Source organism: Akebia trifoliata, chromosome 1, assembly GCF_017979445.1.
Source record: "Akebia trifoliata isolate Shusen 1 chromosome 1, ASM1797944v1, whole genome shotgun sequence".
Taxonomy (NCBI): domain Eukaryota; kingdom Viridiplantae; phylum Streptophyta; class Magnoliopsida; order Ranunculales; family Lardizabalaceae; genus Akebia; species Akebia trifoliata.
Genome location: NC_141375.1, coordinates 31061193 through 31132191, shown reverse-complemented (window position 1 = coordinate 31132191; position 70999 = coordinate 31061193). Strand labels below are relative to the sequence as shown.

Sequence of the window (70999 nt, the reverse complement as noted above, 5' to 3'; positions counted from 1 at the left end):
CCTTCTCCTCCTCTCCGTATCCGGTCATGGAGATCACCCCCACGAAGACAATGAAACAGAAACACCAGATCTCAGAGCTAGATCTCTGATTCTCGTCAAGATATGGTGTTTGATCCTTGTTTTTATTGGAACATTTTTTGGTGGGATTTCTCCTTACTTTCTGAAGTGGAATGAAGGGTTTCTTGTTTTGGGGACGCAATTCGCTGGTGGGGTCTTCTTAGGGACGGCTCTGATGCATTTTCTGAGTGATTCTAATGATACGTTTGGGGATCTGACGAGTCAGAAGTACCCATTTGCGTTTATGTTGGCTTGCGTTGGGTACTTGCTTACGATGATGGCGGATTGTTGGATTTCTTATGTTTATATGAAGCAGAGGAGTGAGGGTGATGTTGAGCTTCAAGGTTGGTTTTCTTTTTTCCCGTCAAAAATGGGAATTTTATTTTATTTTTTTCTGAATTGGTTGGTGTTTCTTTTGGTTTCTTCATGAAATTATCCGGGAAAGTTTTGAATTTTTTTTTTGTTGGAAGTTGGAATTTTTCGACATGAGTTTGGGTAATTTAGCACTTGTTTATCAAGAATTTAGATTTTTCGGTTTTTCTGCATTGGGTAGTGTTTGTTTTGGTTTTCAAAATAAATTATACAGGAAAGTTTTGATTTTTTTTCTATTTATTTATCGGAAGTTGGAATTTTTTTACATGAGTTTTGGTAATTTATTACATGTTTATCAAGAATTTAGATTTTAAGTGCTTTGGATGTTCATGAAGAATTACATCATTTTTTGGTTCGATACATATGAATTGCTCGGAAAAAGAAGAAAAGTAAGCTGGTATTTCTGAATTGGGTAATGGGTAGTGGTTGTTTCATAGACTTTCTTGTTATGGGTATTTTATTTTGAAGAGAGGACTTAGAATTTTTTTTTAATTATGGTGTGATTCTTCATTAACTAAAGAATATTCATGATGAGAAAACTAAAGGAATTGTTGTGTTTTTTTTAGCAGACAGGAAAGACAAAATGTATCTGGAATCATTTTAGAACATGAAAAAAAAAATTTAAAGAAAAAGTTACATTGTTTTCTTATGTTCATTTTTCTTGGTTGTAGGGTGTAGTAATTCGCACGTGAAAAACAGCACACAATCACAAACTCAGGTGAGAATACACAATTTTTTTATTCAATCAGCTCACCTAAAGTGTTTTGATCAGAGAACTTGTGTTTGATGGGTCTCAACAGTTATAATATTTACATCTTTGCCTCAACAGAATGATGAGAACACAGGAAACCACGTTGTAAAACCCTCCCTCACAAACGCTAGTTCACTGGGCGACAGCATTTTGTTGATCGTTGCGTTATGCTCCCATTCCATCTTCGAAGGCATTGCAATTGGAGTTGCTGAGACCAAAGCCGATGCTTGGAGAGCCCTGTGGACAGTAAGCTTGCACAAAGTATTTGCTGCCATTGCAATGGGAATTGCTCTCCTGCGAATGATCCCTGACCGTCCTCTCTTATCTTGTATAGCCTACGCTTTTGCATTTGCCATCTCAAGTCCCATAGGAGTAGCCATTGGGATTGTCATAGATTCTACTACACAGGGTGCGGTGGCAGACTGGATCTATGCTATATCGATGGGTGTTGCTTGTGGGATCTTCGTCTATATATCAATTAACCATCTACTCTTGAAGGGTTACATACCCCAGAGACCAGTTTTGGTTGATACACCACATCACAAGCTCTTGGCTGTTTCATTGGGGGTCGCAGTGATTGCCATTGTGATGATCTGGGACACATGAAGGGGTTCCCTCCCTGGTTCTTGGTTCTTCGATCAGTGTTTGGTCAAATCAGTTTGGCTTCTTCTTGGAGCATTCCCTTGTTCAATCCCAGAATGTATCTAGCTTCAGTGGATCTTCTGTATTGCCTCATACATTCATCTTGGTAGTATGACAAATCAAAAAAGAAAAATGTAGGATCAATGTTTCTTTAAAAGCCCTTTTAATTATTAATGGGAAAAAACTGTTTAGGATCATTTTTGTTTTGTTTTGGGGTAGTTCTTGATGTTGCCATTGTCATTGTCACCATAGCAGTTGGGTATATTTGCTTGTTTGTTGTATGTTTCATTGGCTGAATTGGTGCAAAGGTGGAGTACAACGTATGGTTGAGCTAGGAAAGATGGTATTAGCTGTAACATAAGTCTCTTTAGTCTTGTACTTTCTAGCTGAAGTTCCAAAAAGAGCAAAGGAAGATCCCGAAGAACCTCATTGGAGATGGTGTAGGCAGATATGAACTCATTTTTCAATAACTGGACCAAGTGGAATGAACAGGATTTTACACTCAAATCTTTAAAATCAAAAAGCTTTGTTGTTATTGTTGTTGTTCAATGTAGCAGTGTCGTATCCATCAAAACAATAATCCAGCAGGACAGCTCTCAAATGGACGATCAGGAATCTCCTGCTTGTAGAGCTACCAAACTGCCATTTAATGGTAAATTTGGTTTCTTATGACTTGAAACTGAACACAAGTGCAAATGGCAGGGCATTGGAAGATAATGGAGAGTTAACAGTACCAAACCATTAAATTGAGTTTCGAGGATTCATATGGATGAGAAAAGAAATTTTGTAGCATTGTTAGTTTCTCTGCAAGACATCAACTCATTTTTTTGGCATCAGTTCGAGTAGGCCTTCAAAGCCATTTGGAAACAAGGGAAGGATGATGAAGCCAGAAGGATGAACTACACCTAACCATTGCACCTGAAGTCTGATTTGTTCAACCTAACATTAAGAAAAGTGGCTCACACCAAAGTGTGATCAATATAGGCTAAGTGTGCTGAGTTAACTCTTAACAGCCGAGATGTTAGCCAAAGATATTTCATGGTAACTTGATAAATCATTTAATAATTTTTTTCTTTTTCAAATGACCCCTCAACCCGAGATTGACGACTCAAATTGTCAAGATTGATAATTCAAATTACTGAGATCAACATTTTTTCAATTTCCGAGATCAACCTTTTACAACTATCAAGATTGACAAGAATTGTAAATCATTGACCTTGACATTTGAACACAAATCATAAAGATCAACGATTCAAATTATTGAGCTTGATCTTGCTACCATCGTTGATCTCAAATTTTCAACATGAATGATCAAGGTGAGGGGGCATTCTTGACAATTTAAATTTGCTGTTTTATCGAGGTGAGCGGGCATTAAGACAGAAATATTTTACTTAAGGGATTGTTAAGATACCACCCCACCCCAATGTGGGATGCGTTTAGAAGAACATCGTTACTGCACTATGTAGTAAGTAATTTCTCCAAAGGTAAAACATGTTGGAGGGACCATAGGCTGTCAAGTCATGAATCATGTTTGGACCCACAAATTATTGTAGCCCACCCGTACTGGAAGTACTTGGACCTGTTCCCGCCCACCTTTACATGGACTTATGGGCATGTTTTGGTTCGCTTGTGCATGGACTATATGGATCCACTTGGACATAGCCCACCCGCATAGGGAATACCTGGGCCTGTTTTGGCTCACTTTTGCATGGATTATTTAGGTCCACTTGGACCTTTTTTTAAACAGTATATGTTTGAGTTTGCATGTCAAAGTGTCGGATCATTAATGTTCTTGGAATAAAAGGATTCCTTGACTTTTAATATATTCTGCTCGCTATGAAAGATTGTGGTGTTACAACTTACATTTATTAAGGAAGTGATATGAGTTCTTCAAAACTTTATCTCAAAGAAATTGATGTTATATTAATTTATTTTTAAGTATCATTGGAGGTGTGAATTTTCTACCTTTTCATAAATAAAAATTATTTAAAAGTACTAAAATAATCACTCTTAAATTAACTATAAAGAAAATAAATAAAGAGTTTACCTTAGAATAATTTGCTAAGAAAGGTAGGGGTTGAAGAAGATAATTTTTTTGAAAAAGGAAAATCAGTAACTTTTTTGTTTGGGATAAAATCAAGCATTGTATGATAAATCAAAGTTTTTTTTATATACTAAACTGAAAAGGTTGAATATGACCCACTTTTGGAGGCAAAACCAAGGGCTTATTATAAGAGGTCAAAGATGAGGGTATTGTTTAAAAAATAACAATTTTTAAAGCCTTCTGAGATTTTGAGTATATGTCATGACATGGCATTCTCTCAACCGTTAAATGTCCTTATAGACAATAGTAGGAAAAACATACTACAAAGGATCCGCTCCTGCAACATACATGGTTCATGTGGTACATTTTAAATAGAGACTAAATACATTGAGCATAGAAAATGACTTAGTCAAGAGCTTAGTAACACAAACCTTCTAACTAGGCCAATGTCCCTGCTCTCAAATCGCGGTTTTAAAAAAAAAAGTTTTGGTGGAAAAAATCACTTCGTTTTCTAATTGTTCCACTGCTTTTGCTTGGATTGGCATTCTAAAAAGATTTCAGTTAAGTTACATAAAAAAGAGGATTCCTGAGATCCTTCCCCAATTTTGAGAAATTATTCATTCTTCAATTCATTTCAAAATACTTCAATTGGATCTTCGGTGTTTTTACACTTTCATCCGAAGAAATCGGCACTCTCACTTATTAGGAATTGCACTCCCAAAAATTTAACATAAACCCCATTTCCAAAATTTTAAATCTATGATCTCTATAATTAAAATCCTCGAATCAATTTTTGTGAAACCACAAATCAAGACCATTGAAATCACGATTTGAATACAAATCAATTGAAATTACGTTGTGAAATTAAATAACTTTTATAATCTTTTGTGAAATTAAATAACTTTTATAATCTAAGTTAAAATTAAAACAAAATAACATAATAAAAGTATTTAAAAAAAAAAAAAAACAAATTCCTAGCGATTGGTGTTGATCTTCAAGAGATTAGAACACTTTTCCTAGGGTTACATTTTCCTTTAAAATATCCATTCAAAAGACGTCTAATTACTCAACTATTTTACATGTTTAGAGTACTTTTGCACAACCCGCAATGCAACATCTGCTTCATCTCTGGGAAGTTAGGTTGATGGATCTTGCATTTCAACTCAAAAGCAAAGGCTTTGGGAGATTGCAAGTGGCAAAAGGCCACTGTTGGATTGATTGATCTTCACATTTCTTTTGTATTTTACTTTTTATACTTTACTATTTGAACAATTATAGTCCAAAATAACTATAATTTCTTTATGAACTTGAAAGTTTAAATTCAGGTATACTATTTTTGTTAGTTTGTAAATTAGACTTCTTTAACTGAATTTGACAGTAACATTTTAAACAACGAGGTGTACATGTATATATATAAATATTCTTCTTTACTTGTTGACACGCTTTGGAAGCGTTCCTGACTTGAGGGTATTTTAAAATTAGACACTCTCACTCTCACACTCCCGCTCCCACTCCCACACCCGCTGTGCCATCTAGTGACTAAGGCTAGGAATTCGATGTGTTTTAAACTCTAACAAAAATGTGCCCATAGAATGTATGTCTAAATCCCCCTCCTTTGTACTCTTCTATTAACATTGGCCTCTTGGGGTCTTGGTGGAACTCCCTAGCAAAAATCAGACCAAATAGTAATGAACCATTGAATCAGGGTTCGACCATATGATTTGACCAATTTGAGAAATATTCGGATTATAGGTTGGATTGGACTTTCAAAACATCGATCTCAAGCCCAAGACGCCATCCACAGCAACTCCCCAAATCTAAAAAAAAAAAAACAAACTCTTATTCCAATTCAAACACCAACGAATAATTTTTTAATGTTGGGAACTCAGTAGCTGAAGTTGATTTTCCTAGAAAACATTTTCACTTGTACAATCGTTCAAACGTTAAGTATAAATAAAAAAAATAAAAAGAACAATATCCGTATGGGCAACGGCATGTCTTGAATTGTACGTAAGGTTTAAAGCCGACACCCAAATCTGGTCATAACCCCAACTCCCAAGAAACCACATTTCCCATCGCTCTCCCTCCCAAGGGAAGAAGACCTTAGCCGTCCTTGTTGACTGAAAAACCCCATCGTAGTGTCTTATCAGAGATTCTCTCTCGCTCTCTCTCTCTCCCCAGGGAATACGAGATTGATTGCATTTGCAAGTACAATGGTAAATAAGGCTACCAAGCTTTCCCCCTTACTGAGATAGCTTAGGTCCCACTTTAAGCTCTGGTCTTGGGTTCCTCATACATTTAAATTTTAAAATCTTTTATTTAATTATGTTGGTTATCATGATGGTTATGAGTTTGTCATGAGCTTTTTTCTTCATTGTCTCGCCCTTTTTTCACTCTTTTAAAGCATTCAACTTGTCCAAGTACCACCCCACCTCTAAATCAATTAAATACTTATATAGGTTGACTTTTTATATTGGTTTAAAACTTAGTGATTTTGAAATATTATATCAAATTTTGAATATTTATATTTAAGATATCCAAATATTCAAATTTATGAACTATCTTCACTGATGGAATATTCGATTTGATGAAATCTAAGTTCAAAAATATCTTTAAAGTACCAAGTTTTTTTTTTTTTTTTTAACCTACTCTTTGCTTAATATCTCTTAAAAGAATTTTTTTTTTCACAATTCAAATTGACAATGCTTAAAAATAAATATATTTTAATTATTTAAATACTTAAAGATAATGTAAGTTCTTTTATGATCTATTACATAATTATAGATCACTAACCTCATTCTAATAACGTTATTGTATTTTTGTGACTTGGGGTCATATCATAGATGTCACTGCTTTACTCGCAATCTTCAACTTAAAGACATCAAACAACTCTAAAAAATATTATTAACATTGATAATAAATATTTAATATATGTCGAAGGCTTTTGTTGAATGGTATAATTGTAGAAAGCATTTTAATTTGTTCCACTAGTACTAAATTTGCACTTTACCCCACCAACGATAAGATCACTGGACATTAAAGAGAGACAATGCACTAATCTTAATCAAAATAACATAGTTACATGATAAACTCTTGCTTTTTGTTATTTTTCTTTCTTTAATTTCTTTATCAAAGAAGAGATCTCAAAATAAAAAATTATGGTATCATTTGAAGATAGTAAAGTAAAGGAATCATGATAAACTGACTCAAAATTCACCCGTTTGACATGGCATATGCACATAATCGTACATCTTTTCTTCGAGATACACACAAAAAGATCTATGGTTATGTACACATGCCACGTCAAGTGAGTGAATTTCAAATCAGGTTATCACTAGTCAAACTAAAATTCACTCCAATTCTCCTATAATAAAAAGAAAGTGAACAATGTCTATTGAAAAATTTCTCTATAAAATCGACGAGAAGATCCCCGAACGCTAAGGCCTTGTTAAAATTTTGAAATATGACAAAAATTCTATTCGTGAAAATTTTGATTTCTATTTGATTTTGGATTGTAAAAATCCGATTTAAAATTCGACTAAAAATTCGATAAATGAAAAATATACGATATATGCTTCACACGTGTATTATTTGTTTCATTTCAAAATTTTGAAAATAAAAAATCCGACCATATGATAATGATGGTGATAATCAAATTGGTGAAGGTGATGATAATAATGATGGTGGTGATAATGAAGACATTGAGGTTATTGGTGAAAGAAGACCAAAGTCAAGGTACAATCATTCATTTATAAAATTAAGGTATAATCTTAAATAAATGTAGAGGGTCATGTTATCATATTTTTTAAAGATAAAGGAGACATTTCTCACGTAAAAACATGGATTCCTCCAAAAATTTGAAGCATGATATTTTCAAAATGGACTTGTTTTACACGTCACAACTTACAAGTTTACACTTTGCAATATACAACAAGTTATAATAGCATTTTTTTTTTCATCGAATTTTATATAAATTTGTAAAAATCATGTTTTATTCTTTTCAAGCTTAAAATCTATGAATTATTTAAAATAATTCAATAATTCAGAGAATAATAAATTTATTGAAAAAATAAATAAATAATTCGTGAAATTTTCAAAAATTAATCGGGAGATTGCCAACAAGGCTATGAGGAGAGCCAATTCACTTAACTTTTTTATCTTTATTTTATTTTCTCTAATTTCATTGCTATAAAAAGAGATCTTTAAATATATTTTATAAAAAATAAAAAATAAATAAAACACTACTCGAAGGAATTTGATGATGGTAAAAATCACTCCTTGAATCAAGGAATTTGTTCACTTTAAAGGCATGGGTTTTGACACGGGGATTCAAGTTGACCATTGTCAAGATATGTACCAGTACGTCCCCCCAACTTTAGGAAGTGTGCCATCTGACATCGAGAAGCCATTGGTGAGATAAAAAATTTTCACTTTTTTATCTAAAATATTTATTTGGGTGGTACGAGTGGGAGTGCAAGTGGATTGTAACGAGAGAGATTTACCGGGCTGACCCATCTGTTGCAAATTTTATAACAAAAACTTCCCTACCTTATTAAGTTTGTTAATTGCACAAAACTTACTTTATGATTCATGTCATATGATTAATTTAGTAAGATTTCAAATCTTACTAAGGATCATTGAGCCCACATGGACGACCAAATTAGTAATTCAATGACACAGATTTATAAATTGCATGTAAAAACTCAGATTCCACAGAAAAAATTAAAAGAAAAAAAATATTTTTGATCTTGATAATAGATGTTGAAAATGGATTAATATCGAACTCTCAAATTTAAAATTAAAATTCAACGGTGATTTTTTTTCAAATTCTATTTTTAAAGTTCTTAGAATTTTATCCTTTGTAATCTTGTAAGTCAGATCATGTTTTTCATCGCCACAAATTAATGTGGTTAAAATCCATTTCAAGGCATGTTAAGTAACAAATTAACTGTAAAAAATTAGAAATTTATGACATGGATTCCGTTCCAGGTTTTCTCGATAACGAACTTTGATAAAGTGAGGTTTGATGGGTAACAAGTTTCTTAAAGCAAAATTCCCTTGGAGTTATTAGAATTCTAAATGAGTTTTTGTGATGAAAGTGCAACAGTTAGCTCTGTCAGGTAAATCTCTCTTGTAATAATAAAAAGTCTAATACCAAGAATAGTCACGTGTCTAACAAAAAGTTGAGATAAAAATGGATGTTAATTACTAACCCAAGTTACTTCCTTCCTTCAGTCTAGTTTAGCTTAGGGTTGGCAACAGATCGATTCGGTACTGAATCGGTCCCACTCCGATCCGATTCAATTTTTTATTTTTTATTGATGTACCTAATTCAATCCAAATAGATTAATGAATATGCGAATCGAATCTGATCCGTTTTATTTCATCCTTAATCTAACGCATGTCTTGTTTTTAAATTATCAATTTTTAAAATAATTTAAAAATATAAAATTTTAAAAAATCTACTTTCCTACTACACACATGGAGGGAAATAAAAAAGACTAAAGCATTATATATATATATATATATATGTATATGTATTTGTAGACACTCTAATTTGAACGTCTCCCTACTCAAAAGGACCCAAAAAGATTGTTTTTCTAACAAAATCCGTCAATAGGTCTAAAAAATCAAAATCCACGAAAATCGATATTTTGATCAAATCAAAAGGTCCTAAAACCCCAAAAAATCTCATGAACTCACAATAAAACATTCTAAACCCTCACCTTCTCCATCTCTCACCCCTCTAATCCCGATTAAACAACTTAAATAACCGCATAACCACCATAACTACAACATTAATACGATTCAATGTATCTCGACACACATTTATAAACTACTGCTTTAACAAGCAAAATTTAGATTTGTAATTTGGGGATCAATATTAATATAGAAAAATGAGGAGTGCAAAGGAGGAAGGTGACATTCACATAACCTAATTGATGTCGTAATATTATCGAAAAATTATTTCATCTGATGAATATAGTCAACAATCGTCACACTAAAAGGTGTTGATGTGGTATTAAGTCATGAGTCTTAGCGCTCTGATGCCACATCAAAACAGAATTGGATAAAAAACTAACCTCAAATTTTAGGTGAAGGTATGATTTGTGAGTTATCACAACTCCAGTAGAAAATGTAGGAGGTAGAGAAAGAAGAAACTAATTAGTTGGGGCTATTATCACATATGGTTTACAGTCTAGTAAGATTGCTACGTGTGAGTATCATTGATACTTCTACTTGGGTTTAATCAAGTTTTTTTTTTTTTTTTTTTATGTTAATAATCAAACGATGTTAAGCTATTAAATCAACAGAAAACTGCCACGTGTCCAGTCAAAGTCATCATTCAAGACAACTATTTCATCCATGATTTTTTTTTTCTAGAGAGCTTTTATTGCCACACCAACTTTTGCTATCGCCACCTCAAATGTGTTCTAATTCTTTGATAGGCATATATATAACAATTTGTCGTTGGTTTAACCGCTTAGCACCCTACTTTATATCAATAAATCCTCAGTTAATTGCTGGGAGTAGGCTTGAACTTCCCTATATAAAAGTTTAATTGAAGGACTGAGCCCTTTGCACAGTTTATCCTCCTTAATAAAATTTGTTCCTGTTACCTAGCAAAAAAATATCAACCAAACTACTTATTTTATGAACATAGAATTGCACAAATTCAAATCTAACTATATTTAACATTTCTTTTATTATATTATTATTAGTGATTGAATTTGTATCGATAATGAACATTATAGAAGAGCATTTGGATTATGCATAGATAATTCATTTTCCACACCATTTCATTTTTAAATTCTAATAAATAATAAATTGAAAGATGAAAATAATAATAATGGTCTTTTGAAAATCTTATAAAGCATAATTGATATTGTTTATTTGATACTTAAAAGGACTTATCTAGTTTCAGCCCGTGATTGAGGCTCTCCATCAAATAAATGGGTGAGACAACGGGATTTTTTTTTATTATTTCTAAGAGATCAATTATTGTTTTATGAGGAATAATATAATTTTACAGACACATTTTTATTGGGAAATTCTTACATTTCATCACCTATTTGCAAGTGTTTTCCTCTTTCAAATAATCTATAGCAATAGGATTGATTAATGGAAAATTACTTAATGGACCCTCATGGAGGGACTTCTTTTTAAATAGTTCATAAGTTTTTTGAGATCTCTTAATAGTCCATTTAGGATAAATTTGATTGCATGAAAAATGACTTTCCATGAAATTTGAAATTCATAAAAAAATAATAGTGAAAAATAGGTAGGGTAGGAAAATCAAATTCCATTATTTGATTTTATTTGGATAAAATCATGAGAAAAAATAAGAAAAAGAATGAGAAGAGGAGGAGGAGAAAGAAGATGAGAGGAGGTAGAGAGAAAGAAGAAGACGAGGAGGAAGAGAAATGGGGGAGGATGTGGTGGTGGCGACGGTGACGACGAAGGTAAATGAGGAAGAAGAGGGGAGAATGTGGTGGTAGTGGTGCATGATAACAACGGTGACGACGGAGGTAAGTAGGGGAGATGATGAGAGAATGTGGTGGTGGTGGCAGTGGAGGTAAGGAATGTAGAAGAAGAAGGAAAAGAAAAAGAAGAGAGAGAAGAAAAAAAAAATGTGGTTGGAGATGGTGATGATGAAAACAATGAGGTTAGTGTGATGGTGGTGGTAGTAAGGAAGAAGAAGATATGAGTGAGGAAGAATTGAGGATAAAAAATATGAGTGAATTTCACTTTCCTACTCATATGGGTGGATTTCACTTTCCCACCCATATGGGTAGAACAGTGAAATCCATGTTTTGTGGACTTTTTTATTGGCGTGGGAAATGAATTTTCATTTTTATGTGCAATCAAACACTTGAAAAATATCATTTTCCACTTTATTTTCTATGTGCAATCAAACATACCCTTAGTAAACTTTTTTTTTCTTAATAGTCCCTAGACCTCATCTCCCACATTTATTATAATTGGATGCCCTAATAGTTCAAATTCACCGTTTTGCATTTCAATTACGTTTCTGAGACTTCATTTTGTCATAAAGGATTTAAGAAAGAAGAATAATAACAAGAAACCATTTCAAGAATTTTTCAAATATTTTGGGGATATATCTAAAAATCTAGTATTTTTTTTTTCATAATTTTTGAATGAAAAGCAATTAAGAATAGTTATTTTGGGTTAAAATCATTCAAACAAATCGTCATCTCAAGTTTTTAGTTAATCTTGTTAGGAAAATCAGTTTGAAAAATTAATTTCAACGGAAACACTGATAAATCTGAATCATTTGAATATCGCCCTTTAACATTAATCATCAATCAATTTAATTCTAGGTAAAAAAAAAAAAAAAAATTACTTCTTGGAGTATTCGATGATGAAGAAGAATATATCAAAGTTGGATGATCTCTACAACTCGGTGAATCTGCTATTCGTCAAAGATCTATCATTTTTCCAACTTCCTTTAGATTTGAACTTATATCCCTCAAGCTTTCTAAATCATCTCTTGTGTGTTAAATACAAATTTTTTATTTTTTATTTTTGTATTGTGTGTTATTTATCAAAGCCATTCTCCTCTATTTAAAGACTTTTGATAAATTTTAAATTTTGAAAAAAACCTAAGGACTAGGCACAATTCATGAGGATTTCTTATCTCTTAACATATTCTAAATCATTATTAATATCGTAACTAATTTTTGATTTTTTGTTTTTTTTGTTAAAATAAGAGAGGATGAATTTAACAAATCCTATAAAATAAGATTATTTATTTGGTCAAAGAGAATTCACATATGAATCTCTAACAATAAATTTTTCTTTTAAGCATTTAATTTTATCTAAATAAAATACATAAAGAAAATGTCCTCAATTTTTAAGGGCCTTTAAAAGGATATTAAATAATGGATTTTAGACCTTATTTTAAGAAAAATACACATATGAGAAAAAAAAATGAATAAATAATTTGATCTGAGTATAGACTCATATTGCTTCTGAATATCGTATTCTAGGCTAAAATTGTACCAATCAACTGACCTTAAATCAAATAGGTACAAAAAAATCGCAAGTGACACGAGATATGTATATTACAATTGAACTCATGAAATTTGATATTTAACCAATAGGTCTTTCCCATAAAATTTTAAATTAGATAATTTCCTCTGTAATAAACAATATCTTATCCAAAGACCTTTGAAAATAATTTTCTACTATCCAATTCTTAGTTTTTGTGCACGACATTGGGACTATAGGGTGATTAATGGATAATTTATAAAAAAAATCTTTTTTCAAAAATATACTATAAATAATATATATTTTATCAAATATATATATATTCGATTAAAAACAACGATTAAAATTTCACCTGACCAAAATTTATTATCCACGGTCATCCTTTTCCTAATATTTGATATTTTCCAACTTAATAGTTGTAAATTTCTTGTTGAATTCTTATCATCATCCAAATAGTTCACCGATTATCTAATTAATGGCATTTTGTAATTCATCAATGTGAATTATAAACAAAATTAAAGTAAACAAATTCTCATTCAATGATGAATAAGGTTCTAGGTTTAAGAAATTTCTAAACTTGATTTATATTACAAATTAATTTTATTATGATAATAACTTTCAAAAATAATTAATTTATGCACAATTAGTCAATGTACTGACAAGCACCCATTTGTTGGGTGTGTGATCAACATCATGATACCTTTAGAATATGGTATTGTACATCAAATGCATACACTCTAACAATATGACAACCATATAAATGAAGTGCCTAATTTTATCCATAGTTGTGACGATTTTAGATTAAAGGAATTATGTAACTAATTCTCTTGTGTCAACTCTAAGTTGACCACTTAGTTGTACTGTAATTTATTTGAGGACCTTATGATATCTTATACCTCATCAATCATCTCATGATTGATCAAAATTGGTCATATATCATTGTTTGATGATAATAAATTGAATGATAAATAATCGTAAAAATTATTAATAAATTAATTAATAAACTAATAAAAATGACATTTCTAGGATATATTTCCAATAAATCTTTCCATGTATTTTAGACTAAAAAAATTTGAAAATTAAAAATGGATGGGTTTTACCAATGTCGCTTCACCACTTTTATTTAAAAAGTAGTGAACTCGATAGTATATAAAAAAAAAGCAGAGAGTTCAATAATAACGAAGGATCATTTAGAATATAAAAATTTACTAAATGTCCTATCAAGCTATCCTAAAAAATTTAGGGACTATTTAAAACGAAGTAACTTCGCGAGGATCTTTTACATAATTTTTCCTTGATTAATGGAAAATTTTGTATGTCTAACAAAATAAAGAGGGAATCTCTCCTCAATCAACTTAGGAAATGGTTGAATGGGGGATGCTTGTCTCCTCCAATTATTATAGTTGTTGGAGTTAGTCCTTGATGTTTCATTATGGTTCTTGTGATCAGCCAGCCAATCTTTCTCTAGAGAAGCAACTTGTACCTTCAAAATATGTCCTTGGTTGTATGACAAGGTCATGCACACTAGCATGTGTTCCCTCACGAGGAGAGATCAATAACATACAAGTTCTACATATTAAATCTAGTGGCCCATTCTCAATAATAATTTGCAAATTCTTGAGTCGTTATAATTTAAATTGAAAAAAATGTACATGGTCGATAAGCGGTTGATGTGGCAAGTTCACGAAACTTTGATTCTATGTACTTGTCACGTCAATCGCGTATATTTTTGCGAGTCGTATTATCATTAGTCTAAATTTTATTATCGTTAGTTTAAACTATTATCATTAATCTAAATTTTATTATCATTATTTTGCTTGAAATGATGATTATTTTGAAAATGTTCTTACCCTTTTTCAATAGTGGTGGTGGTTTTTTTTGTTTTTTCACACGTCTAATCGATGAGTGGGATTTTCCCCCAATAAAAAATAAAATAAAAATAATTGTACTTATCTCGAGGTGACATGTACAAGAAAGTGTGCCTTTATCAAAGAAAAGAAAAAAGTCTGCCTTTTGTTCGATAGGCCTTTTCCACATGTAGAAATTGTATTGGCATAACAAGGAGGATCTATTGGGTCAGCTATTAATAAACAAAAGATACCGCCAACACTGAGAAGATGTCTGGACTGTAGGAGCAGAAAAGAAAAATAAGATATTTTGATATATGGAGAAATTAAGTGAGAAGAGATTAAGATTTCTCACGATATAAAGGTGGAAAGTAGTACGAATCGAAAGAGCATCCTAAAATCCGAAGAAAAAGTGAAGAACCAGCGGTAATTTGAGTGTAGGTCCCCCATGACTTGACTTGACTTGCCTAATTACTCGTTTCCTTAATAAATAACGTGCTCCGCCGTCGTTGCAGAGTAAGGTATGGCGGGAAACGTACAAATTTTATTTTATTTTAATAAAAAATGCAAACTAAAACCACCTCTGTGTATATAACTGTAACGCTTCTCTTTCTTGTTTTAGCCTAATTTGAATCTCTCTCCCCGTCCTCACTCTCTCTACTGGTTTGATTCTCTCTCACTCTCTCTCTCTCGCTTTCACTCTCTCATGTCTTCTTCCTCTTCCCCCTCATCTTCAGATGGAGATGACGGAGGAGGAAGAGGAGGAGAGTTCGAAGGACCTTCATCTTCTCGTTTAAGATTTAATGATGGAGTCTGGCCTGAACCTTTCGTCGAAAATCTCGCGTATCAGGTCGCCATTGATGCCGCTCGAAGCTTTGGTAGATTAGCTGCTGGTCCAGCCATCGCTAATGTCTTTCTGGTTTGTTTTTCCGTCTAAATCCTTCTATTTCTTCCATTTTGGTAACATTTGTCGATTTTCTTATGAATTCGAAGTTCTATTTGTTCTATTTCATGCTAAATTCTTTCTCGTAATCCACATTTTAGTTAATTAGTTTTTTTGCTTTAATGGCTTTCTGATCGATAATTTCAAAGAGTGTTGAGTGAGAGAGAGAGAGAGAGTATTCGAGTTTTTCCCTCTCTTTTTTTCCCTTTCGTGATTTTAGGGTTTTAGACGAGAAATGATAATGTGCTAAAGAATCTCCGTAGTAATTTAGCGCACTTATCTCCAACAATCAGCCATCTATTTCAGCCTTGATTTACGCTTCTGATGGATAAAACTATAAGAACAGATGTTTAACATTATGAATTCCGAGTGGTCCTGGAGGACTGCTTGATTAAGGTTATCTTCTAGATCAGATCCTTCTTTTTATAACTATCCCAACACAACACATTCTCTCCATAATTCCTGACCAATGGATTGGCTTCCATCCTTTTCATCCTAAGGTTAGGATCAAGGTTATGGTCGTTGGGATTAGAGTTGTTGTCCATGGATTGGAAGATTGAGATCAGAGTTGCACTACTTTTCTAATGATGCTTTGCAGTTTACACTATACAACTCAGTTTAGATATTTAGTGAGGAAATGATAAGACCAGTAATATTTTCCGATATGGTCAGGCACCTAATTATAGTATATATATTACATTATTACTTGTATTATACGGGCCAAATATTAAAAGAATTTTCGGGAAAAAAACATTCTGAGTTTTTTTTTTATCTTAAATAATCACTGTAAAGGGTGATGGGAGGTCAGAGGGGTTTATGTTTGAAAATTTCTCCTTTTTGACTGAACTTTCTTAGTTCTGTCTTCATTGGGTAGCTTTCTTGCATAAAAATATAGAAAGGAATCAAAGGACGTCTGCTTTACCTGCTGTGCATTATGATGATCAGCTATGCCTCATTTATGATCATGTTCAGAGGTAGCCTACTCTGGTCATACATGTAGGTTCTTGCCTATTTTTAGTTTGTGATCAATTCTGATGTCATAACTTTTGTTCTCACTTTTTTTGTCTTTTTTTCAAGTTAGTTTTTCAGGCTAGTAGATGTTGGTTGTACTGGTCCATGCTCCACAGATGGTTCTACTTTGGTTTATTTGATACTGAGATCATTCTATTATTATCTATTATCTTTAACTTGAAATATATTTCTTACATGGGCTCTTATAATGGAAAATATGTTTGTAGAAGCCATGACGATGATTAGATGGGCAGTAGGAAGATTAGAGAAAATAGTATTATAAACGGGTATGTCAGAAAAGTCTGTTTGAGATAATTTGGATATGTACTAATAGGATTGGTAATACCACAAAAAATAATTCTTAATAAAGGTTATTTTGTTGCTACATGCCCATTGAGTAAGCAGCAACATATTTCATTAAATGTGGAGATGAAGATTGTTAGATGGATCTGTGGATAATACTAGTAGAGAAGTTGGTCTTATTGATTATGTTTTTTGGGATATGGGTTTAATCCTCATATGAGATATAATCGAGATGATTGCTGGACATGTACATAGAATATGAATAAGCACAATATATTTCTGTTATAGAAGAATTTTATTTTTAATATATGGGGACATAAAAGTCACTTGCCCCAAACCCACAAATACTTGGTATAGGTGCTGAAAAGATGATCACCTTATCATTAGTTTAAATGTCTTTGATTGTTATTTTGGTAGGATTGCCAATGGGGCTGTTGCTATCCTTCAACTTTAATAAGAAGTATCACTAGTAAATGCCTCTTTATATGAAATATGATATTTTTCATGATGGATGGATTTTACCAAGACAAACTTTTGGATGGTTTGATACCCTAATGTACTTGACCACAATCATGTTTGCTAGTTGGTTCGTTCGAAATGAAAATATACATCGGCAAGTGGGTTTCATTTTAAGGGTAAGTTGGCATCTTTTAACAAGACTGCTCTTCAGTTGGTACTTCAGTGAACATGTAGTTACTTTCTAGTCATTGGATACTAGTAGTTTTCATAACCTAGGTAAAACATAAACTGGGAATCAATGTGTGCCCATGCACTTTTAGGGGCAGTCGGTAATGGTCCCCAATGGTTGCAAAGATTGAGCTTAAGTTCTTCCAAGTAAATGGGCCAAACTTTTATTAGTTAGTGGGCCCAAAAAGAATGCTATATATGTGGGGTAAGCTGAAAATCTAAAAGAAGAAAATCTCAGTCCTACATGTGAATTAGGTAAAGGGTGTTTTTGTCCAAAATATAATCCCTATAAAATTCCAAAACATGCCAAACATTGTATGTCAAAAAGGGTCTTGTCTTTCACTTGGAATTTTCTTTTCATATTTTTTTTCCAGTTTTCCAGATGTTCAAGAGTCGTTAGGAGTTGAATTGTCTTTTTCCTTCTAGTCTCTTTCACTCACCCTGCCCAAAGCATTTTATTTTATTTTTAATCTTTCTTTAGTTCTGAATCTTGCTTTTCTTTTGTACTTGTGTACGTTACTATCTCTTATCTGTATTAAGTAATTAAAACTCTGACGACAGATGTGATGAGTGAGGCATCGTCCTGTAAGACAAATCGCTTCAGATTCTCAGTCACAGCTGTCTTCTTGCCGCCAGGACTCTCTCTCTCTCTCTCTCTCTCTCCCTCACACTCACTCTCACTCTTGCTTGTGAGTGACTTGTGAGATCCCTCCACTCAACCCCCCTCCCCCATGATACATCAAATTCGGAATAATTAGTCACGTGTCATTTCTCTTCCCCAACAGTTACATCTTGAACATAGAAACTTTAACGGTTGAATGGTGTGCTACATGGTCTATAAATTTATAGGTGTGTATGATCATATGTAGACCTTCAAATTTCAATCATTTGAAATTTTCTCTGATTATTTAATTGATCAAATTACAACCTTTGATAACATGAGATATTAGCTAATCTAATGATTGTGACAGTTACTACATTTCGTCTGGGTTGTACACTATCATTCCTCGTTGACTTACTGGAGAAAATCGTTTGATCACTTCTTTAGCAATTCCTTTTCGTCCCATTTCTATACGACTATCGTTGTTGTATATGTGGGGATACGTGTCGCGATCAATGTGAAGTTTTAATAGACAGCCTTTGGTGGGCCCACAATTCTATCCGTATTCAACGCCCCAATAAGCTTTGATTTATAACTAATAACCATGTGCCATCATAATTTATTCCACGACAACGTTTGTCTTAATTAATTACCTTCTCTTTGGTTCTACAGGTATGCTCCACGTGGCACACAGTCTCGCGCTCTGATCCCTTATGGGAAAATCTCACCCGTCAGATCTGGGCTCGTGATAGTCGACAACAGGACACGTGGCGCGAAGAGTACGTATATCGTCACCGCACAGCAGATAACTTTCGTACAGGTGATGCCCAGTATACGATCCTTGACTACGATGCTTCTGAAAATCGCGATGGGCTTGCCTGTCGTTGCCTTGCTTTATCTGATTTCTACCTTGCGTGCGGTTTCGTCAACGGTTCAGTCCGCCTGTTTGACCTGTCAACTAGGCTCCACGTCGGAACTTTTCTTCCTCACCCGCATGATGGGCTTGGCCCGTTTTCGCGCGCCGTGTCTGGAATTGTTCTCGCCGATTTAAAACTCGTCTTCGCTTCCTTATCCGGGGACATCCACGTGGCAACAATTCAAGCGGAAGGTACACGTCGTGTTCAGTTGGGAAACGTGTTGATCAACGGAACGTTGGTGGACTTCACAGGCGATAGACGGTGGTGGGTTGGGCTATTTGCTGGTGTTGCCGGTCAAGCCTTTCACATATGGGATGGAGAAAATGAACAACTTATGTTCGTGGGTGGATCACTTACTGATCAAGAATCGGTTATGGGTTGGCATATGTTGACCGATCTAAGCGATTCTATTGGACGAGTTAGGGTCACAAATCAGGAATCAGCCGTGGCATATACTAGACTCAGGTCGATAGTCTTCGATTTACGAAACCATGGGCTTGTACTGCATGATGAGGAATTCGTACGGAGCATAATTGTTGATTCAGTTGATGTACACAATGATTTAGTTTTAACGGTGAATAATCGTCGAATAGCACGCGTGCGTCGTGTGGATAACTTGGAGGAGGTATGTAGGTTTAGGGTGATCGGGGGTGGTGGTGGAGCCCAAGGAGTGTGGGGTTGTATTAACGGTGGATATGCCATTATTTTATCGGGAGGTGTGTTAAGAACTTGGGAAGTTCAACATGGACAACTTCGTTATGAATTTGGGGAGAGAATTGGTGACGTGACAGCTCTTATTGCTAACGAGAGACACGTGGCTGCATGTTCTACTAATTCGAGCGTACATTTGTGGGATTTTGGTGCTCTTTAATTTATTAGAGAAATTTATTTAAAGTAGTAAAGACAAAAATGTCAAAACTTGGTATGGTCAACTAATGAACTTTGGGTATGATGGGGATGTGATCTGTATGATTTTGGATCTTAGGTTGAATTAATTGACTTTGGAAGCATAGAGGACGAAAAGGAGGCTTCTTGTTCTGTTCTCTCTTTTCTTGCCCCCTTTTTTATTTTTTTTTTGGTTTGACTACAGAGCACCCTTTTGTTTGTTTGTTTGTGTACAGTAAACTACTGGAGTCTGGGTCAAGTGAGTGAGACGTTGCTTTCCTCATTTAAGTTGCTGTGATTTTGTGGACAGCACGTGATATCCCCGGGATCGTGGTGTCATATTTTTTTTGAACGCATTTACGCACGCTGATCTAGCTAATTGTTTCTTTTATTACCTGACGTGCAAAGTGGGTTTTTTATTTTTATGATTTATGGGCACATCTCTATTTAGGTTATCTTACTTTTCTGAGAATGCTTAAGCGCAATCTTTGTTTATTTATGAATTTTGTGGTGTTAATTTGCCTGATAACATGTTAGAAATTGCAATAAAAGTTTAAATTAGCTCTCGACCATAAAATTTGGAAGGTATCGATTATTGGCTCTATGCTTCATTGCATTGGAAAGGATGGATGCTGTTTAGGTCTCTGGCCCTTGTTGGATTTGGAAGTGGTGAGTGTAGTTTACTTTAACTTGTGGGGGGTGTTACCTACTAAAAATAGTCGTAATGATTTAGTTTGTATGCAATTTGTTGGATAAAATCCTGATTCTGGTTTATTGAAACAATGATTATAAGTAATATTATAATGTAAATAATTCGATGAAATTGGAAGAACTTATCGGTGATTTAGGTGCGGAGAAATCGTCGTAAAATCAATTTTGCCTCTCTGCACCCCCTCTGCGTGCGTATCGTATGCGTACACGCGCATTAAGGTTTTTCGACGGATTGGTCCCAAACTCAATGGACTGCAGTCCCACAGTGCTTTGGGCCCCCATGTGCACGCGAGGCCCAGTCTCTATCTCTCTCACTCTTAAGCATTAAAGAGAGAGGGATCATAAATAAGTTGAGAATTTTTCTTGTATTTATCCGATGTGGGACTAAAGAAAGTAGAGATGTTTTTACAATTTTCAAAACTAATAAAGTAAAGTAAAATAAAAAAGAAAAAAGAAAAGAATTTTTTTATGTTTCACCAAAAAAGGAAAGTACTACTTTTTACAATAAAACAATCAAAAGGTCTTGAGTTCAAAACTTATTCTCAACAATAAATGAATGAAATATTATATGAAAATTAAACTATGAATTTTACAATACAATTCACTAAAGTTTTAGCGTGGAAAATTGGAAGTAGTTGGATGATCACATGCACATGGTAGAATGCTAGTTTTTCTGTCAAAGATTGTCATGAAATGTTAGGAGACGTGGATTCTATTGCGTGCAAACATGGGATGAGATGATTTCAACAAATTATTGCACACATGAGATGGTATAATTTTGCAAATCTTATTGATGGATGTTCTTATAGATGATTTTTAAATTCTTCCGTTGCTCCGTGCCCTTCTTAGTCTTAAGCATGGTCTTAGCAAAATCTTCATCAATTACTTTTAAAACTAAGGAAATAATATGAATTTTTTTTGTTAAACCTATATGTATTTGAATTAATTTTCTTCATTTACTATTATTTTTGTTGGGATTATCGAGGGAATTAACTGACTCTTTGGGGGCATTGTATGGATTATTATTTTTTAAGGGACAAGGAGGGGGTAGAGGGTGAGAAATAACTATGAATCTAGTTTTTTATTATGTTTTTTTATGGAAGATGTCACATATTCAAAAGACATCTATAGAGGTATAAGTGGCAAAAATAATTTCATAGGATTAATTTGGATTAATTTCTCTTAGGGGTGCAGAAGATTCAGATTTGGGGGGGGGGGGGGGGGGGGATCGAATTAAACATGATTGATTCTACAAATTTGAACCCGAACTGGCTATCCCCTAGAATCGAACTAATACAAATTGACTTTAGTTCGATTTGGTTCTTGTTCTCCTAAACATAGATATTAATGCACCAATTTTTAAATCTTAAGATGAAAAATACGAATTAAATCCAATATTTACTTCACACAAGAACATCTTCCTTTTAAACGAACAAATACATGTCTTCTCAATTTTCTTGGAAAATGGAGAACCAAATATGAAAATACCAAAATCAAACAAAACTTCGACTCAAACCTTATCAAATGGATTATTGAAAAAATAAATAAACTAAAAGCACCCATAAATTCATAACCATCTACTTCTTATAAATTAGAGAACCAAATATACAAAAATATCAAAAATCAAATATAACTTCCCCCAAAATCAGACAATAAAAATAAAGAGACTCTATTATCATGTTAAATACAGAAACTTACCAAACCTACTTGGTAATTCTCTTCCATGAACAAAGATCAAACAACCCACATGTTCTTATTTGATTGAAACTTGATCTCTTGAGTGGGAGATCACCTTCAAATATTCAAGTTGAATCTATACCATTTTATTAAAAACCCAAGAAATTACTCAAAAGAATTATAGACTTAATCCACAATTTTATAAAAAAATTTAATAAAAAAGAATCCTTCACTTTTTTGTAAAATATTTACAATTTACTTTGCTTATCAAGTCGCAAAACTTCAAATTATACAATAATAATAATAATAATAATAATAATAATAAAAAGACCTAAATTAATTAAGCTCAAGTAGTAGAAGTTCGACAAATAGGAGAGAGAATTTCCTGGCAAAGTGGCGATGGCAATTCGGTTGGTGAGGGGTGACGAAGACGACTTGTCTACAAGGGCTAGGGTTTCATACTTTCACTTGAAGAAGATGAAAGCCAAAAGGGTTTCTTGAGTGTTGTTTATTTTAATTGTTAACTAAATAAATAAATATCCAGAAGTTTGGCAAATATTATTTTATTTGTTTTAAAATACCCCTGAATTGAGAATCGAAACCGAATCAATCGATTTTTTAATTTGACAACCAAGAATTGAACCAATGCATGTTAAAACCAAACCAAACCAATCCGAAATGATTTTGGTTCAGTTCTCAATTTAACTTGATCCCATGTGCTTCTCTAATTTCTTTTAATAGTTTAAGTTTTTCTTGTTCTAAAAAATGTATTGGCCATGTAGAGGTTGTACAAGTTTATTTATTTTAAATTGCTTTGCATTGGATATCTGTAAAAAAAAATTGAATAATTCAACACATAATAATTCGTAGGCCCACGATCTGGGTTGCAATATTCATCCACGATCCATGTCGTTTTTATCTAGGGAATACTTATTACCCATCAACTTTCTCGATAGATATCCCTACTCTGGCTGTTATGGACGGGAATTTATTTTTTCCATTACAATAAATGATTTATACATAGTATAATTTTTTTCAAATCATAGCTGTTTTTCTGATTTAAGGAATCTACTTTTTTTTTTTTTTTTTCTTTTTAAATTGTCTTTTAAGTTTTTTTAAATTTAATTTATCAGCCATTTGATAGAAGGTAGAAGGTAGTTTTGAGAGAAAGTAATTTTTAAAAGATAAAAAGTAATTTTCTTTTATTTTTTAAGAAGTTATGATTTTTTCATTTTAAAAGTTGTTTTCTAAAATGAATTCAAGCAGATTTTATACTTTTTTTAACTTTCAAAAATAAGAAAGTTACTTTTTTGTTTGTGTATCCAAATGGGTTCTTGATCCAATTGATAGGTATTGAGATAATTTATTTATATATTTATTGCATTTATAGTGTTATTAGCTGGGTGCGGAATAACGGCAATGGGATCGCATGAGCCCCAAGTTTAAAAATATCTTAGATATAGAACTCCTCCAGAGCATTATATAAATAATGTAGACAAATATCAATTTTCTTTTTTTACTGGCTTCATTTGCTTATTTATTCCATCACCTCTTATTCTCTCTTGCAAAAAATACCTCTTTCACATTTTACATTTTAAAATTGATAAATTTTAATAAAATAAACTTACTTTATTCAATAAATTTCTTATTGAAAATTAAATCATGGGTGCACTATATCCAGAGGTTTTATATTTTCAGCCCCCTTACGTCAATAGACTGGTTGTTGTTTTTTTTTTTTTTTTTTCGTATTACTTTTCTAACATGGCTAGTATCACTAGTACTAATGTGATATTCTTCACCCTAGTTAGTTATAATAGCACAATATTGATTAATATTATTATTTATTAGTAATTTAATATCAATATAGGTTTTAATGATTAAATTTTTTTCTGCTTCGAAGATTTTAGATTAATTTTCTAATTACAGTAACATTTTAAAATTTTCATTTTTACACTATCATTGTCTTCTTATTGCATTACCCACTAATATTTCATTGCAATATTTATTTTTGAGGACATACATAATTAATAGTTATTTAAAAAATATAATGCACTTAATATGATGGATTGAATGAGAATCTTCATAAAGAGTGGGTTTTCAACATTTTGAGAGCGGGGATTAGAGAATGATTCGCTCCTAAAGTGCCGAAGCGAGAATTGAGAGTAAGAGTGGCACGCTTGACAAAAGGGTTGGGTCAATGAGTTGTGTTTGTTATTATTATTTGGATTACTCTGCCACGATAAAAGGGTGCTTTACACATATTCCATTTGAATTTTTACTAAATATTTCAAATACCTCAAGTTAATAACAAGGATATTAGCGAAAATGACCTAAATGTATTCATCTTCAACTTATAGCCAATAATAGTTGATATTTTTTCCCACAACAATCTTCATCTTCAAGCTGTTGAAGTTGATAATTTAATCTATAAACCCATTCAACCTTTTGTCTTTAAATCCCTCGTCTTCAAACTCTTGTAGATGATTTTTAATTTGAATCTTGTCTTATCAATCATGACATATGGTATATCTTGGTTGAGTGGCATATAATGATCTAGAGATGCGTATTGGACTGACCTTGGGATACTTTTTATTTATCAAAAAATGATTTAGCATTTTTTTTGGTCTATACAATAGCTCCCTTCGGTGGTAGAAATCAATTTCCAATGTAGAGATCAATGTAACTAAATTCTTGCTAATGATTTTCTAACTTGAAAATTTTCACTTGATCTGTACTTGACTGACGTGGTAAGGGCATATAACCGTTGATCTTTTCCATTATGTATCCTGAAGAAAAAGATCTATGATTCTGTTCCCTTGCCACTTACAAACCAAGTAAAAAATTTATGAGTTAGAAAATCACAGCTCCAAATCATTTTGTTGGACATGAGGGATTTGGCCTTTACTAATATGACCAGAAAATTTTTGGACATCCAATTATCTTTGCGGAATTTAGTTTTTACTTTGGTCAACACTTTCGAGGACATCCACCGTAGTCACGACTACTCTCTCATGGTGATCTCTACTTTATTGATTTATATTTCTTAATTTTCTTTGTAAACAAAAGCAAATTTACAAAGAAACATTTTTTTGGGGACCGACTAGTTGCAAACTATCCATAATTATTTGCACGCCATCACTTAAAAAATTCCCATTTGCATTCCATTACGATTATTATACTCCAAAAATAATTAAAAAATGTTGCACTCTTTTTCTTTTTCCTCAACCGTGCTCATAGAAATTATTAGTGGTTTAGTAGTTTTTGCCAAGAATACTTGGCCGTTTCTAAATCATATTTATAAAAATTGCACATTTCAAAATCATTTTGCAAGAAATACTCTGGTTCCAAAGAGAACACGAGCAAACTTAATTATGAAAAAAATACAACACAAGTAAAGAATATAAAACTGCACGAAGATGAATAAGTTTTAAACCCTAAAAGGTTATGTATTGAAATGCATTAGTAGGTTAAAAAGAGGTTATAAAAAAAAAAAAAAAGAATTTTTTTAATGTTGGATTGGTGTGGTGTGGAATTAGTTGATCGCTTTTCTTTTATCTCTTGAGTGTAATGACTATAATCGGGCAGCCCATAGTATTGTGGGTTCATTTTCAATGGGCCTTTGAGCAATTCAAGGTTTAGTATATTGGTCTTGGGCCCCTGTCTCGTTCATTTTGTATACCCACAGTCCTCACTTTTATGTTTTCCTAGATTTCTATGACGTAAGTAGAAAAGAAAAAAGAAAATATCTCCTTTATAAGATGATGAATCGCTTATTATTTATTGGGTATTACTCAAGTACTGAAAATACCTATTTATTCATATCAGTCAAAAATAAATAAAACATTAACCATTCAAGTAAGCTACAGTTTATGAGTGATGATTCCATATTCCTCTTGCCATTATCAAGTTACCAATCTCATTACAAACATTTTCCAAGGTTGAAACCATGATTGTTCAATTAGATGTTAAACAAAAAATTGCCTTCTCAAACCCCGAGGGATTGGCTCAATGGCAATTTCGGACTGATAAATAATTAATGCCCATAGATCTTGAGAATGCACCCTTACTTACCTGGTTTGTGTGATGTCTTGACGTTACATGTGACCCCGGATTAGTCCTTACTTAGGCAACACCATGGTCTATGGACTTGGCAAAGCCGGTACTGTATCTAAAGGGATACTTGGTTATCAAAAATAAAAAATAAAAAAAATTGCCCTCATTAATCTCTTATTCCCATTCTCTAATATTTTAGGATTATTATTATCACACAAACTTTTGCTAACGCTATACAAACTGTATTTAATTCTTTGGTGATTTACATAAGAATGGGTGTGGCATTAATAAAAGTTGGTGTGACAATAACAACTCTTCTATTTTATTAAAATCCCAAATGAGCTTTACTTTATTATTTTGGTTGAATAAGTCCAATTTTAGTGTTTGTTGCACCTAATTTGGAGGTTTTAGTGATGTGATGAAAATGACCATTAAGTGGGACTATCAATGGGAATTTGTCAAACCCCAAGTGTTAAGGTGGAGGGGGGACAAAAAAAAAAAAAAAAAACTTTTAATTGAGTGAAACCCATGGCCCAATTGTTTTCGTCCAATTTTTCAAAAAACTAACTCAATAATTTTAAACTAAGTTGTGTTAGCTACTTCGAATCGATTTATACATTTTTTTTATAAAATAGAAGTGATTTTAAAATTTTAAATATTTTTAATTAATACAAATTTGATTTTGTGTGTAGCATCTTCGATTTAATACAAATCCTGTGATTTACTGTGATTCTCACAATTCTTACGTGGATATATATAATCGTAGATGATTTTTATTTGTATCACGAGGAAATACATATATAATTATGTACACATCACACGTCAGACTTGTGAGAATTGCAGTTCAGTATTTTCCTAAAGTAATTATTTTGAATTCATCATGAATCCGACTCAGCGTTGGGAAATATTTATTTTTCTTCCTTTCTTAGCCGTTTGTTGGACTCAGATTGTCCAACGTCGTTGTATTGTAACACTTTTATTCTTAAATACCTTCCATATTTTCCTCGCTCCTTTCTTTCTTCTCTCCGTCTCCGCTGTGAATGTGTAGTTCTTCCAAAGCTCTGCAACTCTTGACTTCTTTCATGGCCTCTCTATCTTCCTCTCATCTCTACTCTCTCTCATCTTATGTTCACTTCCAACTTCTCATTTCCCATAAAAACATGCAATTGAGTTGAAATCCTTGAGTGTGAAGAGAGCAGAGCGAGGTTTCCAACGCTTTCACATTTACCAGGTTAGTTCGTCTACTAGAACCTCTTAGGTTCGTCTCTCTCTGTACTTTTCCCTCTATTTTGTTCTAGAATCAGACGCCCATTTCGTGTTTTTTAAATCAGTTAGGTTCACCGACGTCTCAAAAAAAAAAAAAAAAATCACTTTTTATGCATGTAGGGTTTCAAGCTGAGAAACCCATCTGTTTTTTGCTAGGGTTTCTGATTGGGGTTCAGATTTCCGATCCTCAGTTCATTTCTTCTAGGGTTTCTTGTTGGTTTTGTTCGGCATTGCTGGATACCAAGGTGGGGTTTTTTTTCCCCAGTTTAAGAAGATAATCATCGAAAAGTACTACTGTTTATTTGGGCTATAAGATTGAAGCAAATGTTTATGATGATTCTCCTCTGATTCCAGTCTGCCTAAGCTTTTTTCCAGTCTGGGTATCAATTATTTTTTGTAGGAATCCAAGATCCTCTGTGTATTTGTTCCCCTCAATGGGGTTCAAGGTTCTAGCTTTTTAGGCAACTGGGTGGGTTGGATTTTGATCCTGCATTAACTCTATTGGGCATCTTTCGCTATGCAATTAGGCCATTCTGTTACATTTGAAGTGTTCGGCTGAATCCGTTTCACGCTCTCCATCAAGATGTCTGCCAGCGCTCATGGTTTTGTAGAATGGCAAGAGCACTTTGTTTCACAGGAACGGGGTAGCCGTGTGGTTCACTATTACTTGAAGGATGCCACTGGGGATTCTGTCCTTGCCGTAGTGGGCACAGAGAGAAGTATTAGACACATGTTGTATGTTGTTGCAGAGAAGTTCTTGCAAGACTATGGGTCTGAGAAGTCCATCAATACTTGCCTCAAATGGAGATCGAAAAGAGAGGTCGTGGACTGGCTCACTTCATGGGTCTCGCAGCAGCATCCATCACGAGATTGTTCGAGTATGTAGTACTGTCCTACCTGGTTATATATGGAACTTTCAATCCTCATTTCAGTCTGGATTGTGCTTTTTTATTTATTGAAGTGTCATATTTAGTGGAATTTATTGATTTTTCTGTTATGTCAGCTGTTATATATTCTTAGCCAAAACACATTGCTGCTCGTAATGCCACTGCCCATGTAGTAGAATTTTCCTTTAGGAAATGTTAAATGGGTTAGTTATATACATAGTTAGTAATGGATGTCATTGGAAAAATCTCAATCGGAGCTTTCTAATTGATTCATCTTTAATTAAAATTGAATTATGGTCTAAAAGTTATGAGCTTTTGAAAATCTTAGAGAAAAAGAACTTCCACAAATAGATGCTAAATTAGTTTTTGAAAAGGAGAGAAAATGTATGAAGTGGCACCACACATCTTTTGTTAATCCACCATTTTCTTATTAATAGTAAAAGATTACTTTGCCAAATATGCCTTTGATGGAAATTTTAAAGGAATTAAATGTTGTAAGGGAATTTTGTGAAGAAAAAATTAAAAAAAATAGTATTTATAGTTAAGGGAGTTGGCTCATGACTCTAAACGGTAAGAAGACAGGAAAGATCCATTTAGAATCAAGTTCATTATATAGTTTTAAGTATAAATGGCGGAAAACATTGTTTACGATTAGTGGTTGGCTTATTGATATGTACCACGTAACCAAGTATGTTGCCTTCTTGGTAGTTGGACACATGGTTGTCATGCATTTTTGTTTGGGTTTGAGGATTATACATTTTTACTCTTTTGCAATCAACATCCATCAATAACTATACATCTTTGTTTTGTCTAGCTCTGTCATTTTCATTCAATGTTACCTTGACACTGCCAATTGCCAAGTTTTTGCCATGTCGGCATGTTGACATGACGTGACGCGGCACTTCTAGGCAATATTTTCTGATGCAACTTCCTCGACTAGCCCACACCTCGAAACATAAACCTCAAAATATAAGGCGTAAGCTTTATATTATAGCAAAAAAGAATATTTATTTATGTGTTATATTATCAAAACATAGTGTGTAGCTCAATAAAATTATTTTGGCTTATGAAAAAATATAACACATGTCAATAAATAATTAATAGGGAAATTAGGGTACCGAATTTCAAGTACAATTCAATTCCAAGTTTTGATCCAATATTAACTGTAATATAAAATAGTTTCATTTTATATTTTATGAAAAGAAATATTTTATATTTGAATAATCCAGAGTTTCTGCTATAAACAACTCTTCTTTACATTTATTGCAAAAGTATAACTAAATATTTATTTTCAATAACTTTATTTGCACATACTACCGTTGTATATTCAATATGTTTCTAAATGCTCCAATATAAATAAGAGGGAAATAGAAAATCCGATTATTATATACTTTTAAAAAGAGAAAAGAAAAGAGAGTAGATATCAACATGTGAGGTGTATGCCCCTGCCAAGAGGTCTATGTCTCAGTCACGCACTCACGCCACACATTGATTCTTTTTTTATTTTTTTGGATAAGTAGATTGAGGCATATGCCTTTGTATTTCTCCTTGTGCCTTGGGGTCATTTTTAGTGAGCCTTACCCTAAGGCACACATCGAGGCATGAGCTTCATTCGCCTTTAGAAACACTGCTTCTGGGTGCTTTCCATGCATATGGTAGAACCAGTTTTTTTTTCTAAAATAATGTATGGATCATGAGCCCTAGTAATTTGGATAGCTATCGAACCCTACTTTCTTTCATGTGACATAATTTACTCAAGGTTTAAAATCTCGTATCATTTTGATGAATACGCTACCAATACATTGCCGATAGATTACCGATACAAATGATACGTTCGATACATTAAAAATTAGATCTTTCAGAGGAGACCTAGGTCAAGGGGCATATTACAGTTTGAAAACTTGGGGGATTGTCAAATATTTATCAAAACATGGAGGGGGTTTGTCTAATTACCCAGTCTTCAAGAATAGACCAAAGTCTAGGGCATGTTCCCAGTTTAAAAACACGGGATTGGGTTCCTTGTTTTGGGAAAGAAAAAAAGCCAGACGAAGAAGAAGAAGAGGAGGGGGAGGAGAAGAAGAATAGGTGCAAACCTGATTGTTGCTTCTCCAACTCTAGCGAAGCTTCAACAATGGATCCTCCAGGTCTCACTCTCTCTCTCAAGGATTTCTCAACAAAATCAATACATTCCGGTACAATATGATATTTTTAACCTTGAATTTACTAGATTACTATATAGAAGATCTGTTGTACCACAAGTTAATATTTGTACAGTTATGCCACAGAATGTCCGGGGGGTTACCATGCTGGACACCTTTAGACACATTGACACTTAGTGTCTGTGCCATTTCTTGTTAACATTGGTTTCATTTCCTTGTTGAATTTTTTATCCCATGTGTTCTTTGACCATCTTGCTCTAGTTTTACTAAATATAGCAAAATATGTTTCACCAGCCATTAGCAATTTCAAGGTACATAGTTATAATTTACATTTCATAAATGTTGTGTTGGAAGTTTCACTTCATATCATAATTTATATGTTCAAAAATATGCTTTTTTATTGCATCAGAGTGTCTGGATCTTGGAGTTTCAACATTGATGTTTTACCCACTACTGTTTGAACATAGATGTTTTTATCTTATTGTTGGGGATGGATCCCATTTCATGGTTTTTTTTTTATAATCACAATTCAGAAGTTGCTAGACTCTAGTTTGTAAAACTAGATACAAACCCATAACACACATAAACCACCCTGGGGCATGCATGATGCTCTTGAGGTTATATAAATGGAACTGCATCATGTTAAGAAATGCAAAATTGCTACTTAAATGAACTATTTTACTTAATTTTTACCTCATTTAAGTCATAGTCAACTAAAATAGTAAGGTTATCATAGGAAATTTTAACTAAAATGAAATATGTATATATAAGGATAGAAATAGTTAAGAAAAGATAGCATTGGAAAGATCTTCATGATAGCTTTCTAATTAATACATTGTCAAGGCAAATCAGTTTATGGACTAAATGTCATGAGCTTCTGAAAAATCTCCGGAAAAAAATAATCTTCAGCACATGCCAATTCAGTTTTAAGGAGAGAAATATAGTAAGCCTCACATATTTTCTCTCCCCTAGATGCATTATCAAGTAAAGGACCACTTTATTGTATATCCCCTTAATGGGGAGTCTAAAGAGATTTAATGTTGTAATGGCCTTTTGGGAAGAATATAACCGAATACAACAACACTTTCACGAAAGTAAAAAAAGACAGAGTTGCTCTTATTTGGAATTAAGACCTGTCAGTATTTATTACAATTTGTAGGGAATAGGTATGTTCTTTGAAAAACAACTCAAAGATCAGCTCATGCCTCCATAGTTGTGCCACATTACAATGTTTGTGTGTATGTTGTATGTGCACAACAACTTTACTGAGAACTTCATTCTCCATTTCCTTCAATGTGTGCAGAGTGTCAACAAAGCAGCCACATTACCATGTTTGTGTGTATGTTGTATGTGCATGCACAACTTTGCTGTGAACTTCTTTCTCCATTTACTTTAATGTGTACAGAGTGTCAACAAAGCAGCAGCTATTCATTCGTATTGAGACACGATACTTTTGATAGTCTTAACTCTATATCGTTCTGGCTGACTGTCCTTTCTCCAATGTTCGTACATAATATTCAACTATATATATTTACTGACTAATGAAAGGCATGTTATTTTTCAGTATCCTCACTTGCCCCTAGCTATTTACTTTTGCTGTCATTTAGTACTCAACTTTTTAATGACAGAAACACCAACACATAATTCAGGACAAGTTGTAGGATCTCCCAACTTCTCAATGAACAGGCTTGATGCATCAGGGGCCCATCCAACTGATCACAAGGTAAGTTCCATTTCATGATGTCCTCTCTGTTGAGTGTATATTTTCTTCCACTCTCGGGTGTGGCATACCCTATTTAAGCCCTGTGACCCTCTTATATTCATAGTACTCCCCCTCTCCAACAGATCACTCTTTTGGAGTAGTTGGTTGGTTAACATCATAACGGAGTGCTAGGTTATAGGTCACAGGTTCAATTCTTTCCACCCTTATGGGTTAGGGGATGTGTTGAGTATATTTTCCTCCACTCTTGGGTGTGTCTTACTCCTTTTAGGCCCTGTGACCCTCTCATATTCATGGTTCTCCCCTTCTCCAAAAGACCAGTCTTTTGAGTAGTTGGTTGGTTAACGCTCTCCATGTTATCTTTGGGGCTTCTTGTGATTATGCCCTGATTTCTCTTTCAGGAAGAGTTTGCAAGGACACTGGAAGGTCATCATTCAGATATTCTTTGGTTGGGTGATGACTGGATTTGTGGTAAACAGCTCAAGCATTATCCAGCATTTCGAAGGGATGGTACAAATATAGCTGTAAGCATCACAACTTCCACTACATCTTTTCCTTTATCAATGTCTCTCTAACGTTCCAAAGCCCTTCTGTTTTTCCTGATGTCCAGAATCATTCCTTTGTTCTCATCATGTCTAAAGAACACAACCACTATCTTGCGTACTTGGAAGATATGTATGAAGACAAGAAGGAGCAGAAGAAGGTCAAGGTGCGGTGGTTTCATCATAATAGGGAAGTCAAGAATGTAATTTCTCTACCAAATCCTCACCCGAGAGAAATCTTCATCACACCTCATTCTCAGGTCCTCAGTGTAGAATGTGTTGATGGTCCGGCCACAGTTTTAACTCCTGAGCACTATGAGAAATGCATGGCCGTTCTTCCACAGAGTGCTGCATCAAGAGTCTACCTTTGTTTTAGACAGTTTAGAAGCAATAAAGTCAAGCCGTTTGATCTAAGTAAATTATGGGGCTATTTTGATCAAGAAATCCTCTCGTGTTTAGAAGAAGAGGAAGAGTTTAGCCAAGGAGGCACTGTAAAGCAGGGTACTAAGAGAACTAGAAGTTGCAGAGGGCATCAAAAGTCTGTGGCAAGTCGTTCTGGTGCCACAACTTCTGGCTGTGGGAACCAGATAACAACAGCCTGCGAACCAGAAAATCAGAACTTGGGATTTGGGTTATTGGGGCCGCGGGCCATCAAATTTGTTGGCCCTCAGCCCTCGCTTCCTCCTTTCAAGGTTGATGAAAAAATAGAGTTTCTGTGTCAAGATAGTGGCATCCGAGGCTGCTGGTTCATGTGTACAGTCTTAAAAGTTTCTCAGAAGCGGCTGAAGGTCCTATATGATGATATCCAGGATGCAGAGGAATGTGGCAATCTAGAGGTATATGTGGGCACCAGAGGACTTTTGTTAATTTTTAAATATGGGGCTAGACTGAGTTGGAAGTTGAAGTATTTGCTTCTATAACTGCCTCCCTATTCCGTAGATGTATGTAGGTCAGATGGCATCAACATGATTATTGGGATCTTCATGGATGGGCCCCTAGCCCCATATCATATTGATGATAAATTTTAATATTCCGTTTTAAGAGCGACAATTTTGGTGGCTATATTAAGATGATTCATTTTTCTGAAGAATGTCTGGACTATAATTGGGTAATTTATGATCGCCTGTTTATGACATTGTTCTTTCAATTGTGTAGGAATGGATCCCTGCCATCCGAGTAGCAGCTCCTGATAAACTGGGCATGAGATGCTCAGGCCGGCTCACAATCAGGCCTCGTCGTCCCCCTGAAAATCCGACAGATGGTGTTTTTGACATTGGAGCTGCAGTTGATGCATGGTGGCATGATGGCTGGTGGGAAGGGGTAGTAACTCAAATCGACAATCGTGGAGACGTTAATCTGCAAGTTTACTTCCCTGGTATGATTTTCATTGATCTGTAGTGTTCAGTGGACAAGGACCTAACTCTTCTATTTACTTATCTTCACTGGTAATGGGAAGAATAATCATCTTTTTCTCTTTAATGTCAGGTGAGGATAGGTTCTCAACTTTCCAAAGAAGGGATATAAGGAGTTCCATGGATTGGGTGGGGAACGAGTGGGTTGATATCAAGGCAAAACCAGATATTCTTTCATCCATTTCTGCAGCTGTCAGCCCTGGAATGAAGCTTTCTGCTTGCTTGACTGTAGCCAAGGGGACTGAGTCTGGTGGCTCTGCAATATCAGACCATGAAGTTCCCAGTAATAAAAAAATTGATGAAGTTGTAGAGGATAAGCAAGAATTAGTTGGTTCAGCTGGATTTGACAATCTCCCTGAAAATTTGAAGCGCCTAAGGATTGATGACAAAGGTAAGAGGACATGATGAAGGTTGTAAGGATGATAAATATGACCAGGACAATTTAGATGCAAAAAAGAAGTTGATGCTATGTTTGACAATAGTGACTGATGATGATGATGGTAGGTGAGGAAAGATAGTGAAAAAGGTTTTCATTGGGGGTTTTAAACTTTTGTAAATATGATAGAGAGATGATAGGCTTTTTAGGGGGTTGATGCATGTTTATTCTGACATGAGAGACTTGGCATCTGTGTTGCAATTACAGATGTGTGGTAATTCAAGCTCTTCCTAGATCAGCTTAGAACCATAGTTGGAGCGTTGTCCATCAAGTCTAGACTTCCATTTGTGTTGTGCTTATGTTCTTTAGGCTGTGAAGCCATTGTCTAAAATGTTTCTCATTTGTGATTTATGTATCGTCATGTTTAAACTAATCATTGAATTTTGCACTTAAAATTTCTCAGTTGATATTAATGGTCATGTTGAGTGGATCATAAATCTGAAGCAGGTCAGGTGCAAGGGTAACCAAAGGTGAACATTGGATCAGGTTCAATGTGGTCTGAGTTGTAATTCTCTCTTTTTTGTTTGTTGAGAAAGTGGGGCAATCTGTGGCATCAGGTTTGGACCCATTCAATAACATACAAAACCCATGTCCTTTTATAGAAATGCCATCATTTTCTTCCCTTTTATTTTCTATGTATTCATCACCCTTTTGTTGGAATGATCACTGTGGCATAAGGTCAGCAGAATTCATTTACTAAACATCAGACAACTTGCTAGTTGCCCAACCTTTGAAACCTATAGACCTCAGTGATGGATATGTATAACAAACCTATCATAGCCATTGACCATCTCACTACTCAAATTCAAATAGGTTAAAGAAAAAATACAAAATAATATTCTCTACTCAAAATTGAACCCATGACCAATACAAGTGTAATCAGCAGCGTCAAAGTTAATAGTTTGCTTAAACAACCTTATGACACATGAATTATGTGTAATGGGAAGAATACAAATTGAAAAAAGAGTTAAAGTTGTAGCCATTGATCTCCATCTATGAAATTTCTATCTAGAAAAGGTCTTGCTTCATCGTAGCTGAATGCTTTTGCCCATTTCACCCGTCTATGCAGATCAGCTCCTCTACCCCGACATTTGTATTCCCCAAACCACACAGTCCTGTAGATTCAAGATTAAGTTTTAGCCCATTAGAAACTTCTTATTGCTTACTAACATAGCTTTTCAAACTTAATCAGAAATGAAAATCCACTCTTGTTGGAATAATATTAGTAGGGAGAGAGTCTTACCCTCTCCTTGATGGGTCTCCCCAGTCACTCCAGCCTAGTGGATCTATGATACTGTCAAAATCACAGTAGGAATAGACTGCCCTTGAATATGTACCCCAAGCTCTTCCCAAGTATATTCTCCCTGTTCCGTTCACCGTGCAGTTTACGAAAGAAAATCCGGTCTCCTCCACTCCAGAATTCCTATGAGAAGCAGCAATCGCTCCCGAAATCGTAGCTGTCGAGTGAAGAATGCACTCCTAGTTCAAGACAACCCACCTTTTAATATCAGAATAGTAGAAAAGAAACTTGAACTATATGTCTAAATCGAAGCAAAGAAAATTTTCCATGACCCAAGTTACCTATGAAGCACTTAATCAATTTTTTTCTTGCTGAAATTTGGAATGATTAGTGTTGAACATGTAAAGGAGGTCTTTAAAAATGATTCTGAATCTCTTTACCTCATAGAGTGATCTTCCGTTACCAAATATGAAGTCGATGGATCCTCGAATGTAACATTGGTAGAAATAATGTGTTCCACTAAGGTCTAAAAGTGTATCCTGCGAACCCAAAATCCCAACCCTAAAGAACATCGATTTGTCTCCTGCTACTCTCAATGCGACTGCTTGCATCCCTTTCTCTCCCGGCACTGCTTCTACTGTATTCTGCAATGACCACATTAACTTGTATAACAATCGCACTCTAACTTGTGCAACAATCATATTAATTTTCTAATCGCTTAATTCTGAAAAATAAATGGAATGTTTGAACTATTTGTTTTGTTACCTCGATAGTGAGCCCGGTTGCGCAGAAGTAATTGGATTCTACATCGACGGTAGCTGTATTGAAGGTCCCAGTCTCCTGCCCATTGGAACCTGTATCAGAGGCTTTGGAATGCCAAGAAATCACAGTTTCAGAGCTTTGGTTTCCAATGAAGGAAACATAAGGCTTAGTTGTTGGAACAACTACCCTTTCCCTGCAAATATTTTATAAAAACCAAATTTACCATAAAATTAAAGAGAACAAAATCATGGAAAATCCAAATTTGGTATAGAGAGAGAAGTCCCATGAAAAATCCCAATTTCAAGAACTCACATAACAATTACGTTTACAACAACTTTTGGTTCTGTTAAGGTAGATGAAAGAGGATAGATTTCACCTCTGAAAGACCCAACAAAAACCCACCTTTTGCCCCCCTAATACTGACCTGTAAACCCCTGCAAGTATCAAAATCTTCACCCTTCTTGTGTTATGATGTGGAACCAAATCGACGGCACCTTGAACAGTAACCGAATCCCCTGTCCCATCCTTAGCTACAACGATGATAACTCGACTATCATTCTTCTCCCTATCACTCAATTTCAACCTCCCTAAGTAGTCCTCCAGTCTCATATCATCCCAACTAATAAAATTCGTCAATGGAAGTTCTTCGCCAGGACAGACACACAAATGGGTACCCGAAAAGACGATCAAAACCAGCATAAGAAGACCAAAAGATGGAGATTTCATGGTCTTTTCAGATGTTTATGTTGTACTTCCTTAGTGGGTATTTTGAATTTTGTAAGTTACAAGGTTGGAGGGAGTGGAAAGGGTGAGAAAGAGGTGAAGATTATAAATGGGGGAGCGTGTTTAAGTGTGTCTGTTGTAGTCTTCTTGAGGTTAAAAGGGAGGGAAGAAGAAGAAAGTGTCTAGAGAGAGAGAGAGAGAGAGAGGAAAAAGGTCAGTCATGACATGTGTACCAATTGAAAGAAAAAGATACACTCGTGGGAGTTTGATTTGATTTCATCATGGAGGAGGTAATGGTGATGGTGGTTGATGAGTAGTTATAACTCTAAACGACGGTTATGTTTCAGCTGAAACTGAAAAAATCCGGATAATTTAAGATATACCCCTCTAGGTTTTAGTGAATGTTTGAGATACCCTTAGCATTTTCAAACTGATGATATACCCTTTAACTATGGTCTTCGAAGAGAGACTAGTGTAAAACGACCAAATACCCTTATCATTAACCTGTTCTGATAAAAAAAAAAGAAGGCTTCATATTCAACCTTGGCTTTGATGGAAAGATAACCACTTGTTCTCTTTGTGAAAATTACTTGATTTTATCTAGTGTTTCAATTTTTTATTTTAAAAATGGTGAGAAGAAAATAAAAGTCTTATTTTAATATGAGGAAAAATGAAAAATAAAATGGTTTTACCACGAGATTAACTATGAGGGTATTTCAATTATTTTCTATTATTCTTTCAAGGAAGACGGTGGTCAAGGGCATTATGTAATCAGTTTGAAAATGCAAAGGTAACTTAGATATTTACCAAAACCTTGAGGAGGGGTATGTCTAAATTACCCCATCTTAACAGATTTCGTTCACAATTTAACAGACAACACTTTTTTATTTTGGGAGTTTTACCAAAACAGGCAAGTATTTTTCCGAAATTAGTGATCCAGAGTCCGACATACCTTTAATATATTTATCAAAAAGGATATATATATCTATTTTGGTATTTATTTATGTTTACCAAATTGGATACCAAGTGTTTTGCCAAATCATGCCCAAAAGATTAGTTAATTAATGGAGCAGTGTGTTTTGAATGTATTTCATAAAATGATAAATTTACTGTTATAAGAAAAAAATTCCAAACCAGTAATTTAAATATTTATTTTACAAATAAAATATAATTTTTAACAATTTAAAATAATTCATTATTTTAAAATTTTAATGCTATGTGTGATGGGGATGGGGGGAGGGGTAAGAAAATAATTTGTTGCTAATATAGGAAAATCGCGTGTGTTATTGAATAATTTTCGCCAAACACTTGAAAACAACAGTTTTTCATGGAATTTCAATTTTCGCCTGATTTTCCGTGCAATCAAACGTACCCTTAGTTTTTACTGGAATTTTGTCAAATCTTTGAAAAGTTCATGTATATAAATACTTATTAAGGTGAATTAGACATCCTTCAGAATTTTGTAAATATTTCAAACTGATGGTATACCCCTTGACCTAGGTCTTCTATGAGAGACTAATAGAAAATGATTGAATTGCCCTTATCTCCAACCTCCAGCCATTGATTTTATCCCAAAATCCTTAATCTACAAATTCTTCAACCTCTGGGTGAAAATTCTTTTTTAATCTATTTAACCTTCTTGTCAAAATCTTTAATTCTTTTATAAAAAAAATCATCGTCTTCAACTTTTCCAAAATCCTATATTTTCATTGAGGTTTGAAGGTTGGCAGAGATGAAATGTTGAGGTCGAAAGGTGACAAGTATTCGAAAGAAAATGAAAAGTTTCTCCATAGAGGTTAAAGATAAAAGGCGTTTATTTGAGATACCCATGGCAGCCTCTCAGTGGACTGATGTCAGGGGGTATATCATCAATTTGAAAAGGTGGGTATCTAAAAAATTCATCAAAACCTGGAGGGTTATGTTGAGAAATATGCCTCACTGCCTCAGTCTATTTGGATTGTTTAGTTGATCCCAATTTTTTTTTTAGTAAAAGACCTTAATGATGACAAAGGATCAAATTTGTCTCTATTTCTAGTAATAAAGAAGGTATTTTAACTCCCACAAAGTCAGAGCTGGGCGCCTCTTGAATCTAGCTATGAGGCATTGCAGCAAATCATAGGATCTTCACCTTTTAATCGTACAGTGCTGGAGTAAATTAAGGTTAGAGGTAAGAGTCAGTGCTGGAGTAACATTGAAATTGACATCGTTTGGGACATTGGTGTGCACAGAACCATAGATGCTTCTCACTCGTATCTCGATGAAAAGCATCTATGGTTCTGTAGACACATGTCAGCAACATCTGAAACGCTGTCAATTTCAATGTTACTTCAGCATTTTCCTGAAGGAAAAAAAAAAAAAGGCAACACAGATGAATTATAACACCTCAAAGTGGAAGTAAGAACAATATGGACATTTTTCATTTACAAAAATCTGATTAGTAAATACATGTAGTGAAAGATACGTGGGCCGCCCCTCATGGTAGAGCAATACCCTTTTTCACAAGCATATCATACACTCTATCAACTTTGTTTTGGTCGACTTTGAAGAAACGGTGAGAGTCTGATTTTTTGGTGATGTTGCCGTTTAAGATCTCTATTGACATGACCTCCTGCATTTTAAGATACTGACAAGGGAGCATCTTGGTCTCACGACATAACCGTTGTTCCTGCAAAACATCACAAGTAATCCATGTCTAAATTTTAGGTGACTATCAATATGTACATGGGTCGAAGTAAAAGAATGGTATTGTTGTGTATCTCAAGATGGCCAAGTAGAACATGAGAATTCATTCTTCCCCATTCACCACCAATGGTCAAATAGTTTAATCAAAAATCTGAAATTGGGTTTCAATTGGATGAACCTAACCATCTGTGGGGCATTTAAGTAACCTCTCTAGTTCATTAAATAGAATTGAATGAAAGGCAAATTAAGTTGCTCTCTTGCAAAGTCCTCTCTAGAGGTGAGACTCCTCTCTTTGTGTGGTGTGACACTACATACAAGTGTGTATATTAAGTAGCGAGACTCTACTTAATTATCTACACATATACTTCTTTATTCCCTCTATAAAACCCATCTTTAAATAATACGAAATACTAGAACCATACTTACTGTTTTAGATAGTAGATCTGATCCAGGAAGTCCTGTGACGTCCCAATCATCCAAGGATTTAACACTTGGACCAACTTGAGTGCTTTCCCCTGATTTACAGGCACTTTCTTCAGCTTCCTTCTTCCTCTTCCGTTCAAGATATCTATCTGCTTCAGCTGATGTACGGCAGCCAGCATCTCTAGCTTCCTGCATGATTTGACATCAATAAAGGAGAGAAAATTTGCACATAAGCCATGGATTTTTCAGAGGGAGTCCTACAATGTTCACTGGGAACAAGAAAATAATAGGGATGATGGATGTTTTGTTATCTTAACAAAGAATAAATACCTAGTACCTGAAATTATCTAAATTCCTGGGGTATGGTGAATGGTGATAATTACTCAATTTGTACGTGAGGATTCGGTGTTAATAGTTAAGGGGACATCAAATCTTGAAGAATAGATTTTAATTTTTGTTTAGATTTATGTTTTAGGAATTTAATTTTATGTTTTTTGGACTTCTTTTGACGTTTTATCGGTCCATGGTCTTAATATAATATTTAGGGGCAGTTTAATAAGTTTACTTAGTCTTTTATTTAAGTTTATTAGGGTTGAAAAATTAGGAGAGAGATATGATGAATAAAAAGAAAGTTCGAATTTGATCTTCCCAACAATGGGTGTAGTATGAGGCCATTTTGAAGTAAGTCCAATATAACATTCTTATCTTCTAATCTTTATTTTATTTTTCTATTCTTTTGTTTTTCTTGTTTTCTTTTAGTTCCTTATTCTTAATTGATTCTTGAAACTTACAAACCTCAACCCTTAATTATTTCCCCATTTCTTTAACCCTTATTTCATTAATCTCTTTTCCAAATCTTTAACCTTTAATCATTTCCTTACCCAACAAACCTTTAACCATTTTCATTAGGATTGTCGTCATACCTACAATTACTGTTTTCATTTTACTTTCTCGGTTTACCAATCCTAAACCAAATTCTCTAAACCCCCCATATTTTATTTTCTCCCCTCATCGTCCTGCATCAGATTTTCCATTAAATCCGAATATAACTTCAATTGCCTACATGAAAATGCCGTTTACAAGCTTATTTTTTATTTTTTTGTATGTGTATCTAGGCAAGCAAGGGTGGTTTGTAGTCAACGTAAAAGTCGATCCACCAAGATCTGAACCTATGTCATGGGATTAACACGCCACACGCTGTTACCAACGTAACTAAGCACCTTCAACACCATATACAAGTTTGCACATAACAACCAATGGAAAATCTTGGGTACATATTCAGCCTACCATAAGGAATACAGCAGTATGCAAGGTGCACTTCCAGTTATGGCATCTCCTATGAAAAAAATCGGCCCAACCAAATGATAGCCATCCAAATTATTGTATTCTTTTGGATGATCAGAAACATGTCAACGTGAGGACAAAGCATCTGCTTAAATTAAAATTTGGAGAAGGCTATGCTTCAACAAAATTTTCTTGCACACACATAAGAATTCTTCAAACTTAACCTAGCCCGAATAAAGAACATATCTTATGGGCATAAAGTTTTATCCAGTTGATATTCTAAAATTTACACAATACCCAAGAGAAAATTAAGAGAACCAAGTATGCCAGCAGGATTTGTAGTATCGATATTACCTCAGCAAGAAAAAAAATAAAAAAAAATTCTTGCCAGAAACATACCTCAAGTTCTCGAATTCTTTGTCGAATTCTATGCTCCTCAATAATGGTCTTAACCAATTCCTCGTGATCTTCTTTCGAATGGAAACGCATGAAAACTTTATAACGCTGGTATAGCTCACTTTCTTCAGGAGAGAGGTCCTTCTCCAATGGATCAGGATAGAGTAAGTTCCTTTCCAATATGAAATCCTTCCTGCGTTTCCTCTCATCAAGCCTGCCAAGATGCTTTCAGTACGTTTGAACCATGGATAAAACAAAGGAGTAGGTCCAAATAAGAAATAAATTAATTGTAAACATACTTATTAAAAAAGCTTATGGTCATTTATATTAGGCATTCCATTGCCTCCTGCTAAGATAATTGTAATGAACTAATGAAGTAAATTATAATGAAAAATTGCTAAATGCTATTAGATCTATGTCTTATTCACTTAACATTTTATACATTAGTTTTTGTGTAGCTAATATATGCTTCATGTGTAGAACGGAGGGGGAGCCGATCAACCACATCCTTCTTGATTGCTTCGTGGCTTGAGAAATTTGGTCGCAGTTTTTCATTCTTTTTGGTGTTTCAGTCCACTTTCCATCATCCATCTGCTCTTTATTTGAGTCTTGATTGTACATCGGCTACTCTTTTCTGCATCCAAGATAATTTTGTTGATCTAAACCCTCTTCGAGTGTGTAGGGAGATTTGGAAAGAGAGGAATTGCTGGGTGATTGAAGGAAAGGAAGAGCCCACCCAAGATATAATTATTTCAATCTAGGGATTTTTACGTCTTTGGTACATACTTCTTAAGGTGTTTAAGGGTGTCTTCTTTGAGGATCTTATTGGTAGTGAGACTGGTTTGTTGTATTCAGTCTGCATAGTCCCTTGATTTTATGGTGTTGTAGTCCTGGCTGGACATCTATCCCTGCCTGTTTTGTATAATTCATTTTACTTATCTAAAAAAAGATAAGGGCTTAAGTTTCTGCACCATTATCTCCTAGGTGCTTTTGTTTGCATTAATTGGTTGGTTAGTGTCAAATGGTACCAGAGCTAGCACATCCTAGGCTCGAATCCCAGAAAGGACTACCTGGCCCCCAACCCCCCACCCCACGGATAAAAAAAAAAGGTTAGCATAGAGAGAACCATCATAGAGCCCACAGCAGACATTTCCCTACCCCAAGAGAGATGATTTTGCTTTCCACACCATTATTTCCTAGGAGTTTTTCGTGTATCAGTTAGGTTCGTATCATGTGGCATAGTCTGTATTTGGTAGGAGACATAATAGCTATTAGTTGTTGTTTTGTGTTATATTAGCGCCTGTATCAGTTATTTCATCACTTTATCTTTTCTGCTTTAGTGTTCAGCTAAATGATGTCATTTGTTTATCTCTTATACTTATTTTGATAAATTTTCAAGTAAATAAATATATGAATAAATGTACTTACTCTTGTGTTCAAATCTTTTAAAGAAAAACAAGTGACAACATACCTTTTTCCATAGATATGCAACATTCGCAACTTAATTTCACGCTCAGCATCGGTGTCAGTATCCTTGAACTCCATATCTGCGAGAGACTGCTCAGCATCATTATCATATTCTGAATCAAACTCCCGCCTTTTAAAATTATAACCACTCAGCTCAGTCATAGATGGCCCCTCATTCCCTGAAGATTTGGGTTTACTTTCTCTGATGCTCCTGTCTACTTGAGAATCTGCCAACAACGTCTAGCCAAAACGAATAAGCATCTCTTGCTTACAAGGAAGAATCATGGGATCTTTGACAGTGATTAACACTGTAGAAACTAAGCACAAAAAACATTGTCAGTTCAAATCAGATTTCATGGTGAAAATCAGGAGGTATCACAGTTCACATGCAATGTACGCAATACGTCTCTTGAATCATCTACAACTCTTCTCGGCTATACCCAATAAAGAATGCGCCGAGTATGCGAGGTGCAGGCAACATGAGACAGGACAATTCATTCCAGACATATGGTGAGGATGAACTAGGAAATATGTCCACAAAAGAAGAAATTAACTCATAAGCTATGAAGCTGTCAGACATGACACTAATGAAACCTAAGGTAATGCAATAGTTTCAAAAAAAAAAATTTGGTAAGTATAATATATTGCAACGAGGAAAACAGAATACAAGGAGGCCGAGGAAGCCTCACAAAGCAATCAATAGTTTCAATAATTGTCAAAGCAACAATAGAATGGTTCAAAAAATAAATAAAATATTAAAATAGCATTGGATACTCCAAGATGGATCATTTCACTGCAGAGCAAACAATACCATTGCACATATTGCCTACGAAGAAATGGAGTACATACTGAAAAATTACACAAAAAATAAAGGACCTTTATTAGGCTAAAGTTGCAAATATGCCAAGCTACTCATGTAAACCGTGATCTGCTACAAGAAACCTACAGCATGATTTTAGATAACTAAACCTTAATGGATTATGTTTTATTATAAAGTTTATCAAACAAAAAAAACATTTTCAACAATAACAATAACTACATAACTACAAAGCTTGGAGCTCATGAAAACATTTTAATTAACAGGAAGACACTGCTTTAAAAATAACTGAATGGAGGAATAAAATTCATTCAGCAGAACCCAAATTATAAAGACAAATTAAGCCAGTTCACATCCATTTACAATCTATAACTGAAGTCAGAAATCAAACCTTCCAGTTTAATTGCATCAGGGCCATCCTTGACCTGAGCCATGTTTGATGCTTTTTTAAGTGCACCTCCTGCCACTGTACTTGTGCTGCTACAACCAACTCCAGAATCTACATTTGATGCAGAAGACAAAAGTATGTGTAGAATGCATTTTTTTTTTTTTTGCGTAGACATACAATTATTCAAATATATAACCTATTAAATCCCCAGCCAAGAATACCATACCTGCAGCTAAGCTAGATGGCGATCGACCTAGTGAAGCATCTTCAATCCTGATCAAGCACATCCAATAGAATGACCACGAGAGATCCAACAGACAAGTAAAAGGGGTGCATGCAAGAAGGAAAGCAGTAGTCATACTTGATTCTTGAAGGAGAAAACGGCGACTCTTCCTTTAGTGTGAGCTCCCCAAGTGTAGGAAACCCTGCAGCAGTCAAAGGAAAGTAAGATTGGTAACCCCTTTTTAGTGAGAAAGTAATTTTTCTTACAAGTACCCCAGAATGAGAGGACTAGCTGATGATTTAAGACTATAACAAAGGCATTTCACCTTTGCTGAAGGAAATAGAACCAAATTATATTTGTTGTCAACCAACATTTTGAAAAATTCTTCTATGCCTCAAGATGTCATCATGCCATCGTGTAAAGTTAGTCTACCACTTTCTTCCCAGACCTCCTTTTCATTTTAACATTATATGAATCAACTTCATGAAAAAAGGGGAAATCATGGTTTAGTCTACAATCCAATCATCACACATGTAAGATGGCTGCCAAATGTAGGACTCAAGAACCTTGAGTTAATGATATTTGTCATTCGAAGCTCAAAATGTACTAGTCATAACCACATTAATGGTGCCTTATCTTACCTACTTGGGATCAGCAGCAATACAACTCTTGTCCATCATTCAATTCTATCCAAATCCATATATTTTGCTAAGGTGTGCATCTTTGAATCATACAACAAAGTGCTAAAAGACATGAAATGCTATATTTGTTTTCTACAAAGAATTCTAAAAAAGTTACATGTTACCATGTTGGTCATGTTTAACCACACAACAAATTAAAGAATGGGCATAGAACAAATAAAACAATCCATTGTCAACACCATCACTAACCTTTCCTGCCCTCACCATGCCCCTTCGCCATAGCAAGAAGGTCCTTTCTATTCTTTCCAACAACATGAGACATGTCCTACAAAATTATATATCATACACATAATTATCAGTATCAGAAGTATTGAGCTGAAAGAAACTGAGATAGGTCAAAACAGATGTCATACCGGAAGAGGAAAGCATGGAGAGTTCATGTAGGAACTTGTATAGTGGTCAATACATTGAGCCTTGCCCTTTGTTCCAACATGCTCTGCAACTTCTGTCCAGTTTCCCAATCCATACATTTCGATTCCCTAATTGGAGAAATTTAGGGCATAAGCTCCTAGTCATGCAATAAATCCTCCAACATCAAATGTAATGATATGCAATATAGCAATGACTATGGGAATTACGTTAATAAAAAAAGAAATACCTCTAGAAGCAGTATCTCTTCATCTGCATTCCAATCTGGACAAATAAGGGGGAATGACAAATTGTCCTGTTAAAAAAAAACATAGAGTAAATTATCAAACAGGCATTTTTTTTAAAAAAGCACGCAAATATTATTAAGTCTCAAATTTTCAAATCTACCTTGTAACAGTTCAGAAAAGTCACAAACAACAATGGAAATTGACTTAAAAAAATTAAAATAAAAAATAGCATATAATTGGTTAAACCATTTATAGAATCATGTTCCTAAAGAAATAGAAAGGCTTGTTCGCATGCAATAGAAGATGGCTAAAAAAATTAAACTTTGGAAGTTGGAACTATATAACAAATTAAAAAAATTAAAAAAAGTGAAAGTAACTAAATTCAAAATCTTCGGGATTGTAGAAACTACACCCAACCAATTTCTCTTAGGATTTATAAAAAACAACAATGGTTAAGAATATTTAGCTGGCGATGTATTGGTGAACCAAAATAATTAATCCACAAGGTTATGAGTTTTGAACAGTATACATAAAATAATTTATTACAGATGACAGAACCAGCCTATTTTCACAAACTGTAAAGCAAGGAATTAAGTATAAAAAAATATATATTAATGAGCGGTTTTACTAACCATGACCCTGTAAGGGTGATTGCTTTTGTGAGGAGTAACCTCAGCTCCAACAGAAAAGCACTCTATACATAGGTCGAAATCAGGACATCTTACACACTTAATTCGAATTTTTCCAGAAATGTCCTTATTGCAATAATTGCAGTGGTATAAGGCCCTTTTCCCTTCATTTGTTACTTGACCTGCCTCAACAAAAAACAGAGTTACTGAGAGAGGATTGACGACAAAGGAAACAAGAAGCCAAAAAAAAAAAAAAAAAAAAAACAAAAACAATTATCTCAATGATGCCTATAAATACCGATTAAAATAGTACTTTTATCAGACACGTCCTACCAATTTCAATTCATTGCAAAACCATTGGTGCCTATCAACAACCACTAGCAATTATACCTGAGATATGTTTCTAGATCCATAAATCAAAGTGAAAAACTATGGAACCCACGACTAGAACTAAAGGACAGCCTACCCATTACCAAGCAACTCGATATGATCTTACTGATTGTCCTTTGCTGTATATGCATGGTGCAGAGCCACAACAAACAATAAAAACATCTGACTACAGCTAAGTCACATTGGCATGGATTCACTATTCAAATAATGTTAATGAGAACAGTACCTGCAGCTACAGACTCTAAATTCTCCCCACTTGAAGCAGCTTTTTTTCTCTTTGATCTATAAAACAAACAACACGTTGAATTTCAAATGGGTCCAGATAAAATTGAAATAGCAAGCATAATATTTTACTAATTGTGATTGAATTCTAATACTATAATCCCACAATCAGTTGAACATATAACGAAGAAAAAAAATGGAATTTATAGAAAAACTATAAGGAAAAATAAAAGTGTGGATTAGTGGGTGGATGTGGGGGGATATGTAAGACCATGAAAAGACTTGTATTTGAAATAAAATTATGGAATTTCAAATGGGTTTCTTCTCTGCGTCCACTTGGGAGATCGTGAAAAGACTTGCATTTGAAACAAAATTACTGAAGAAAACTTTTAAAACAAGCTGAAGACAAGTGGATTCAGAGAAGAAACCCAATCAAAACCACTCACTACTGCCATTAGAAAACCTATAACACTACCTTGACCACCCACATTTGCATAAAGTTTGCTTGTCAGCTAATATTAAACTTTAGCTGAGCCCTAAAACGAACTAAGGATAGGAAACACATAGCTATATTCCTGATTGCAAGTCAGATAAAGGAGAATGAAAATCGATTTATGAATCAGAATTAACGAAACTATCCCCACTGTAACAATTTCCAAGCTAACACTCAAATGAACTGCTATGCGATTACAAAGCTAAAACCTGCTCACACTAAACTCCTTCACTGTAAATTACCAGAAATGAAAATGCACCAAAACCAGCTCAAAATTCACATTAAACGAAGAATTAGTACAGTTGCGAACAAATCAAAGAGAAAAAAAAAAGGGGGAGGGGGGAAGAAATTAGAGACCTGTGGCTGAGATCCTCGTCTGCAGAATTGGGAACACCGCGAGAACGTCCCATTGATCTACGGAGTTGAGAATTGAGAGAGAGAGAGGGACGAAGTAGGTGTAAAGCAAACCCTAGAGTCAGAGTTGTCTCAACAAGCGTCGATAGGTTGTAATTTGCTTCGATGATTCATCTGTGTAGATTATTGTTTTAGGAAATCTGAACACGTGTTAAGCTAAGCATCTGAGAGACTGAGACTCAGAGCGATCAAAGTTGGAAAAAAAAAAAAAAAAAACTGACAAGATTAGGGTGAAGGTGTTTGAATGCTAGCTTCAATGTGGTGAGCCAAGTTATACGGGAATAGTATTTTGGAGGGTTCAACTTACATTATTAACACGAGCACGTGAAAATTAGAAAAGAGTCCGACTAGCCTTACTAACTTAGTAAGATTTCAATTCTTATTAAAAATCGTAGACCTCACCTTGTGGCATCTAAAAATAACATCACATGCCACATGAAAGTAGAGGAAAATTCTATGAAATAAAAATAATGTTAATTTTCACTTTTGAATTTTAATTTTAAATAAAAGGGTTACATGAAAGTTTGATAGCCATCCATCTTCTAAACCTTTGATGATGTTCTAAAAAAAATTGAATTTTTTTTTATCTGAGTTATTTCATGAAATCTAGAGGATTGTGGTGTTGGATTTCCAATGTGGTAATCCATTTGAGTATATAACGACCCTAGTAAGATTTAAAATTTGACTATATTACAAAAGAAAGTGTTTTTCTTAATAAAATTGTGTTCGTTGATTTTCATATGAATTGTGATAATCTGACTTAAGCACGTGGTATACTCAATTGACTTATTTGATGCAACAAACTTGGAAATCGTAGATGTGCTCTCCTTGGAATACAGAAATGTACCTTTTATGGGGAATCATAATTTTGTATCTCGAGAAGAGCACAGTTACGATTCCTGAACTTGTTAGTGAGATTATCAGCACTCTTTACATATATATCGGCCTTGGCCTTCTAGGTAAAAAAAAAGGGTCTGGGAAGAGAAGACAAGTAATTACATAATAAAATCGATCAAGATTAAAAAATCATAAAGGTCGGAGTAGTTAAATAACATCAATTTGTATTTTTTTTCTTCATGAGATTCTATTGCCACACCAACTTTTGCTAATGCCACTCCAATTCATTCATATTAGCACACATCTTGGGGTGGCATTAGCAAAGGTTGATGTTGCAATAGAAACTCTATTTTCTTTTTTAAATATTTTCTATCTTAACCTGCTAGTTGCACTTCATGTGTAACCCCACAATTTTGTAGTCAATGTAAAGGACTACCTTTTGCAATTAAGTTATGACAAGATACACTTCCAAAGAAAGGGAAGGGAAGGTCGTCGGTAGTCGTAGAAAGATTCTATCTTTTTTTGTGGGCATGTTAGAGGAAAAATAAGAAGCTGAAGTAAAAAGAGTGCAACCTTTTTTAAATAAAAAATAAGGTATTGGAGTGCAATCACACAAATGAAATGCAAGGGCAATTTTTGAGACTAGTGTAATTGGTAATGTGTGATTTGCAACTAGTCGCTCCCTAAAAAAAAAAGAAAAATTCTTCAAGTGATCATAGAATTTCATTTATCCTCTTATATGCAAATCTTTTTATTTTATTTTATAAGTCGTATGTTGGCTAGATGATTAGGACCACACCTCAAGAAGCGAAGGTCTTGAGTTCGAATCAACCCTTAGGGCTCAAGTGGTCTAAGAAGTCCAAATACCTCAGATAAACACAAAAAATAAAATAAAATAATTTATTTTTTCATCTCAAAATATGAGAAAATGCCTTCACAAATCATTGTAAAGCCTATTAATATTTCAAGAACATAATACATTATCTATAAAAGTCTTTTAACAACAAATTTACAAAATAGCTCTACTAAGGATATGACTTAAATTCAAGGTGTTGAAAATGTACGATTATTGACAGTGAAAAATAGTGATTTAATGTATATATTAATTCAGTCCTCTACAAGCCCGTGATATTGAATCATGTTTTTGGATTCCAAGATGTGAGCTCACGAGCCTCGGTAAGATTTGAAATCTTACTAAGTTAGTCGGTTAAACTGACTCTTTCAACTACCTTACAAATTCTCCTTTTACAAAATCATTTATATATAGTTTTTTTCTCTTGGTAAGGAATAAGGAAGTCAAGAATACACCGTTTTGCATATCGAAGATAATTAGTGTCCAACGATCATCATTAAAATCATGTATCATTCATTTATCATTTTTAAAAGATAGAAATACCCTTCATTTACAATCAAATGAGTTTAAGATAGAAATACAAAATAATAATCATAGTGTTAATGTTGCTGGACACAAAAAGCATCCAACACCATTAAACTTCTATTATCTGGTCATTGAAAACCTATAAATCATGGAAGGATTCCTCACTTCGGTTTTTCACATAAAATGAGATTCTAGAACAACATAAATAAACAAGAAAGAAAAATACCAGAAAAATATTTATTAAAAGATTGTCAAACATACTTATTAGAATGTAGAAATAGTAAACATCACCCCATCATGCATCAGAAACATGATTGGCCTCAGCCCCAAAAGAAAAGGTGGCATTGGTTCAAGCTGATAGAGTTTTACAATTCGATATTAACTATGCAACTTCTACCATAACTAAAGCCATTAAAACCATAGATAGCCATTGTTAGTGGCCATCATTTATTAATGTCAGATAGATTGGAACGATAGTAATCATTCCAAAGAGAAAGCATGAAAATTAAGGACAGTTTTATTTCACAAAATCCGATTATGAAGTCTACGCTGTAGGAGAGAAATGGGATGCTCGTCACGGTGGAGTGATTCCCTTTTTTACTAGCACATCAAATACTCCATCCACTTTGTTCGGGTCATCCTCGAAGAAGCGATGAGCATCAGATTTGTTGGTGATGTTTCCCTTTAAAATCTCTATTGCCATCACCTCTTGCATCTTAAGATACTGCACAGGGAGCATCTTCGTCTCATGGCATAGCCGTTTTTCCTGTCAAACACCAAAATTAATCCATGTCAAGATCGACCGAAGCATAGTGAGTATAATTGTTCACGAATTCAAGAGGTGGTCTTGTCCCAACAAGGCCAAAACCCACCTAATCATTAAAGTGAAAACTTACCTATAAACTACTAGTAAATGCTCAAACTTGCCACATTATCTTGTTATAAAATACTAGAACAAATGGAGCACACTTACAGTTTCAGATAGTAGATAGCATCCAGGAAGCCCTGTGATATCCCAATCACCCAACGAACTTGCAGAAGCCTGCACCGCAGTTGATGTATGCTCGCTGCTTTGCTGCCCTTCACCGCTTGCTCCAACTTGAGCACTTTCCTTTGCTTTAAGAGCTCTGTCTTCAGCTTCCTTCATCCTCTTCTGTTCGAGATATATATCTGCCTCAGCTGACGTACGACAGCCGGCCTCTCGAGCTTCCTGGATGATTAAATATCAGTTTGGGAAAGAGCAGGGTTTCCACTCGGTCCAAATATGATTTCAATTACTTATAAAACTAAGTTAACAAGCTTGCATGTAATAACTAGAAGAAAATCTTGTGCACTAGTACAAATGGTGTGACTGATGGTCTAAATTGTGTATTGAGTTCTATCCAATTAAACTTAAATACTAAAGCAAGAGTTGGAAGAATAGAAAGAAAATTAAGTATGAGAGGTCTAACAGCAGACAAATCAACACACCTTGAGGTCTTGAATTCTTTTCTGAAGTTGATGTTCCTCAATAACAATCTTAATTAATTCGTCATGATCTTCTTTAGAATGGTAACGCAAGAACTTGTTATACTGCTTGTGTATTTCCCTTTCTTCTGGAGACATGCCCTCCTCCAGTGGATCATAATGAATTATGTCTTTTTCCACAAAGAAATCCTTCCTCTGCTTCCTGTCATCAAGGCTGCAAGAACCATGTGTTGTACATTCCATTACCACGTGCACCAAGCTTGCCATAACACCAATAAATTATTCAAGAAATGAATAAACCCTAGAAAAGTTATTGTTTGCCCCGATCTCTTGGCATCTGTGCCACTATTTGTATTTGATAAGTGAACTAATAATTAGTATCTATTACTATGGTAAGATTTCACGTACATAAACATGTGTCCTTGTATTCATGTCAATTAAATCAAAGACAAGTGATTATATATATATATATATACCTTCTTGAATAGGCATGCAATGCTCGCAGCTTCAGCTTACGCTCCTCTTCAGTGTCAGTATCATTGAATTCCATATCTGCAAGTGTCTTCTCAGCATCATTATTATATTCAGTACGAAACTCACGCCTCTTGACATTATAGCCACTCAACAAAATCATAGACAGGCCCTTGGAACCTGAAGATTTAGGTTTCTTTCCTCCGAAGGTCTTGTTTGCTTCAGAATCTGCCAGAAACATAAAGCAAAAAAAATGAATAAGCATTTCTTTAGTTTACATGAAGCAGGAAATCTTCTACGAGTATTAACATCATAAAGGCCGGGCTACCCGTGTGTACCATAATCTGATACTTGAAAAGTTGAAACTACAGCATGACTTGTGACATTTTAACTTCTATTACTTTTCTGTGATAGATGGACTATTAAGAACATAGAGGAAGGTCAAGCTGAAACTCCATTCAACAGAAAAGACATTATTGGCTTGATTTAGTTCTTAACAACATATATTGGGGTTCATTAGCCAGACCAACTATTTTCAAAGAACTGAAAACCAGAAAAATGTGTATTTTTCATGCATCTGTGACTATGATGTTTACAAGTAAGCATCCATTTGCAATTTGTAAAGAAAGTAGGATACCAAACCTTCACGTTTGATTTCATGAGGACCATCCTTCATTTGAACCATCTTAGATGCCTTGTCAACTTCATCTGCAGCTGCTATAACTTCACTGCTACCACCAACCCCAGAATCTACATCTAATGCAGAAGAAGCATGTATTATTTCTATCACACCAGGAGGAATTACTTGAATAGATAACTTACTAAATCAGACACACACAGAGTCAAGAATACCTTTTGTCGTTCCTGCAATTAAGCCCGATGGCACTCCACCTACCACAGATTCTTCAATCCTGATCAAGTACACCAAAGAATCACCATGAGAGATGTAATAGACACACTCACACACACATACCCACCCACCAGCCCGCACACATGCATCCACAAAGAAAAGAAACAAGAAGAAAAATACAACCCACCAGGGGTGTGCCTCAGTGGTAAGACCAACAACTAGAGTTTGCTCCTCTAGGTTGCAAGTTTGAAACTGAGGACCATTTCTTGAATAAACTGCCACATGTGTTGTGTGGGTCGGTGCATGTGGTCATGGATTAGTCCTGTCGGGTATGGCTAGGAAACCTGGGTTGGGCCTGTCCTATGGACTGCCTAATGGACCAGGTCCTGGTCCTCTACCAACGGGGATACCATGTTTCAAAAAAATAAAAATAAAATAAAAAAAAACAGAAGAAAAATACAAAGGACATTAGAAATACAAAATAAAAAAGCAGGCATACTTGAGTCTTTGAGGAGGAGACGTGAACTCTTCCTTCATGATGAGCTCCCCAAGAGTTGGAAATTCTACAACAATTAACATCATGTAAGAACTTAGAACCATTTTCAGTAAGAAATATAAATTATGTGCCTCTGAAATGACATAAGGTAGTGGATGATCTTAGACTACAACAACCACAAGCAACAGAATCAAGAAATGAACATTGTCCACCAACATTTTGAACAACACTTTATAACATTGTTTTTAAGCCTTGGAGTCAAAAACCAAAACACTTACACTGAGACCAAGTTGACTTGGACAATCAAAACTTGAATCAATTCAAGACAAAGGCACGACTAGGCCAAGTATAAGCCCAGATAAGTCCCATTCAAGTCCAAGTCACGATGTAAAATGAGCCAGAAGCAATGTCAAAACCTAACTAAGGCCAAGAAAAAGCTGAGACAAGGCCAAGTTAGACTATGTCCGACTAAGCCCGAGTCACATGAGTAATTTTTTCTCGGGGCCAAACTTGTTTGACTTGGGTTATCCAACTGGGGCTCATCACTATAAACAATGCATACTTGATATTATATTCTATTTTATATGGATCAACTTCACAATGGTATGATAAGGACAAAATCATGATTTAATATAAAATTCTAGCAGTCAAGCATTGATATGGTTACCAAGAGTAAAATTCAAAAGAACCTAGAACTACTGATATTTGAAGTTACACAAAGTACTAGCCATAACCATCATTAATAGTGCCTTATCCCAACTATTTGGGTCGGCAACACAAATCCCGTTCACATTCAATTCTACCAAGGTCATATCTTTCTTCAAAACTGTGTCCACGAAAAAGCATTGTGAAGTACCAGTAGAGAAGAAACATGTTAGTCAAGCTTGAGTTAAGAAAAATTCTAGATTTAAACAAATGAAAAGTCCTTTTCAATCTCATCACGAACCTTCCTTTCCCTCACAATTCTCCTTAGCCATGGCAGGAACTTCCTTTCCAACGACATGAGATGTGTTCTACAAAACATGTATGAAACATAAATTACAACAGGTGTTTAACTGAAAGAATTTGGGAGATCAAAATAAGTGTCATACCGGAAGAGGAAAACAGGGGGAGTTCAGGTAATAACTATTGTAGTGCTCAATACATTGCTCCTTGCTTTTTGTTCCCACATGCTCCGCAACGTCAGTCCAGTTGTCAAAGCCGTACATTTCTAATCCCTAGAGGTGGACAATATAAAAATAAGATGCCGCTGGATCACCTCCTTTTCAAGGAGAGCTAATGCTTGTTTTTAAAGCATAAAAGTCACAACAAATTTTTTTTTTTTTTTTTTTGGGGGGGGGGGGGGGGGAAGAGAAATGTCGCGTTTAAAATGAGTTTTGTTCCCCTAATGATTAAAATGGGTGAAAAAAACACATTTTCTGAAGAAGAAAAAATGTGTTTTAAAAAAAAATCACATTTTTACACTTTAAAATGCATTTGGTTTTGTAATTTTTTGAACACATATTTTCAAATAACAAAGTGAACACATTTTTTGTGGGCTTGATTGATTTTTTCTGGTTTTGTGATTCACTTCATGAGTATTGTTTAACATGAAACTTGATACATAATATAGGATTTGGTGATTCATAAATATAGTTTAATATGAGATTTGTTGATAATGTTTTGATGTTAAAGTCTTTAAATTTTTGAACAATATATTATTTTTTCAAAACATATGTTGATGATCAAACTTTTTTAGCATCATAACATGTATAATTATGTGTGAAAACTTGTTATCATGCATGGATGTTCAATAGCGTGTGTGTGTATGTGTTTTTTTTTTTTTTTGCTCAAAAATATATCGAAGAATTGAAATAAATTTATAATAAATTATATATATATATATATAATTTTATTTTTTAATATTTTATCCAAGGTATTAATTTAGATTTTGGTTAGACTTGAAATGGAAATATTTCAATCAATGTGGAAATTAATACATATTTTTGGAAATGATGTGGAAGTGATGAAAATACTAAGAAAAGTTATATTTAAACCATGAAAAAGGACAAAATCGGTATTAATCTCATTGATTCATCAAAATACAATACACAACTATATGGAGTGTGAAAATAAAGATCAACAATGTTCTACTATATAATGAGAAAACGAAGGTGAAAAACAATAGTAATCAGCATGAAAATGAAAACAATAATCATATTCATTACATACTATGTAAACACTTGATTAAATGGAGAAAATATTAAGTATTGTATTTACGTAAAATTATATTTTCTATTTTTTGAATATTAATTATGTATCTAACTAATTAAAACATGGATTATAATGTGCATGTTTGTATGAACTTACTAAAATACAACAAAATAAGATAATATAAATATCTAAGTAACCATAATTCATTTATACTAATTAACGAAGATTACATGCAATTACTTTATTACTAAACATTATTATTATGTGTAATTAATAGGTCCTTTCTACAAGCTATTTATAAGTTTTTATCAATATGTTTAAAATTTCTTTCAAAATAAAATATATTGTTAAAGTTTACTATTCGTCAAAATATTTCCACTGAAATTATGCAATTTAATATCTAAAATTGGATTATTTTTGTAGACATTTACAATTCATTGAAATATTTCGTGAAATGATCAATGGTGATTTCAATAAATAAATAAATAAAAAGTTGGTTACATTTCGTATCGAACCTTGGGAAATGGAAATATTTTGATGTACTTCGTGGAAACATGTCATACTATGATTTATCATTTTCACTGTTTCTTTCTCGTTTTTCCCCTTTTTTCTGAAGTATTCCCTTGCCATTTTAAACCCTTACTCTGACTTTGTGCTTATTGGCATTAGCTCCCAGTCATACATAAATCCTCCAAGCCTCAAATGTAATGATATGAAAATTGACCAGAAAATCTATAGTTATCATCATGGGACTAATGTTGAGGATAATTACATACCTCTAGGATTAGCATCTCTTCATCAGCGTTCCAGTCTGCGCAAATCAGAGGGAAAGACAAATTGTGCTGTGGAACGAAAAATATAGATAATAAATTACCAAGAAAATAAAAAAGCAGGAAAATTTTCTGCATAGTCAATATCCATATCTTACGATCTAATCTGTAGAATTTCAGAAATATATATATAGACAACTAAACAGAAGGAAAAAAAAATGTTGGAGGTGGAACCATGTAAAAATTGTAATTCTGTGAAAATGTACTAATCCTACACCAATGTAAGATATGGAAATATTCAAGAAAATATGAAAGTTAATGAATAAGATCTCCCCCTTTTGTTCACTTTCTCTCCTTTTAGTGAAATTTTATACCCATCAAAAAAGATTAAATGAATCCAAAATCTTCAAGCTTGTATTAAGGCCCAAGTTACTTCTCATAGTCGAGCTCTGATCTTAGACATGATTTACTGAAAATTTATTGGTAGACCAAAAGAATCAATTGATAATGTACACTTAATCAATCTAAATACTTCTTGAACAGGATGGGAACCAAATTTATTTAGAAACCATAAAGCAACATATGGTGGATTGATGTTAGCTTACTGACATTCATGCAAGATACAAGTAGAACTCCAGAGGTCGGGAAGGTGTAAAGAGAAAAAAGAATTTTATGAGTCACGTTACTAACCACAACCCTGTAGGGGTGATTGGTTCTATGTGGCGTAATTTCAGCACCAACGGAGAAGCACTCTACACATAGGTCAAAATTGGTACACTTTGCGCACTTGATTCGTACTTTTCCCGAAATGTCTTTATAACAATAATTACAATGGAATAAGGCCGTCCCTTTTCTTGTTTCTTGACCTGTCTCAGAAAGAAAAAAAAAAAAAAAAAGGACTTGAGAGAATTAATAAATATAGAACATTTATCTCATTGATGCCTACAAGTAATGAGTTTTTCTATTCTTTTTTTGTTTTTTTTTTATGGAGAGAAGACCATCAATAGCTTCCCAAACACTCAGAGTCATTGGTAGCTAATCCAATTGTTATTTGCTAGTTTATGCATGGAGCAATGGCACAACAAAAATCCCACTACAACTAAATCACAATGGCATGGTTTTCACCATCCACATAAATGTTAAATGAACCTGCATTTGAAGACTTTACATCCTCTCCACTCGAAGCAGCTCCTTTTCCCTTTGATCTATAGACAACACAGTAAATTTCAAAATGGGACCAATCAAAAATAAAATGACAAGCATATAATAGCAATCAATGTCGAATTCTGTTTCTATGATTTCATTAACAACTTAACATGTAATGAAGCCAAAATAAAATGTTGGCAAACTACAAAAAGATATAGAAAACAACATAAGACACCATGAAAAGACTTGCATATGAAAGACAAATGCTGGAGAAAACTTCTGAAAACAAGCTAAAGATAAGTGGATTCAGAGAAGAAATCCAAATTTTCAAAAAAGATGCATAGAAGAAGCAAAGGACGGGATTCAAATAAAGATCATTAGAGGTCATCAATCAAGAATCCTGTTTAATCAAAAGATGAAGAGGACAGACGAAATTAAGAAAGGATCCTAGGTGCTTCAACTTCTCTAACTTCTGGCTGCAAAAATAGTCCCATATAGGAAATGACACTCAAGTAAATTGTCCTCATCGTTAAATCATCCAAGTTTGGTCTTCAAAAACGTATACTCTGATATTTCGGAAGCAGTAGAGCTACCTTTCTTCAAAGGATCATGCAATTGCGGGAGGGTGTTAGAGAATAAGATGCATCGTATAAAGTCGTATGATGATAACTCAAGAATCCATCCAAATTGAAGAATTCTATAATTAATTCTAATGAGGATATGAAGAACACACAAAGGAAGATGTGTTTTTTCACTCAAATAATCTCTACTGTGAAGATGATGGTTGGATGTATTCGATCTACCAATACATTTTATCATAATATATGAGGTTGGAAAATACTAAAGTGACTTTGCAAGACAATGTCTTTTACGCTAAGCTGATGTGGAGGTGTGCACGGAATCATAGATGCCTTTCCTCGAGATATGAGTAAAATCATCAATGTTTCTGTGCACCCCTCCACGTCAACTCAGTGTCGAACGTAGTGTCCTATGCAGCACTCTAGGACAACTCTATTAGGTTAGGATAGGATAGTTGTCGATGGATCAGGTTGGACGGAAGGGTCGATTTGGTACCAATCCAATAAGGATTGGATCGGGTCTGTGATTGATCTGATAAGTATTGGATCAGACCCTTGTCAGATCATTTTTTCTAATCGGATCTCAATATAATGATCCAGATCTGATCCATTGACAATCGGATCGGATCCGGACCAGGACCAATGTGATTTTATATACAAAATCTAAATAAACTTTATATATCTCGACAAATATATAATATAATTTATATACATTTTAATATACTATCGGATTGAGTCCTTGTCAGATTGGGACATAATTGATCCAGATCCGATCCAATAAGATATCGAATTGAAACCTTATCAGATCGGAGCTTTAGCAGAATCCAAAACATCGATCCAGACCTGAAGTTATTGGAATGGATCAGATTTCGGGATCCATTGACAGCCCTAGGTAATTGGGATGGAGAAGTATACATTTAGTAGAAATCAATTGGTATAATGACGATTAGCATGTTTAATTTCAGATAGTATGAGTGATTTAGGTTAATTAGGTTTACTTTTTATACCTTGGTTGATTTAATCTCTAAAAATACCCTATTAGACTTCACATAATAATCATCCAAGAAGTATCAATAAAATTTAGCATCTACAAATATAGGTTGCTTCTCACTAATAACTCTAAAACGAAACCAAAAATGGCAAAATTTTGCCCTAGATTGAATGTTGGCTTGAAAACAGAAAGCCCAATTCCTGATTTAAAGTCCCACGCATGAAAAAAAAAAAAAAAGTCATCAAGAAATACCATAAAATTAAAATCCACATTTCCTCCTTATAAATCTAAACATGAATTCATTTCCAGGTATATACAACAATCGAAAACCCAAGAATCCATCACTAACCACATAGAAGAATTTTTTTTTTTTTTTTTTTTTTAATTTAAAAAAAAGGTCCTCAAGAAATATCTTAAAATTTAGATATAAACTTCCTCCTTATCACTCTTAGGTTGCATCTCTTTCCCGGAATAAAAGGAAATGGTCGATAGTTCTAAAATCAATCACTCAATCCTAGCATAATTACATATATAATCATATACAGATGCATTTACAAAGAAAAGAGAGCTATGAACACAACAAACAACATAGATTGTGAATCTGAAAGTCTGAATGTAGGACAACCCACTACTAATGGATTAACGAAAAACTACCCACACTGTAGTAGTAAGGATTTAAACAAACTCAAAGAAAAGCGTAATTAAGACTCCAAACTTCAAATCGATTTCATATAAAAACAATCTTACGTGAAATCTCTACCATGCAAAGCTAAAACTTGCTATAATTGAACTACTACTCTGTAACTATCCATTTAAACCAGTTCAAATTCACGTAAAATCAAAATCTAGAAATGCAGAAGGGATCAGAAATGGAAAATTACGGACGTTTGGCTAGGATCATCTTCTGCAGAAGTAGGAACACTGCGAGAACGCGCCATTGATCTATGAAGTTCACTAGTACAAGTTTTGAGAGGGATAGGAGTTCACTTAAATGGGTCGAAGTAGGTGAGATAGCGCAGTAGGTGAATCAAAAACCCTAGAAATATTTTCTACAACTGTCGATTGTTCTTCGTTAATGGACGAGTGTCGAAGAATGTGAAAGAGTCCAAAAATAAGAGAAACTGAAAGTTGGTGGGAAACGATACTGCACTCAACTCTGTGGGTTCTATTTGGTGGATTAATTTATAGTAAATGGTTTAAGAAGAAATTACGGGAAAAATACTAAAATAACCTAACTTACCAAAAAAAGCCTTAATTATTAGTTACTAGATTTTGCAGGGGCATCTACCTGGGTTAAGGGAGTATAAGAGGAACAATAAATTTGGAAAGGTATTATTAAAAAAAAAAGTAAAATGTATTATGAGATAGGAAGATAAAAAAGTTGAAATAGTTTTCTTGAAAAAAAAAAAAATAGATGAAGAATAATTAAGTAAAAAATTAACATTGATATTTATAGATAGATTAAATCAAACCCTTATTTATGTGGGGCATAAGAAGAGTGGGGTCCACCAACTTTACCTAGATTTACTCGTCGTATCTTTAAGATTAATGGAGTATAAAAGGAAAAATAATAAAATGGGATAGAAAAAAAAAAGGCAATAAAGTTATGAGCATTATTAAGAGGTTGAAGAAAAACATAATACAATAAAATTATTCTCGAGGTATTTTCTTTATAGATGATAAAGATATAGACAAAGGGGATGGACTATAGTTGTATTTTATTATATAAATTATAAAAAAATATTATTTTTTATAAATTTTAATACAAAAAGAAAAAAGAATTCCTAAGTCACTGGATTGCTCGACGTTTTCTGTTTTGTTATTAATTTGATGGTAAAAGCGCCCAAATACCTTAATAGGTAATGACATTTTGGTGTAAATTTTTGCATAAAACGCTAAATGGCTTAATGTTTTGATTTTTTTTATATATATATATATGAATTTTAAAAGTTAATAATATTTTATAATTCACAAGATATTTAGCATTTCTTTGATAACTTTCCATCAAAATGACATTGATTTATTTATTTATTACTTAAAAAATATTATTTACTTAAAATATTCCAAAAGCAATTTAAGGCTTTGGATTGTCCAAATTTTTTGAAATTGTTTTAATTTTCACATACTAAAACCATATTTCAAATAAGTCTGTAAATCACAGGGCTGTCCAATACTATTATAAAAGAGTTGAGAGTCTATTTTGATAATAAATAATAAAATAATATTATTTTAATAATTAATTTAAAGAAATTATAATACGACTCACGAGAAAATCTCTATCCTATATGCTTGTTGAGCAGCTCAAGGGGGAGGGGGACAAAAGCAAAACATTTGAGAAGATAGGATTTTGTTAGGGGTTGAAGAATAGGCCCATTTAAGTCATTTCCCATTAGTCATCGAGAAATATCTTAAAACTTAAATACACATTTTCTCCTTATCACTCTTAGGTTGCGCCTCTTTCCGGATATAAAAAATGCTCCATAGTTCTAAGATCAATGACTCTATCCATGCAAAATTACATATATGTAATCATATACAAATGTATTTATGAAGAAGAGATAGTTGTAACCACAACAAATAGCACAAATCATGAATCTAGTTCTTAATGTGTGACCACCCACTAATCGACTAATGAAAAACGATATCGTATAAAAAACAAACACCTCAAATTTCTACCGTGTAAAGCTAAAACTTGCTAAAATTGAACTCCTAATACTCCTTATTATGTATTAAACCATTTAAACCAGTTCAAATTCACGTAAAAAAAAAAACTAGCAATGTAGAAAGATCAAAGAGGGAAGATTACGAACTTTTTGTTTAAATCCTCGCTTACAGAAGTGGGAACACCACAAAAACGCCTCATTGATCTGTGAAGTTGAAGAAGCCACTAATGCATACTTTGAGAGAGGTAGAAGTTCATTTATATGTCAAGGGGAGTGCAATAGGTGTATCAGGAATCTTAGAAATTTTCTTTACAATTGTCAATTGTTCATTGTTAATCGACGCGTGTCGAAGAATGTAAAAAAGTCCAAAAATAAAAGTAACTGAAAGTTGGTGAGAAAATGATACCGCGTTCAAGTCCGTGGGCTGTTTTTAGTGGATTGGTTTACAGAAAGTAGTTTAAGAAGAAATTATGGAAAATTACATAAACTACCCAAACTTACCAAAAAATGTTAATTATTAATTAATTAGAATTTATCTAGCATCAATTTTAGGGTTGATGGGTAGAAGAGAAAAGACAATAAAGTTGAAGAAATATTATTGGAAAAATGATAGCATTGAGAAGATAATAATGATAGAGAGGTATTTCTAGAAAGGGGGGTAGAAGTGGAAAGATAATAACGTTGAAATGACAAGAAGAGGAAAAACAATAAAATTAAAAGTTTTCATCGAGATTTGTAAGAGATTAAATCGCAATCTCTCTTTATGTGGGAGATGAAGGGAGTAGGGTCATCGTTATGTTTCATCATAGAGCCAAGCTAAATTGACTAAAACAAGATACCCAAATACACTTAAACTTATGTGGAATGTGCACAAAACCATAGAAATTTCGTAAAAAAATCCAAGGAAAAAAAATATGGTTTCACGCACTTTCCACGTCAATTGAATGTATTTGAATTTCTTTTCTTGAGTTAGCTTGGTTTATTATTTAGATTATAAAAAAAAAAAAAATCAAAAGAAAAAGAAAAAAAACTTAATTAATGGGTTGATAAGGATTTTAAGTAAGGTTATGAATTTAAATAATAAAAATTGCCGAAAGACCTTAATAGGTAGAGACATATTTTTGGCTTAAAATTTAATGTCAAACGTTAGACGGTCTAATGTCCTAATTTGTTTTAGTGAAATCCAAGAAGTTAATATATATATATATATATATATATATATATATATATATATAATGAGAAATTTAGCATTTCTTAGATATTTCCCATCAAAATGATTTTGTTATTTATAATTTAAAAAAAATATTTTCTTAAAAAATCCCAAAGAAATTTATAGCTTTGGATTGTCACATTTTTTTTTTTAATTGTTTTAATTTTTACCTTTTTCACACACTAAAACCATAGTTCAAATAAGTCTATGTAAATCACTGGGCTGTCCAATGCTTTTTTAGAAGAGTTGGAGACTCAACAAGTTATAACTCAACAAGTTATACGGAGGTTATAAAATGGGGAAGCTAGAACTTTTAATAGTCCAGTGGTTTCAAAAAAATGTTAGATGGTCCAACATTTTCAATTACTTTTGATAATTTTTGAAAAATTAATATTATTTTGATATTGCATGATAAAAATAATATTTTTTTGATAACTTTTTCTAATAATCTTGTTAACAATTGAAAAATGAAGTAAGGTGGTGCCGTGGCTGAGTGTTTGATTTGATTACTGGTTTTAAGTTGTGCGGTTCTAAGTAAAATGCGGGTAATATTTTAAGGAGTGTCCCTTATTGAGTAGCTAAATTTAAGATTAATATTTGAGTGATTTACAATACTCCACATTTTGGTGAATATTTGAGATATTCTAGTGTTTTAAAACTGATGACACGACTCCTTGACTTTCGTCTTTGCATTATAGCCAAAACCCCTTGATGTCTATCAATTTCAACCTTCAATCGGCAAAATTAAAATAGAATTTTAGAGAAATAGGGTAGAAAAATCAAGGGTTTTCTATAATAGGAATTAGATCAATGATGTTAGCAACGATTGATGGATAAAAGTCAATCGTGAATAAATTTAAAAACTAATTTATCATAGAGGTTGAAAAGTCCCCTCTCTCTATCATTTTTTTTCAAATAATAGATGCCATTTTCACGCAAAAACTTATGATCAATAATGAAGAGGTGAATTTTTTAAAACAATATTTCTGCCCTATGTTCTTATTTTTAAATATGAACATGTTGTGGTAAAAAAGAAGCATAAGAAGATTCATTGATGTGGAAGAAAAAAGAAGAATGAAATTGTTCCCTTTAAATTAAGAAAAACTAAAGCTTGTGCATGGTAGACATGAGGAGAAAGAAAAAAACAACACTTAAGAACTAAGCAAATAATATTTATCTAAAATACGTGACCATCAATGTAGAATTTTTTGAAAGTACCTTCAAAATTTTTTATTTTTTATGATAAGGGTCCAAGATCTATAGGTCCAACTAGTAAGGTTAAGGCAATTGAACTCTTAGTATACCATATCTCACTCAAATCCCCCAAGTATGTGCAATACCCTCACAAACCACACATATCAGATAAGCAGGGATATATCCATGTGAGTGTGGGTGGACAACGAGGAGACTTGAACTCAAAACCTCTCCTTTTTTTGGAAGGATGCTTTGACCAGTACACCCAACACTCGTTGGTTAAAAGTACCTTACAATTTTGTTAAGCCAAATTAGGATCAGACATGAGTTAAATAAATAAAACCTTATTGAATTTAATCTTCTCTTTGACTATTATTTATAATTGTTATATCGAATTAAAAACATGTGAAACCATGGTGATTTTTTTCATAAGGAATATATTAGCATTGAACCTTGTTTGAAAGAGGCATCAAATGTGAGGTCGAGATGAAGATATTTCTAAGGAGGCTTTTTTTTTTTTTGATAAGTGTAATATATTAAATGAAGGAAAAAAGTACAAAGAGGCCGAGGAAGCCTCTAAGAGAGTAACAAGCTAAAAAGAGAACAAAGCATCAAAGACTACATAAAGAATTCCATCTAAAAACGAAATCATCAAAAGTGATCCCCTTGAAATCGATGTTCTGTTTCGCCCAAAGACATAATAAGCCCAAGATCTCCAAGAATATGCCGTGAGAGCTTCTCATTCTATTGTTAAACACCCTGTTATTTCTCTCGTTCCACACCCCCAAGCTATAGCCGAGGGAAGAATAGCCCACATAAATCTTTTCCTGGAAGAAAAGACATTACTGGCCCACCCTTCTAACAACAGGGAATACTTACAAGGAAGGACCCAATGAATACAAAAAAGACCAAGGAATATTGACCAAATTTGGTAAGAGAATGTGCAATGAATTAAAAGATGGTCGACAGACTCCCCATCTCTCATGCAAAGAGGACAACAATTTGTAGTGATCCACCCTCGAGCAATCAAATTGTCCAATGTAAGAATCTTCCCAAGAGAAGCCAACCAAACAAAAAAGGATATTTTAGTTGGAACGAATTTTGACCAAATGATATATCTCAAGGGGGATTGCTCGGCAAAAGGGTTGAGGCACTTAAAAAACGAGCTAACAGAAAATCTCAAGTCTTTAGCCTTCATCCATTCTCATCTATCTTGTTCACTATCATTGAGAGGACACGAGTGCAAAAGGTCAAAGAAAGATATCACATCTGTTAGCTCCCAATCATTAAAGCTTCTCCTAAACCCCAAATCCCAAGTGGAGTTGCTATCGTTGCGAATCAAACACTGCTGAATCGAGCAGTTCTTTTTTGTAGAACAGGCATACAAGGACGGGAATTGAACTGCTAGAGGCGATGTGCCGCACCAACTGTCCTCCCAAAATCTGATCTTATTCCCCGTACCCGCTTTGAATTTAATCCCTTTTTCAAATTCCTCGCTCATTTTCAAAATACCCTTCCAAACACTACACCCGTACGAGCCTTTAGCCTCACCGCTATACCAACTCAACCTCTTTTCCCCGTACTTTGCTACAATGACACTCCTCCACAATCAACCCCTTTCTTCCCCAAACCTCCAAAGTCATTTCCCTAGAAGTGCTCTATTAGCAAGTCTAAGACCTCTAATCCCTAACCCCCCATCCTTCTTGGGCTTACAAATAACCTTCCATCTAACTAGGTGATACTTCCTCTTACCACTCTTGTCATTCCATAAAAAGTTCCTCATAAGCCTTTCCAATCTGATTTCAACCGACTTAGGGAGCGTGAACAGGGATAGGAAGTAAACCGGGATACTCGTCAATGTGTTTTTAATCAAGGTAACTTTCCCTCCTTTGGATAGGTACTTGGCCTTCCATGTACTCAATCTTTTCTCCATTCTCTCCAACACCCTTTCCCAAATTTTGATGCTATTGTAGGGTGCTCCCAGCGGTAATCCCAGATAAGACGTAGGTAAAACATCATGCCCACAGCCTAAGGTAGCAGCCATCAAATGCATATCATTCACGTTTCCCACTCCAAAGAGCTTGCTCTTATGCAAATTGATATGTAAACCAGAAATGGCCTCGAAGCAGCACAAGAGGACCCGTAATACCCGCACCTGATCTCTCGAATGATCCAGGAAAACCAAGGTATCGTTCGCAAATTGTAAGTGAGAAATCAACGGTCCATCGTTTACCCTAAACCCCGAAAGCCTTCCTAGTTCCACTGCTCTCCTAAACAATCTACCCAGAGCTTCTGCAACAATAAGGAACAAGAACGGAGACAGCGGGTCTCCTTGCCTCAAACCTCTCAATCCCCTAAAAAAACCAGCTGGGCTCCCATTGACAAGAATCGAATAGGACACCGTAGTAACACATTTCATAATCCAACTAATCCATTTTGCCCCAAACCCCATTCTCCCCATCATATATTCCAAAAAGTCCCAACTCACATGATTGTATGCCTTTTGTAAATCTATTTTTCCAATCATCCCCTCTTTCTTTTCCTTGATCCTCGAGTCAAGACATTTGTTAGCCATCAAAACTCCATCCAAGATTTGTCTTCCCCTTATGAAGGCCCCTTGTTCATCCTCGATAATGTTGGGGAGGACTATTTTCAACCTCGAGGCTAACACTTTAGATATAATCTTATACACCGAGCCCACCAAACTAATAGGTCTGAAATCACTCAACTTATCCGAACCGACTTTCTTGGGAATCAAGGCCACGAAAGTACTATTGAGACTGTAATCCATGCAATTCTTGTCTTGTAATTCTTTGATCACTTTCATGAAGTCTTTAGCAACGACATCCCAGCAATGTTTGAAAAACTCCATAGTGAAACCGTCTGGCCCCGGGGCCTTGTCCCCACTCATAGAGAAAAAAACTGATTTAACCTCTTCCTCTTCGATTTGTCTTTCCAACCAATCCTTATCCTCTTGACTTATCGCATTAAACTCTAGGTTATCCGGTTGGGGTCTCCGTGGTTCTTTTTCTTTGTACAGATCTTTGTAGAAATTCACCACACCTTCCCGAATCTCATCTTCTCCCACCACCTCGATATCCTTAATGGAGAGCTTATCAATCTGATTACTTCTTCTATGGAGGTTAGCAATCTTGTGAAAATTTTTTGTATTATTATCCCCATCTTTCAACCATTTGACCCTCGACTTTTGTTTCCAACTTATCTCCTCCATGAACGCCGTTCTTTGAAATTTTAATTTCATTTCCATTCTTTTACCTCTTTCTTCAGCATTCAAATTTCCTTCTTCCTCCTTTTTGTCCAATATATCAATTTCTGACATGATCTCCTTCTTTTTTACTTCTATTCTCCCCAGAACCTCCTTGTTCCAATCCTTCAGTTTTTCTTTCATGAACTTCAACTTATTCTTAAATACATATCCCGGACTACCTCTGAAGGAACACTCATTCCACCATTCCCTGATAAGATCTAAGAAGTTTGGATGGACTAGCCACATGTTTTCAAATCTGAACGGCATTGGGTGCTTCCTAGGATAACCCGCTTCCAAGAAGATAGGGGTGTGGTCAGATGCTGGGCTAGGACTGGCCGAATGGATGACATTATGGAACTTCTCCTCCCACATATTATCGACCAAGAACCTATCTAATCTAGACATCCTAATGTTACCTTGGTTATTGGACCAAGTGAATCTTCTACCCAAAAGAGGAAAGTCTATCAAACAATGATTGCTAATAAACTCGTTGAAATCTCTCATGCCTTTGGAAATATTCGAACCCCTATTCTTCTCATGGGTAAACCTGGTAACATTGAAGTCCCCACCCAGCACCCAAGGTTTATCCCAATATCCCGCAATATCTTCCAACTCCTCCCAAAATTGTTTTCTCTCCCTGTTAATGGTTGGGCCATAGATCCCGGAAAGTACCCACTGAAAATCTTCATCCCTCTTGTTACATAAAATTGAAATTGAAAAAGCCCCTACCAAATGTTCAACCACTTGTATCCATTCTTTGTTCCACATCATTATAATTCCCCCAGAAGAACCTAACGCGGGGAAGGCTAGCCAGTCTATATTTCTTCCCCAAATTTCCTTGATGATATTATCGTCACAATTGGCTAGTTTCGATTCTTGCAGTGTAACGATGAGGGGGTTTTTACTTCTAATAAAAGCTTTCACAGCCGCCCTTTTCCTCTTGTCTCCCAACCCTCTCACATTCCAAGATAAAATTTTTAGCGACATCGGATACCAAAACATAACCCAAGCCATCCTATGGAAACCTATTTCTTGTCCAACCTAGCCGAATCCTTATCCACTCTTGGTCTTTGTAAGCTCCTAGTCATTTCCAACGGGGCGACCACCACCAACTCATTATTCATTCCGTCTCTAAAACTTCGGATCTCTTGTATATTCTTGAGTTCTCCGTGCTCAATCTTATCCTCCACTCCGTACTCTTTGTTGATGTGTCTGAATTCCTCCTCCAACTTAGTTCTATCTCGCGAATCCCCTACAACTACTCTTAAGATCAAAGAGAACTCTCTATCCTCTGTTTCTGAAACTAAACCAAACTCCTCTGCCAGATTTAGAGCTTTACTGGCTAACCACTCCACCGTTTCCAATTTTGTCCTAACTATCCCTTCCTCACTCGTTTCTGTTAGTGACTCACCCGTATCTCTTACAGCCCAATATCCATCATTATACGCCTCTGTCCAATTAACAATTTCCACCTCCCCTGGTTTCTGGGTATAAGTTAATGGTTCAAGAGATAATTGACCGATATCTTCCCTGTCCTCTCTTCTTCCTGCCTCTTCTCTGACATGCTCACTGGATTTCTGGGAATTGACAAAGGTTGCGGACAATCGAAACCTGTTCAAGGAAAGAAAGCCACAAGGAACGAAAACCGAGACATCCAAAGAAGATAACAAAGATTCTAACGCACAAGATACTTGAACAATAGATAAGGAATGCTCATCGGGGTACCTGGATAGTACCTGTTGAAGAGTGAATGGGCCAATAGACTCTCTAACCTTTAAAGCTCTCGGGCTAAGATTCTCTCTGTTGCTATTGTGATTCTGGAACTTCCTGGATATTGCCAAAGATCATTTCGAAGTCTATCCCAAATTCTAGTAACCGCTATAACATGATGCTTGGACTGCTTATTTCTACATTTCATCTGTTTATCTGTTTCTGGTATCGCCAATATCTGTTCTTCCTCTCTCAATAGATTTCCTGCCCAGACCTTCTTCTTGTAACTCAAAATGGAGAGCCTTGACTCAGATTCTGGTGTCTGATCACCCCTGTCCCCTTCTGCCACTTGAGCCTCTGCTGGTGTAGAGTGATCTCTAATATTCGTGACCTCTGAATTTTGAGTCCTCTGAGTTCGATAGAATACCAAATCGGCTTCGGTATCCTCTAAATTACCACCTGCTGATTTCCCTTTCCCTAGGGGCGAACAAGGGTTGCCCTGTCTCTCCTCAAGCTTCTTATCGATTTCCGTCATTTCCTGTGCTGGATAACTTGAAGGTAATATCTCTGATTCTTCTCTCGTCCTGTGCTGTGAAGATGAACTATAGAAATCTCTCAATACAACCCTACGGGCTGGGTTTTTGCTTCTCTTCGTTTGAACCTTAAAGCCCAGGCCCCTTTTATGAACTCTTATCTGATTGAGCAAACAAGAATCCCACTTAGACTTCGTGGGTTTAATAACTCCCCCATGGGCCTGCTTGTCTCTCAGCCCACCCCTCTTTTGTATCTCTAATGGGCCACCCCGGGCCTTAACAGCGGTAAATATTGATTTGGGCTTCTTGTATGGGCCTGTTTCTTTCTAAGGAGGCTTTAAAACATAAATTTCTAAGAAATTTTACCAATCCTCCAAGCCTCAAGCATGCGTCGAACCTGATTAAGGTCTCAATAAGGTTTTTTATTAGGCAAATCCCAAATTAGTGTACTGTTGCTAA

General features: G+C 34.4%; 6 protein-coding genes across 12 annotated transcripts in view; 3 read left to right on the top strand and 3 right to left on the bottom strand.

The window, feature by feature from the left end:
* ZIP11 (zinc transporter 11 precursor) overlaps positions 1 to 2019 on the top strand; it is a 2183-nt gene extending 164 nt beyond the window's left edge. The window contains exons 1-3 of the mRNA XM_086451654.1: positions 1 to 401; positions 1101 to 1147; positions 1259 to 2019. The exon at positions 1 to 401 is cut by the window's left edge and continues 164 nt beyond it. Of these exons, the coding sequence (XP_086307780.1) occupies positions 1 to 401; positions 1101 to 1147; positions 1259 to 1786 (976 nt within the window). The 3' untranslated portion in view covers positions 1787 to 2019. The remainder of the gene's footprint in view (positions 402 to 1100; positions 1148 to 1258) is intronic.
* A 13363-nt stretch (positions 2020 to 15382) lies between these two features.
* SAP (Transducin/WD40 repeat-like superfamily protein) lies at positions 15383 to 20501 on the top strand. Its single transcript, XM_086455133.1, has 2 exons — positions 15383 to 15644; positions 18943 to 20501. The coding sequence occupies exons 1-2, from the start codon at positions 15432 to 15434 to the stop codon at positions 20056 to 20058; spliced, it is 1329 nt and encodes a 442-aa protein (XP_086311259.1). The 5' UTR covers positions 15383 to 15431; the 3' UTR covers positions 20059 to 20501.
* A 7029-nt stretch (positions 20502 to 27530) lies between these two features.
* Positions 27531 to 35348, top strand: LOC147411723 (uncharacterized). Of its 6 annotated transcripts, none has more exons than XM_086451604.1 (7): positions 27531 to 27744; positions 28307 to 28657; positions 32475 to 32548; positions 32947 to 33069; positions 33156 to 33923; positions 34243 to 34462; positions 34573 to 35348. In XM_086451604.1, the coding sequence occupies exons 2-7, from the start codon at positions 28363 to 28365 to the stop codon at positions 34902 to 34904; spliced, it is 1812 nt and encodes a 603-aa protein (XP_086307730.1). In that variant the 5' UTR covers positions 27531 to 27744; positions 28307 to 28362; the 3' UTR covers positions 34905 to 35348. The 6 variants fall into 6 exon arrangements, with proteins under 6 accessions (XP_086307730.1, XP_086307722.1, XP_086307748.1 ...); XM_086451596.1 differs by having other exon boundaries at positions 32454 to 32548; XM_086451622.1 differs by lacking the exons at positions 27531 to 27744; positions 28307 to 28657 and adding an exon at positions 30039 to 30858.
* A 522-nt stretch (positions 35349 to 35870) lies between these two features.
* Positions 35871 to 37929, bottom strand: LOC147411722 (pectinesterase QRT1-like). The gene is made up of 5 exons (XM_086451646.1): positions 37362 to 37929; positions 36941 to 37130; positions 36616 to 36819; positions 36179 to 36414; positions 35871 to 36050 (listed from the first exon to the last, which is right to left on the bottom strand). Exons 1-5 carry the CDS (start codon positions 37661 to 37663, stop codon positions 35903 to 35905), a joined length of 1080 nt encoding a protein of 359 aa, XP_086307772.1. The 5' UTR covers positions 37664 to 37929; the 3' UTR covers positions 35871 to 35902.
* A 2120-nt stretch (positions 37930 to 40049) lies between these two features.
* Positions 40050 to 49022, bottom strand: LOC147411721 (transcriptional adapter ADA2-like). Its single transcript, XM_086451583.1, has 13 exons — positions 48729 to 49022; positions 47883 to 47938; positions 47270 to 47448; positions 46640 to 46705; positions 46395 to 46520; positions 46231 to 46306; positions 45479 to 45542; positions 45344 to 45390; positions 45121 to 45228; positions 43917 to 44139; positions 42449 to 42659; positions 40769 to 40954; positions 40050 to 40325 (listed from the first exon to the last, which is right to left on the bottom strand). The coding sequence occupies exons 1-13, from the start codon at positions 48779 to 48781 to the stop codon at positions 40134 to 40136; spliced, it is 1587 nt and encodes a 528-aa protein (XP_086307709.1). The 5' UTR covers positions 48782 to 49022; the 3' UTR covers positions 40050 to 40133.
* Positions 49023 to 51223: 2201 nt separating this feature from the next.
* LOC147411720 (transcriptional adapter ADA2-like) lies at positions 51224 to 62874 on the bottom strand. 2 transcript variants are annotated; one of them, XM_086451561.1, is made up of 13 exons: positions 62773 to 62874; positions 58397 to 58452; positions 57938 to 58113; positions 57254 to 57319; positions 55376 to 55501; positions 55231 to 55297; positions 54288 to 54351; positions 53791 to 53849; positions 53581 to 53694; positions 52944 to 53166; positions 52471 to 52681; positions 51974 to 52210; positions 51224 to 51766 (listed from the first exon to the last, which is right to left on the bottom strand). In XM_086451561.1, exons 1-13 carry the CDS (start codon positions 62823 to 62825, stop codon positions 51575 to 51577), a joined length of 1644 nt encoding a protein of 547 aa, XP_086307687.1. In that variant the 5' UTR covers positions 62826 to 62874; the 3' UTR covers positions 51224 to 51574. The 2 variants fall into 2 exon arrangements, with proteins under 2 accessions (XP_086307687.1, XP_086307696.1); XM_086451570.1 differs by lacking the exon at positions 62773 to 62874 and adding an exon at positions 60848 to 61457.
* Positions 62875 to 70999: the final 8125 nt, after the last annotated feature.

What these genes read in the sequence shown, in the direction of transcription:
- SAP (XM_086455133.1), top strand. Translation starts at nt 15,432, where the DNA reads ATGTCTTCTTCCTCTTCCCCCTCATCTTCAGATGGAGATGACGGAGGA. An exon ending in CCATCGCTAATGTCTTTCTG is followed by an intron (nt 15,645 to 18,942) that starts GTTTGTTTTTCC and finishes TTGGTTCTACAG; the next exon opens with GTATGCTCCACGTGGCACAC.
- LOC147411723 (XM_086451596.1), top strand. Translation starts at nt 28,363, where the DNA reads ATGTCTGCCAGCGCTCATGGTTTTGTAGAATGGCAAGAGCACTTTGTT. An exon ending in TCCATCACGAGATTGTTCGA is followed by an intron (nt 28,658 to 32,453) that starts GTATGTAGTACT and finishes TTTTAATGACAG; the next exon opens with AAACACCAACACATAATTCA. An exon ending in TCTGCAAGTTTACTTCCCTG is followed by an intron (nt 34,463 to 34,572) that starts GTATGATTTTCA and finishes CTTTAATGTCAG; the next exon opens with GTGAGGATAGGTTCTCAACT.
- LOC147411722 (XM_086451646.1), bottom strand. Translation starts at nt 37,663, where the DNA reads ATGAAATCTCCATCTTTTGGTCTTCTTATGCTGGTTTTGATCGTCTTT. An exon ending in ATACTTGCAGGGGTTTACAG is followed by an intron (nt 37,131 to 37,361) that starts GTCAGTATTAGG and finishes AAATATTTGCAG; the next exon opens with GGAAAGGGTAGTTGTTCCAA. An exon ending in ACGGAAGATCACTCTATGAG is followed by an intron (nt 36,415 to 36,615) that starts GTAAAGAGATTC and finishes GTCTTGAACTAG; the next exon opens with GAGTGCATTCTTCACTCGAC.
- LOC147411721 (XM_086451583.1), bottom strand. Translation starts at nt 48,781, where the DNA reads ATGGGACGTTCTCGCGGTGTTCCCAATTCTGCAGACGAGGATCTCAGC. An exon ending in TTGCATATCTATGGAAAAAG is followed by an intron (nt 42,660 to 43,916) that starts GTATGTTGTCAC and finishes GCATCTTGGCAG; the next exon opens with GCTTGATGAGAGGAAACGCA. An exon ending in CAGATCTACTATCTAAAACA is followed by an intron (nt 40,326 to 40,768) that starts GTAAGTATGGTT and finishes GATGTTTTGCAG; the next exon opens with GAACAACGGTTATGTCGTGA.
- LOC147411720 (XM_086451561.1), bottom strand. Translation starts at nt 62,825, where the DNA reads ATGAGGCGTTTTTGTGGTGTTCCCACTTCTGTAAGCGAGGATTTAAAC. An exon ending in AAGAGATGCTAATCCTAGAG is followed by an intron (nt 55,502 to 57,253) that starts GTATGTAATTAT and finishes GTCCACCTCTAG; the next exon opens with GGATTAGAAATGTACGGCTT. An exon ending in GAATTGTGAGGGAAAGGAAG is followed by an intron (nt 54,352 to 55,230) that starts GTTCGTGATGAG and finishes TAATTGTTGTAG; the next exon opens with AATTTCCAACTCTTGGGGAG.